The sequence below is a fragment of the Pinus tabuliformis genome, chromosome 4_2 (assembly GCF_031772625.1).
Source record: "Pinus tabuliformis cultivar Carrire ecotype Pingquan chromosome 4_2, CPIR1, whole genome shotgun sequence".
In the NCBI taxonomy this organism is placed as follows: Eukaryota; Viridiplantae; Streptophyta; class Pinopsida; order Pinales; family Pinaceae; genus Pinus; species Pinus tabuliformis.
In genome coordinates, this window is record NC_142304.1 from 830,629,009 (window position 1) to 830,701,097 (window position 72,089).

A 72,089-nucleotide genomic window follows, 5' to 3' on the forward strand; every position below is an offset into this window, starting at 1 on the left:
ATAGATGGAGCAATAACTCTTTAGCCTTTGAGTAAATTTCAAGTTAACACTCCCACCCTCAAAAATTCTACAAACCTAGCTTTTCTAGATCCCAAATTGGGGCACCTCTCATGTGATGGAGTTCTAGCATATCACCAATCAAACCAAACTATATAATCCTATCATACCCTTGTTCCAAACCATAACCAAGAATTTCAAGATCTATTTGAATCTTGTCCAAAGAAAAATCGTCATCATAGTAAACATTCAATCCACTTAGTGCATGTAACTTACCTATGCTAAACTTTAAGGCCCAAGGATCATCTAGATCTCATCTTCCATAAATCCTTATAGGTTCACTATACCAACATATAATTGTTTTTGGAGATACACCACCCACCTTCATTTAGCCCTTCTTTGGTAAGACACCTTCTCATATACAACATTATGATAGAGCCTACACAATCTCACCAATGATGGTGATAGTCTCTTCTTCCAATGATATTGACCTTAATTATGCAAGTCTTTGTGGATCCAATGTGTCATCAAGCAAGTGAATTATTGGGTTGGGTCATATTGGCTAGCATTCCAGCTGGTCCCCTGAATATCAAAAACATCCTCGCCCTAGATTGACATTTGTTCAACCTTCTTTCCCTCTAATCATCCTCCACATCATCCTAGGTACCACCTATAGAAGGATAAGCTAGAGTGCTGCCTTGCATTGTGAGTTGAGCTATGTAGTCTATTGAACTAAACAATTTGTTGAGAATGAGGCCTCATTGAATGTGATCTTGTGCTTGGTTGTAGGTTGATCAAGCTAAAACTATGGCATCATATACAAGGAAAAAACCTAGATTGAGGTAGTGAGGAGAGAATAATCACATATTAGTGTTAAAAAAAAGGGTTAAAGTTTGGTATGTAGGTTTTGTAGAAAACCTAAAGAAAATGTCATTGTTTGAGATAATTGTTGGCAACTATAGTTCCAATCATTGAGTAAATCTTTTCATGCACAAGCCGTTAGAAGTCGACATTGTCTAATAAATGTAAGTTGAAATGTCAAGATGAATGTGAAAACTAATATGCAAAAATGAAACCAAGAACATCCAAATCTAGTTCCAAATCTAACTTTGAGAAATCTTAAACCATGATTTGTGAGAGCATTGATTAGCCACCGAGTAGAAAGATTCGAGACTATAACCATTGAAATCTAAAAGCCTCATATTCAAAGCCCTAATTCCATTCGTCTAAACAAAAATAAAACAAACTTTTATAAACCACTAAATAAGTACCAACTCTCTTCAAGACACCACTTTAAAACAAATTTATAAATTATAGTATCATATAAATTATAATTAAAAAATAGTTTTTTTCTAAAAAAAAAAAACTACTTCTGCATCAACGAACGATGATATAGGATAACAATAAATAATTGAAAAATATGTACTTAACTCAAGTTCAACTATATATACTTTTCTGTGTTTTCTAAATATATAGAATTTATTAACTCAAATAAAGAATAATATGTACATATATATATGAACCTTAAAACTATTTTTATGATAACTATTTTCTTATTGTCCCTACTGTCTCTTAGGACTACACATTCGGTAATTGAGTTGAACAATATTAGTTTGTTCACTCTGTGAATTTATTTTAAATTTAATAATGTTAAATTTATAGAATAATTTTTTTATTTTTTATAAAAAAAAAATTATTGATATATATTTTTGTTGTTATTGGAAGCTAATTTAAAAATGTTATTGTAAATTGTATTGTAATACGTGGATTTGGTGAGTGAGTTATACTGCTGACTTGAAAGGTGAATTAATACATGATGTGATGTAAGTCTGCGTGGTGGCTACTGCAACATTTGGATATTCTCTAGTAGGTAATCTTGTTCAATCATGTTTATAAGTTAGCGGAGCTAGTATTGTCGTGGAGTGTTGTATTTTTAAAAAGACAACAGATTCTGAAAAGTTAACAAGGTATTTTAAAGTTCACTAATCATTTTTATGATAAGGATAAAGCGGTTCGTGCCAAATTAATAAAGGAGTAGTCTAACGAGGCGGAGGAATTGCTCGGTTTCTGTTCTCGCCCGGAAAAATGTCTGGCTTCGACAATTGGCAATTCTACCACCCTCCACCACTCTTCCACATTAATTGCGGTGGTCTAGGTGTCCTGACATTCCTTGGTCACATCTCGTCGTGGCGCTATGGGTTGTTCTGAGTTGGTGGCCAATATTCAAAGGAGTATTCAAATTCCTGCAAAGGCGCGCACGAGAACTCCCTCCCCATTTGCCATCGACCTCGAACACAATTTGCCTTCAGAACTCAGAACTTTACTACAAAACCGCTCCCCATTTTCCATCGAACTCAGACTTGCCTTCAAAACTTAGAACTTTCCTGCAAAACCACTCCCCATTTGCCATCGAGCTCGGACACAGTCTCGCATTCATAACTCTCAAACCAAGCGGGAAGCAAGTTATTCCAGGCGAGTATATTTACCCTATATCAGTATAATAGAAACACTGTATACAACGAACACAAACTAATTTCAATTTTATTTAGAATGTTGTTGTAGAAAATTTGTGATAGGTTAACCCGATAATGCAATATAAATCAAAGCAAAATACTATAACCTACTTCTAATATCAATGTGCGAAAGCTTAAAGATCGAGTTGAACAATATAACCAGAAGAGGAAGAATCAATGACACAATACACATGAAAATACTTTTAGGGAAAGTTTCAGATAAAAACCCCACACTATTGTATTATCATACTGGTGGAAATACATAGGAATTATACAAAGCCTTAGCTCTCACAGCTAGCCAGGTCTCAGTACAATCCTCACAGATGCTCATATGAAATCTTGGCTTCTCTCCAGCCTTCCTCTCTGCCCTCCAAGCTCCTATTTCCTTGCGATGTTCCTTGTGGATGATTAGCCTATTACCAAGTGGAAAACAAACCTTCAAAACTGCGCAATCCTTAAGGATGAATCCTTGATTGCATGCATGTGTTTTCTCCATGAAAAAACACATGAAACTGATAGTACACTGTCCTTGAACATTAATCTCAACTGGGTCTTTCTCAGAATAGGCATGCATGAGTTTCTGATGAGGGACTATTCAGTTAACTAGAGTAGCACTAGTTGAGTGCATTAATGCATCAACTGACTGTTAACTCACTATTAGTTCCTCAAACAGTTTGGAACTAATTTAACTGGACTTAACTCAGTATACTGAGTTAACTAATTACAACTCAAATATAACTCAATCTTATCTCCTTAATTTAAGGGATAACTCTTGCATGACTTCAGAAAAACTTCTAACTTGAATTTCTCCAATTAATTAATTTAAAATTAATTGATTAATTATTTCCAAGTAGTTGTTAAGACTAAATTAAATTTTAATTCACATTTAATTCAAGGACAAATTAAGTTGGAATATTCTTGTTGCCTTATTTCAACACTCTGTGTCAACAAGAAAGGGATTATCTGCCACCCCGATCCTGTCTCTATGGAACTCGAATTTACACTTTGACAATTCCTTTGTCAAAATGTCAGCATCTTGCTCCTTTGTCGAAATATACTGCAGCAACATGATCCTCCTCGCTACATAATCTCTGAGATGATGATACCGGATGTCGATGTGCTTGGACCTATCATGAAATACTAGATTCTCAGAGAGTTTGATACAACTCTGATTATCACAATAGATCACAGTTGGATCCATCCTTTGATCAAACAAACCAACTAGGATTTTCCGCATCCAGATGGCCTCACATGCTGGCTGACTTGCAGCCATGTATTCTGCCTCTATCGAGCTGAGTGCAACCAACCTCTGTTTCTTGTTGTACCAAGAAATTGTCATTGACCCAAGGTTGAAAATCCCTCCTGATGCGCTCTTCCGATTTGATGGACTCCCTGCCCAATCTACATCAATGAAGCCCTGTAGCTTCACTCCCTCTTTCCGTGTGTACCATAATCCATAATGAGATGTGCCTCTGAGGTATCCCAATACATGCTTTGTCGCCTTCCAAAACATCTTGGTAGGCTGAACCATCGCTTGACTTGGCTGGTTCATCGCATAGCACAAATTTGGTCGTGTGTTCATTAAGTACATCAATGAACCCACAAGCTGCCTGCACACAGTAGCCTCTACCACTTCTCTTGAAGTAGCAACCTCCTTCCTCCAGTTACCTGCTAGAGGAGTTTGCATGGGCTTGCCTTTCTCCATGTGGAATCTCCTAAGTATCTCGTTTGCATACTTGCCCTGGGACATAAACAACTCCCCATCCTTCTACCACACTTCCATGCCAAGGAAGTAATGCATGAGACCCATGTCTTTCATCTTGAATTTTCTTGCAAGGTCCTCCTTGCAAGACACAATCAACTGATCATCACTAGTCAATATGAGATCATCAACATAAATTACGATGATCAAGAACTTACCTTTCACCACGATGTGGTACATGTTCGTATCCGCTTCACTCTTTGTGAAGCCCAACCCGGTGAAGTAGTTGTCTATCTTGTGTACCAAGCACGAGGTTCTTGCTTCAGCCTGTACAACGCTCTCTTGAGTTGGCACACATGTGACTCACTATCGAAGGTCTCAAAACCTTCTGGCTGCTCTATGTACACCTCTTCCTCAATCTGGCCATTGAGGAATGCAGTCTTCACATCCATCTGATGGATCTTCCAACTCATCTGTGCTGATACTTTCAACATAGATTTGATAGATGATTACCTTGCGACAGGAGCAAAAGTCTCATCATAGTCAATCCCCTCGACCTGTGAAAAGCCACGGGCAAAAAATCTTGCCTTATGCTTCTCCACACTACCATCAACAGCTTGCTTTACCTTGTAAAGCCAACGGGAACTCACGTCTCACTGTTCTCCAGTCTCGAAACCACGTCCCAAACACTGTTACGAACTATGGAGTCACACTCCTCCACCATAGCATCAACCCAAATTGGTTGCTGCACTACTTCCTCAAATGAAGATGGCTTGGTCTCAGCACATTCCCCATCAAGGGCCATGTATCCAGTGTACCTCTTAAGTGACCTCCTATGTATGCACTGAGAAGATGGTGCTCCCACATTCTCTCTCACATCCTCCAACAATCTGTGAGCTTCTTTTGTGCGCTTTCGTCCATCTCTGAAAGACTTTGCCTGAGTGGATGTCTCCACTTCGGGAACCTCTACATGCGGCTACCCTGTATTAGTCTAAGGCTCCTCCTCCTTAGGAACCAACAGTTCCTCCACAGCTTGTAGTTGGAGCTCCCTCTCAAGGGAAACTCGCATGGCCTTCTGCTCATCAAAATTGAGATCTCTGCGAACCACTGTCCTCCAAATCGTAGGCAAGTACACCCGATAGTTGTGAGGTGTATCAGTGTACCCCACAAATATCCCCAACTCTGTTGTTAGCTCAAGATTCTTCCATGCATCCTTTGTCACATGACAATATACCAATGAGCCAAAGATCTTGAAGTGACCCACATCTGGTGTCTTACCAGAGAAAGCTTCCCCTGGTGTCTTCATCCCAAGTATGTGATGCGGGCTTCTATTCTATAAATAGACCGTTGTGTTGCATGCCTCAGCCCACAAGTGAAGTGGTAGGCCTTGGTCATGTAGCATTGCTCGTGCTACCCCTACAATAGTTATGTTCTTCCTCTCGGCCACCCCATTTTGTTGTGGGCTATGAGGTGCCGTCAACTCTCATTTAATTCCTTCCATTTCACAAAAGTCCTTAAACTCTTGAGAGACATATTCTCCACCATTATCGCTTCTCAAGGCCTTGATCTTTTTCCCTGACTCTTTCTCGACAAAAGCTTTGAACTCATAAAGCTTTGTGAAGGTTTGGTCCTTCTTCTGCATGAAATAAATCCAGCATTTACGAGAATAGTCATCAATGAAAATCTCATAATACCTTTGCTTCTCTGTGGATGCCGTCGAGAATGGTCCACACAAATCAGTATGAACTCGCTCTAAGATAGCCTCTGCTCGACTGTCTCGATCATGAAAGGAAGACTTGGTGTACTTTCCCAAGGTACAACCTTTGCATGTGTCAACTTGCTCAAGTTTGCCTTTTGGAAGTCCTGTAGATATTCACTGCATTATCTTCAAAGCCCCATGATGCAAATGGCCCAACCGCCTATGCCACAACTCGCCAATGTCTTGGCTTTGCACCAATTCTGCTTTCGTACTCAATGTTGCACAATCATCTACCTTTAGTTTATAGAGATTCTTCACCTGAATCCCTATCCTCTTGGTATGACCCGTGGCTATGTGTCTTAGGAACGCCTTTCCTTTACTGAAGACAACATCGTATCCTTTGTCCTCCAACATTGTGACCAATACCAATTTCTTCTTCAGTCCAGGCACATACATCACATTTGTCAAGGTGAGAGGAGCTCCATGCTCCCTCTAAAAAGCAACCGTGCCCACTCTTGAAACATTATACCTTCTGTTGTCACCCATTTTTATTCACATCTTGAGGTCTTTCTCCTTTAAGGCAGTAAATAAATTTTATCACTGGTCATGTGGAATGAGGTTCCACTGTCAAGATACCAGACACAACCCATCATCGATGATGCCATGCATGCATTGAGGGTAAAGTCCATTTTGAACTGAGAGGCTAATGCCTCATGTTTCGATCCTTCCGAGGATCCCTTCTTGGACTTCTTCAATGGGCAATTAGTGGCATAATTTCCCATCTTGTGACAATTAAAGCATCTTACTTTAGACATGTCACCCTTCTTCCCTCCATGAGAAGAATTCGATTTGAAATGGGAAGCCTTCCCCTTCCCTTCCCTTTCCTTGCCTCACTTGCTAAGGCTAGATTTTCTTCATCATCATTCTTGGATGAAGAACCATCTCGAGTGCTCCTCTTGATCTCCTCCTGCATAAGATCCAACCACAGTCGTTTCCAATCCGACAGTTTCTCCCTTCCATTCACAGAGTCCTGGTAGCTATTCCAACTCTTTGGAAGGCCAAGGAGAGTGAGGCTCACCATATCATCATCGGTAGTAGTTATTCCCACACTACCAAGCTCATCTCTACATGTGGTGAGCTTGTTCAGATATGTGGAAATAGTATCACCCTTCTCCATATTGATTCTTCGAAGCTTATCCTTGAGCGCCAATTTCGTCTAGTCACTACTGTTCTAGTAGAGGTCCTTCAATGTCTTCCACATTGAAAATGGAGTATCCTTCCCATGGAGACTCGAGACAATATGGTCTCGAACTCCCTTAAGGATGATCTGTCTTGCCTTCGCCACACACTTCTTCCACTCATCCAACTCTTGTGCATAAGTTGAAGCTGGCTTTGGGATTTCTTGATCAATGAATTCCTTCAAGCCATTGTCTTCTAATACAACCTCCATTCTATCTTTCCATGCTATGTAATTCGAGCTACCTTCCAAGGAATACTCGAGTCTCAAGCCATAGAATGCCATTGGCCAACCTTGAAGTATGATATGAATTCGATTTTCACTTGAAACCCCGAACTTCAAACTTCAAATTCTCTTCTCAGTACACTATTCACAGCTTCGATACCATGTAGAAAATCTATGATAGGTTAACCCGATAATGCAATATAAATCAAAGTAGAATATTATAACCTACTTCTACTATCAATTTGCAGAAGCTTAAAGATCGAGTTGAACAATATAACCAGAAGAAGAAGAATCAATGGCACAATACACATGAAAATACTTTTGGGGAAAGTCTCAGATAAAAACCCGACACTATTGTATTATCATACATGGTGGAAATACATAGGAATTATACAAAGCCTTATCTCTCATAGCTAGCCAGTGCTCAGTGCAATCCTCACAGATGCTCACAGGCAATCTTGGCTTCTCTCCAGCCTTCCTATCTGCTCTCCAAGCTCCTATTTCCTTGCGTCGTCACTTGTGGATGATTAGCCTATTACCAAGTGGAAAACAAACCTTCAAAACTGCACAATCCTCAAGGATGAATCCTTGACTACATGCATGAGTTTTCTCCATGAGAAAACACATGCAAATGATAGTACATTGTCATTGAACATTAATCTCAATTGGGTCTTTCTCATAATAGACATGCATGATTTTCTGATGAGGGAATCTTTAGTTAACTGGAGTAGCACTAGTTGAGTGCATTAATGAATCAACTGACTGTTAACTCACTATTAGTTCCTCAAGTAGTTTGGAACTAATTTAACTGGACTTAACTCAGTAAACTAAGTTAACTAACTACAACTCAAATATAACTCAATCTTATCTCCTTAATTTAAGGGATAACTCTTGCATGACTTCAGAAAGACTTCTAACTTGAATTTCTCCAACTAATTAATTTAAAATAAATTAATTAATTAATTCCAAGTAGCTGTTAAGACTAAATTCGATTTTAATTCACAATTTAATTCAAGGACAAATTAAATTCGAATATTCTTGTTGTCATATTTCAACAGTTGCAAAGCCTTTAAACACATCAGTAATTGTTTTTAGAAAACTGTACAAGATTTTGTGTGAAGAACTTATAAAAGTCAAACCTAAACGATTTGTCTACAGAAAATCCATGTCTTCTCCGGGATTAATATTATTATGGAGTAAGCATTTGTCATCATCTGATTTACCAAAATCTAATTGTTGCTCAGAAGAAGAGTGGTTATATTCTATCAATCCTTGGACTAATTTTTCAATGTGTCCATGTGGTTTCTCGTCGATGTCATTCAACTTCTGATCCCTGGCTACCAGTGGAGAAGGAGTCCTCCACAAAGTTTGAAAGCCATTCTAGTTCTGCCAAATCATCACATTGTTAAACAATAATGGAGATTAACTTAATTTGCAACTCATCTTCTAAATGATGTGGGGATGGAAATAAACAGAAGGTAAATTGTTATTTGATTTTTCACCTTGGGGTTTCTCATGGAAAACTAAATAACAAAAATAGAAGTAGTCCTAGAAGAGGAAATAGCATGACTCACTGAAACAGAAATTTCTACCAGAGAATTGTGATCTTTAATATCTGTGCTCACAGCATTTGAAATGTTGGAACTTCTTCTATTATCCAGCAAGGAATCATTGTTGCAACTTAGCATGGTTCCTGCCATCTTGGCGGTGTCTGTTATTGTGGAGGAATCAGCTCCGTTGGCATCACTGCATTTCTCTCCAATTGGTGTTGCAATTTCTTCGTTTGAGAAATCCAACAGGTCATCGATTAGTAAAAAGTTTGATATTCCTCCTAAGATTCCATCTTCTCCCTCAGTCACTTTCCAGGATTTTCTTCCAAGAGTAGTTGGTAATGAGACATATATCTTAAAAAAATTAACATTCTAAATTCTCAAAACAGAGTACATACCAGATTAAACATTAATTTCAATTTTAGTAAGAATGTTGCAAAGAAAGAATTCTAAATCAAGAAAATCAAGAATTTTGCAAAGGCAACATTTGAAGCATTTGAAGCTTCCAAGATCCATCAGAAGTGATAGAATCCAAGGCCTCAACCGCTTGCCCTTTGTTGATCATCTGCTGAACCCATCCTACCAGATTGCCACCTTCTATATCTTTGAAATTTGGTCCAGTTGGTTCCTTTCCTGTGAGGAGCTCAAGCAAAATGACCCCAAAGCTATAGACATCACCTCTGGTTGTTGATCTCCAACTCTGACCATATTCTGGAGGAATATATCCAAATGTACCTGCTATATCTGTGCTCACATGAGTCTCACAGACACTTATAAGGCACGTCAATCCAAAGTCTGCAACTCTAGGCTCAAAGTCAGCATCCAGCAGTATGTTGCTACTTTTCATGTCTCTGTGGATTATGTGAGGGATGAAGCCATGATGAAGAAATGCAAGGCCCCTAGCTGAACCCATAGCAATCTTAAATCGTTTGGGCCAATCAAGGACCTCCAATGCATCAGCTCTGTTCCTTAGCCAATAATCAAGGCTTCCATTCACCATAAAATCATAAACCAACAATTTCTCATCACCGAAAGAGCAGTATCCCAGTAATGGCACCAAATTTCTGTGCTTGACTTTTCCTAAGGTCTCCATCTCTGCTAGAAATTCTATATGACCTTGAGTGCGAGCTTGTCCAAGCTTTTTGATGGCAACAGTTCTTCCATCAGGGAGTACAACTTTATAAATTGTGCCAAACCCACCATCTCCAATAATATTGGTCTTGCAAAAGTTATTTGTGATCTGCAGTATATCAGCCAGTGTCAGGCGAAGGAGAGGGCTTTCAAACATGGCTACATTTATGCTGAGGGGCTCTTTTGACTTGCTATTACTCATAAGAGAAAGGGTAGGTTCAATGGTTGGATTCAATTTTCTCTTCTCATCCACCTTAGGGAAAACCTCTTGTATCAACATTTTCCATTTTACCAAAGCAAATATAAGGCCCAGCACAAAAAGGGTGCTTCCTATTGTGATCCAAACAATCACCCCAGTGCTCAATAGATGACGTTGTTGTCTTGGACTAAGCTTGCATTTTTGGCCCATTAGATTTCCACATACAACCTTGTTTATAAGAAATGAAGAAGTAGTAAAATTACTACATCCACCACCCTCAGGAAGAGATCCTTCTAGTAGATTATCCAAGAGATTGAAGAAGTTGAGATCCATAAGATCCCACAATTCATCAGGGAATAATCCTAAGAGAAAATTATCAGAAATGTCCAAGTATATGAGTTTTGAAAGACTACCAAGCTCTGGAACTATGGTACCTATAAATTCATTGGTGTGAAGATCCAAGTAGGTTAGACAAGAGAGATTGGCAAGAGATCTTGGAATTCTCCACTAAATGAATTTAAACTCAGATTTAGTGTCTCGATCTGATGCCAGACTGTGCTCTTTGAAAGCAAGCTAGCAATGCCACAAGATAGCCTATTTTTGTTGTACACATAGCTTAAACTTATAGCTTAAAAACATTAACATTCTAAATTCTCAAAACAGATTACATACCAGATTGAACATTAATTTCAATTTTAGTTAGAATGTTGCAAAGAAAGAATTCTAAATCAAGAAAATTCATAGCTTAAAAACATTAACATTCTAAATTCTCAAAACATAGTACATACCAGATTGAACATTAATTTCAATTTTAGTTAGAATGTTGCAAAGAAAGAATTCTAAATCAAGTTCTTGGTTTTCCTTGCTTTAGGAAAAATCATTAACATTCTAAATTCTCAAAACATAGCACATACCAGATTGAACATTAATTTCAATTTTAGTTAGAATGTTGCAAAGAAAGAATTCTGTGTTGAACTTGATTTAATAGAAGCAGCTTAGGTGAACTTGACTGCCCAAAACCCTCAAGGGGCAACCCACTAAACACATGCATTTTTGTTTACCTAAGATGCCTTGAAAAGATTTGAATTCTTCCATTGAAATCACCCCGGATTTGCACCTGGCCCAAAATACTTATTTATACCTCCAAGGAATTAAACCTTGGTGGATGGCCTGACTCGCCACTATCTTTACCACTGAACCAGCATTCCATCCTCATCAACAAATAAGTTCCCATCTTAAATTCAATTTGTTGTGATAAAGATGGTGGTTTCTGCAGCTAATCTGTAATGTGATTCGGGTCCATTTTTCACACTTGGCTGTGATTCCCTCCTTTCCCTTTTTCCTAATATTTTCCAAACTTTTTTAAGCTGCTCTCTCAGACCAATTTATGTACTTTTTTAGGACTCTCCCATTTTTCTCGAAAAAGTTGGCACTCTACTTAGAGGGATGAAATTGTCATTCTTTTAGAGAGTACATGCTATGTCAACATTATTTAAAATAGCCTTCCACTTACTTACCCATGTAATTATGGAAAATGCATGTGTCTAAATCCTACATTTAGCGCCATCTTTGAATTTCTTAAGGAAATGAGATGAGTTCAATATTGAATAGCTATAAAAGATGAAATTTCATTTCCTTTTCTTTGTTCTAGCACATCTCTTTTGCCACAGGTAGTGGAATGTGACCATAATGATTGTCTGCTATAAATTTCACATATATTATGGCAGCACCAAGAATCTTTGAGGACAGAGTACTATTAGAGTTGTGATGTAAACATACATTGTAGAAAGGCCTTTCATTCAAGTCTAGTCTTGCTTAGCAAATGGTCACCCTAAAAAAACATGGCCAACATTTATTGGATTGCATCTGTTCATGTTGTTTTAGGAATCTTTCCTTTTAGGAACGCCATGTTCAAAGTGAATGAGGCAAGAAGTTGCATCTTAAAGGAAAGGCTTGCATCCCAAATAGCATGCATCCTTTTGTGCTATTTATTTTTTCCATTATTAAGTGATTGATATTTCAGACCTCAAAAAAAGCATAAAAGAGGTTTTATATTTATATATATGTTGGATAACTTGCTAAGATTGAAAGTTCAGTTTTGATGTCCTTGCATATTGTTTGACCAGATCAATTCAAAATGGGCAAGCGAAGCAAATGGAAATATATCATGGATCTTGAGGTGCAAGACCTCAAAGGCAAAATGACGTTCTCTAGTAAAGACTTGGTTTGGACGGAAATAAATAGAAAAAACAATAGTATTGATCGAGTTGTCGTAATCCCATTATGACAAGTTGCTGACTTTATCAAAGGAGAGGAAGCAAATCCTATTGCTCCCTATAAATTCATATGAAAAACAAAAAAAGAACCAAAACAAAGAGCTACCGCTGCATTGCAATATGAAATGTGAGTATTTAAAAAATGTATTGTTTAGATATTTTGAAACCACGTTTATCTTTCTTTGTATGTACTAACATTTTAAATTTTTGGTGTAGTTATCATTGTTCATTTTGCCAAGAGGACAAAAGATGAGATCCTCCAGCTAAACGAAGGACCTCATTTGTGCAAAAGAGGGGTTGCCAATGCCACTTTATTGTGAAAGCTATGCATGAAATTCTTGATAGAGCAATACTAACTTTCAATATGTATGAACATGAAGATGGGAAAGGTTGGGCTTGTCATGGTCAACGTGACACTTCAGGTGAGACCAAGACCTTGCATAGGCTAAAGCTTTCAAGGGACATTGTTTCATATGTAGAGAGTTGTTTCTTTTTGGAAGTGCCCGTTGATGTAGTGTATAGAACCCACATTAAGAGATATGTTGACATGGATATGGTAGCTCAAGATAGAGATTTCTTCTTATGCATGAAAGATATTGTAAATATTTATAATAGGTTGGCGAAGGGAAATTATCAACTTCACAAAAAGGATGAAATGAGTGTAAACCTTTGGTATCAAAAGCATCGGGAATATTTTTTCTTTTACCAAAATCCCAATGGTGTGGAGGTCCCTTTTATAATAGGGATTCAAACAAAGTGGATGTTGGAGACAATGGTCAAACTATCGCACAATAGATTAATAGCCATGGATTCAACATTTAATACAAATAAATATGAGGTAAGTCAGATGCCAATGATTGATTGAATATATTTATTTAAGTTGTATACATTCAGAATGATTAATAACTTGTATTTGACTTTATGTAATGTTGAATATGATAGTATCAGTTGTATACACTCGTGGCATTTGATGAACAACAAAGCGGGGTTCCAGTTGCATGGGTCGTGGCATCACGAAACACATTAGATGATATTGCAATATGGTTGGAGCAACTCATGCGCAAGTGTTTCCAAACCCGTCCTGATTGGAAAGTCAATGCTTTCATGGTTGATGATGCACTGGCTGAAATCAGTGCCTTGATGCTTTAATATTGTCATGATATAGCCAAACTTGCATTTTTTTCTAAAAATAGCACACTAAAATGCATTGAATATGGCAGGAGGATCACAGGTTGTGATGTGATCTTATGCGTTTGGCATGTATAGAGGGCTTGGTTAAAAAATGTCAATCATTTGGCCACTAGTTCCATAAAATCCAATGAGATGTTCACTGAGTTAGGTTTCATCATGAAACACACTCTCAATTATGAAGTGGAAGATGCAATCAATCAATTTTTTATCAAATTTGCAGATGAAGAGAAATTCTTAGACTATTTCCACAAAAATTGGGTCACTGGAGATAAGATTCGTAAATAATTTTTTTTTCATATTATATGCATTTTTTTCTTCTATAACGGTGATATAGTGAGACTGACATGGTTCTATTTACAATTAGGTATGTGGGTGAAAGGTTGTCGGGAGTTTCCTCATGCAAATCAGGAGACCAATAATGTTGTTGAGTAGTACCATTATTACCTAAAAACAATATTTCTATTTGATAGAAGGAAAAAATGTGCCCAGAGGATGGATTGGTTATTGCATATGCTACTAACAATAGTTGAACCTTGTTATCAGTTCAAGGAAATCTTAAAAGAAGAAGGATTTATAAACTACAAGAGATAAAAGCAACTAGAATCATCAGTGGAACGAGCAAGAAAAATTCTGGATACTGATTATTGTCCTCATGAGAGCATAACCTGTGCTTATTGGGTGAGAAGTCAAACAGATCGATGTATAAAATACCTTGTCACCTGGTATCGTACGGATTTTATAACGTGTGAATGTCCACGGTCTCCATGGAAACATTTGCAAGCATGCCACAAAGGTTAATTGGTTGTATTTCCACTCGGATAATTCAAATCCATTGCTTCATCAGCATGCAGAGGATAACATATGCAATGACCCACCTGAGATCAATATAGAGCCTCAAAACCATGATGTAGATGTTGATGCTACTCTTATGGCCACAAATATTGTTGATGCAGATGCTGAGGCACTTCATTTGGCAAGGGAGGAGTTGTTTAGCTATACACATCTAATTTTAGATAACCCTCCTACTACTTTGATGAAGACAAACTAGTTGACTGGTATGCTTAAAAAAATGTTGGATGAAGCCAATAATTTGCACGTTACTGATTTTGACTTCACACCTGGGTTGGGTTCTCTTTATCCATCTTTGAAGATGAATAAGAGTTTCCTTAGCTCCACAAAGAAAAGAAGAAGCAACAGAGAAAACAATGGTTTGGAAATTGATTTAAATGTTGATCCATCAGAATATGAACCATTTGAGTTTCGATACTTCAATAAGCAAGGACGTCATCGATCAAATAATGCCTGTCTATGGTTCTAAGTTAGTTTCATGTGTTGAATAGAGTCATGGTTTTAGATTTAAGTATTTAATCATCACCATTCTTTAACATGTGGTATGTTTATTTTTATAGCAATGCAACAATCCCCAACCATGGCAATAACCCAAGACCAAAGGGAGATGCAAGGCCATCCAACCTTCCCTGCCATGCCAGGTACATTTGACACTCTTTTATTGTGTGCGCACACATACCTTGATGCTCTAGCAAATTTCTTTGTGATACTGTTCGACATTTTGTTAGGTAACTATAGAACAAGTGGAGAAGCATCATCTTCTACGATGACTGATCATCCATGGAAGGGTTTCAACTCTAGTAGGAATCAATGAAGTATGCACAAAGAATATATAAGCTAGGTTTTCATGGCCTCGTCAGTGGGTTTCCCTTTTTCATATGATAAGTCTATTTATGTTTTCCTATTGTTATGTTGTTATGAAAATACCCTTTTCATAATCTGTTCATGGTCACTGAAAAATTAGGATTGCCAAATGTGATCATTGTCAGTGCTTATGTTTCTTCCCATGCATTGCTCACTGAAACAAAGTTCAGTCCTCAACGCCTTTCCCCCACTAAGGTGTTAACTGTATTTCCTATGCCAAAGTCATGGGCTTTACATGCCTTTTTATGCTTGTTCATGGTTGAGGAGAAGGACCATCATATGGGTTCATTGCCCATGCTTGTATTTTTTCCCTATCCATCATGCTGGCTATCAAATAGAATCTCTTTACTTATTTATGTTCATGCAACATGTTTGATCTTTATACTTAAACGTGTAGTTTCTATGTTCTCATATCTATGTTCATGGTTCGGTGTTTATTAGATTTATAGATCTTTATATTTTACATCTTTATAAATTTATGGTTAGATGGTCAAAGGCCAATGAGGTTTGAACCTTATCATTGCGTTTTTTGTTGTTGGATTTTTGATTCCTTGCCTCTAGTAAGAGATCTCGTTGGATTTTCATGACTTCATCAAGATGATTTTGCCTTCATGGAATAATATATGATAGCATAGTAGATTGTTATGTTATTTTGAACATGCCCTCTTCATGATTTGTTGATGTTCACTGAACGATGTTCTGTCCTTTTATGCTTGTGATAATATGTGAACTGTCCTATTGCCCAAATCAAGGTCAGTTGTTATCTTTAAGTTGTGCGTTTGGTGAAAGTGTTTATTTTGATATTGTATGCTCGTGTATATATGCATGTTGAATTTCCTGGTTACATATAGTTTATGGTTTGCTAGGATAATACAAGTGTTGATTAATTTTCAAAATTTTAACGTGGACACTCTTTTTTTAAGGTTTTTCTACAGTTCTGCTTCCAACCAGGATTGTCCATGCATTGAACCTCAATGTGGAAGACATAAATTCTCAGCCAAGCACACAATGTGGTCTTTTTCCAAGCACACAATTCTCATCCAAGCACACAATGTGGTCTTTTGCCAAGCACACAATTCTTAGCAAAGTACACAATGTTTATCTATACAAATATGTTTTGTTGTAAAACGCATCATGGAAGTGATGGTCATGGTTGAAGGCTTGTATTTTATCTAGTCCATGGTTTTCCAACTTCCAGTTGTACAGTAAGTGAAAAAGTTGTGATAGATTAATTTACCTTTTGTATAAGCATCATTACATGAAATGATGCTCTAGAAGCACCAGGGAAGTATTATTCAATAATGTGGCAGTTTCCACAGTCTTGAGGAAACAATTCTAGCATTTTGTAATAAATTGAATATAATGAAATCCATTGCAGTGAATTTCTTGCTAGCAATCTATTATATTTCCAAACTTTTGATGTTCAGCTCCACTCCATTTTGATATCTTCCTTTTTATGTCAGTAAAGCAGATCCGTTGCAATCATTGTACTTATCATTCCAATGGTAGCCCCTTTAAATTATTAATTAACCAATTTAAGCTAATAAGGAAGATCCTTCCAAGTGTCCACTCTATTCCATCTATGTTCCTCAGACATGCCAATGAAAACACTGATTCATTCTTTGAAATCTGCTCCCTTCACCATATTTCCGCTTTTGAACCAATCTGCTAAGGAAGTGATTTCTGGTAAATCTTTAACATAGAATGTGGCCCATAACCATATCCATACAATGTTTGGGTCCATAAACAGATTGCAGTTTGTGTGAAGGTGTAGCAACATTTAAAGAGGTAGATCAATTAATAGGCATCTTATGGTCGTTGTATGTATTCATGCTTGTTTTAAATTAATAGCGTTTTCCAGACTTAGAAAGAAACTTATATGGTAGCTTTTATAAAATTAGAAGTGCTTTTATCAGTTCTGTTTTAGGCATAGATCTATCTCAGTTGAAATCACAAGCTTGTTGGGTAATCTCTGTACAATCGAAGTGCCTTGGGGTTTTTCAGGGTGCTGAATTCATATATACAATAAAAAAAACTAGTTTAAATAACACAAATCAAGTTTTCACCTCACCAAATTCCGGCAACGGAAATTCTAAAAAATCGTACTAAAAACAACTTCGTCATTATGTACATCAGCAAACCACTTGTGATTTTGGAAAACCGTGAACCACCTCCAGCACTTCCTTTGGTGGTTTCTGGAAATGAAGAGGGGTACCAACAGGATAAATTGTAGTCGTTGATCTAGAGATGGATGGTTTGGCAATAGATGGACATCCATTAGCCAAAAATGATAGATTGATACATTGAGTCTACTAAGATGACAATTATGGTTATGGATGGAAGGCAGAGACAATTTTCAAGGGTGCAACAATTTCATAATATTATCTAATACATAAGGTAAAGGTGGCAATTCCTTGCAGGAAATCGATTTTCTCTATGAGAAATCAACCAAGGGTTTGTATTCCATCCTATTTCTTCCCAGATAATTGAGAGTTATTTGTTCTCTACATAACTAAATGGGGTTGTTTTGATATTTTTTGATGAGGACGATGATCCCAAACATGAAAGTTCAACCAATTGTATGTAATGAAATATAGGACAGTTCCAGTTGCTCATTACATGGGAGGTCTCTATACACTACATTTTTTATCTATACAAAATTCACATACATAATTAAAAATTGTTAAAGGACATCATGTCAATAGGTCAGATTTTTTCCAAGGACGCAGATTTACTCTAGGGTTTGATGTTAATTACTTAATATCTTGTCTAGGTATGGTGATTTCATTAAAGAAAATGACTTTGGGAAATCACAGTCCAATTATGGTCATGTTGATGATTGTTGATCATATGGTTTAAAAAAAAAAGATAGACTTGTATTCCAGATAAGGAGATATTCAGGAGTATAAATCTGCAAGACCAAGGTCTAATTCAAGGCAAGAGTGATGGTAGAAATTTCTCTACAGATTATGTCAACTCTGAAGGAAGGTGAAGATACAGTTGTGAAGCTTAGACTAGCACTAGATTCTATAACTAATTTTCATGCAAACTTTTCCTTAGCTAGAATGAAGCTTATACTAGGCACTTCAAAGTCAAGTTCAATGAAAGATATTGGAAAAAAAGCATTGAATTTTATCAAGAGCTTATCTTTCCATTTTGGACCTGAACTAGCATATGATGCTTATGATAGGAAAAATGAGTTCTCCATTAATAAAAATGAAAGATTTTACTAGGTGAGCTCAAAGCTTCATGTTTTGCTACTCTAATCTTAATTCAAACCTATTCGAATAGATAATTTCCACCCTCTGAGGTTGCAAATATGTTGAACGAGGCAATTGGAAGCTTGCAACCATGCTCAACTGCAAGTATTATTATCTACATAGAAATTACATATCAAAATATTTGAGAAAGGGAAAAAGGTTGGCCTTTTATTATCACAATGAGGAGCTGGAAATTTGGTTTGGATTTATACATAGCATGTATGTACACCCCCATAATTAGTGTGTGGTGAGTGTCACAAGTCAGTGAAGATAATCTCCAAGATAGAGTATATTCCCAGGAAAGTTGAATTGGTTTTAGTTGATGACACAAACAGGCTCAGGGTGGCAGAACTCCATCACTAGACATTGATGAAGCCAAAGAGTATGCATTTCTCATCATACCCTTTAAATGCTTTTATTTTAGGGGATGGCTTCTTTCTTTTCATTTTTTCAAACACCTGCAAAGTTTTCAAATCAAAAGGAAGAAGGTGAAGCTTGTACAATATGGTTCTCAGATTCACCTTGTTGTATCTTCTAATGTTGTACCTAGTTTTTTTTCTAAATATTGTAGCTAGTCTCAGTGACAGAAGCTTTAGACTAGCCTATGATGGCTTCAAAACATCATTAGATTAGCCTTTAAATTACCTAATGAGATCTTGGGTAACAATACCTCAATCTGTAGCATGGAAATCTTGGGCCATAAGAAATATCGTACATATCATAATGAACTTTGCAAATGCCAATGAAATCCTCGACTCCTTGACACCCAACATAGTTATTGACCATATTTTGATTGTGAATAATAGACATTTTCTACAGTCATCAGTAAACATATCTTTCCAGCACTGGACCCTAACATAAATATTTCGAGTTTAGGAGTTTCTATTTGTTCTGGAAGCATATCTAGATCTAGATATTACTTATGGTAGACAAATTGGTTACATCTTAGGACCCTGTGTAGTGCACTCTATGTAGCATGTCTAAAGTTGTGAAGGGTTGTATTGCAGTTTACATTCAAAATATTTCAAATAATTTACTTTAAATTTAACTCAACAACTTTCATTAAAAAGGCAAGGGAAATTCATGAATCTTATGATAAGCTTAGGAAAGGACATCCTGACACATTTATGTTGAATTTTTTTGTATGTTGGAAAGCCCTCACTTGACTAAGGATGCATGTCATATGTTGGCTTTGATCCCTTTGTGTTGCATGTTTTCAATGATTATGTTAACCTCTCATGGATAAATTTTGTGATTTGGTCATCCAAAGAAACAAGTTACTTACAATTAAGGATGCTTATTTTTTATTTCATCATGTTGGAAATTTTGATTCCCATTAAATTGTTGCGCTGATTAAACATGAAATGGTGTTTGGGAACAACTTAAGGCAATCATCCATTTAGGAAACAATTTGGTCTAGAAGGAACATCTTAAGGCAATCGTCCATTTAAGCAACAATTTGGTGTTGAATTCCTACGTACTAATCTGTCCATCAGAAGTTGACCATCCGCTTATTGAGGAAATGATAAAATTTTAACTGTAATTGCATTTGTTGTATCTTCATTGGATCACAATGTATTCTATAAAATGCATGGCCTTGTAGGACAACAGACTACTCTATAAAATGTATGGTGGTGTAGGACCACGAATTAATTTATACATGTCTGGCATCATTGTACCTAGCATCAAATCCTACAATCTTGTACAATTCTATTTTTTCTGCCATTAATTAAGAGACAAACCCATGTACCCAAGGATACCTTATCACTGCTACACTCAGATTGAAACATAAAATTCCATTGGAAATTTATACACAGGTCCTAAACAAGTTGAATTTGGAACATTTGCTTGCTTATAGAATAACTAGCTATTTTGAATTTAGATTACTGTGGATGGATACATTTATTGGTTACATATTTTGACATTAGAGGGGTCAAACTCCTTTAAATCACCTTTGGCTATAAAACTGACATTTGAAAGGTATCTATTCCCATCGAATTCACCCTGGACTTGCATCTGGTCTAATCCCCAATTGGCAGCATGTTTTTCCTTGGGATTGGACTCATAGCAGTTGATAAGTTCAAATTCTCATTTTAAGGTCTTAGTATAAGCATACTCAAGTCTCTATCAATTTAGGGTGTTGAAATAGACAATTTGTTCTAGCAACAGGTATGTGAGGCCCCAATTTTTGTGGTTTTTCTCTCTTAGTCAACAGTCTTTGTATGATTGTTGGTGGTATCAATTGTTTATCTATAGTGAATGTTTTAGTATATTACCATAAATTTTGAAGACAATTTCCTACATGAATCTTTTTTACTGACATTGATTAGAATAGGTCATAGCAAATCCTTGTATTTTTTATATAATGACGTGATTAGTTCCCATTTGTGTGGCTAAACTCAACTCAAACCTTCTCTTCACCAATGAAGCACAACATCCTCTTACTCATTAGCATCTTACTTGAGTTATAGTGGGAAGTCATTCTATGCATTAGGTATTGTCATGTTGCTGATAAGATTATGAAAAATTCAATTAAATAAATATTTGACTAGTGTTGGTGTGACTGTCAGGTGAGACTAGAGAGGGCATCTGAGATATTTTGTACTAATTTGTTTGCTCAATGATCTGAATCTCCAAAGCATCCTTCATGCCAAATATCATTTATCTCTTGAATCCTTCATGCCATATATCATTTATCTCTTATTTTCCTTCCAAGTCTAAGGCTCTTCTTGGTTGTGCTTCCCATCTTCCTTGTGCTCCTCCAGGTTGCGATTAACTACTCTACACTTTGTACAATTAAAATCCATGGGAGTTCTCACCGTCTGCTTTTATGATTGATAAGTTCACTATTGATGCAGAGAAGCATGAGTGGATTGGAAAAACTACCTGATGGAACATGATAAAAATAGAGAGCTACATTAAATATGCACCTTAAGGGGCTGCTTCCTTAAGGCCAACTTGGTTCTCCATGATGTATTCAGTTGGTTGCATATCCAGATATCTGTTGATGACCCTGTTATGTCTGATCTTGCAGCATAGTTCTGTGATACCTTGAAATGATAATGATGTTCAGAGGCTTCCTCCTTAACTTGAGGCAAACATGACTGCATGGGCAGTGCTATAAGTTGAATATGAGCTGTAATTTTGAAAACGAAATAGTACAGGAAGTCCATTCTTTCTGCGAGTTCCTCATACCTCCCCAGATGCCTATGCATGAATTCTACAAAATTACAAATTCTTTGTTTTTTAATTGAAACGCTGAAAGTTGAAGAGAAATCTTAGTTGCTTGCTGGTCCTGGACTCAGGTCTTCACTGTGAACTTATATTCCCAATCATTCTGTCATCTCAACCACCTCCTAGAGCAATTTGATAAATCACTTTCTTCCTTTGAAATATGGTGCTCACATTCTTTATTCCTTTCCTGACATCTGATAATTCACACATAACACAGACCAGGCTGGCTATGATTACTAGCCATGGATAGGTGTTCAGAGTCCAACACATAGAGAGCTAACAAAGACCAGAATACTTACCCATTCACCCCCGTGAAAATGTGCTCATGATCATGGCTGCAACGAAGTGCCAGGGAAACTATCAGACGTGCCAACCTGACATTCCACAGTGGAACAATCAAACCACACTCAAGGACCATCCTCATTTTGCTGCCCATGGTGATACCTGATGCATGCAGTGTGAAATAAAAGAGCATGCCAACCCAACATTCTATAGCAGAACAATAAAACCACATTCAAGGACCATCCTTATTTCGCTGCCCTTAATAACACTTGATGCATCCATTGTGAAATTAAAGACCACACACCTCTGCAAGGGCATTAAGTCCTGCTTGTTGTTTGCATGCCTCTGTTGACACTTTGGTTTATGATGTGTAGTCATGCATTAGGTGATCGCTCCTAATTTAACACTCCCCAATTGGCCTGGTTGTCTGCACTTGAATTATAGATGTGTAGGACCTAGAAAAATTCTATTTTTTCAAACTTCTTTGTCAGTACTTCAACTCTGGCTTTGTCTTACTAGGCAGACATCTTACAGAATGATGTACTATGATAGAGGATTCTCTTAGCACAGCTGCACTTTTTCTTCTCCTCAACTTTATCAACACAAGGCCTGGATAAACTGAAAGTGCTGCTTCATTATTTGAAACATAGTTCAGATGCCTAGTATGGGTAAGTTCTTGATTTCCTCTGGGATCTGGAATGATACCCCCATCTGCGTACCATGGATAGGTGTTTTGATTTTAATGGGTGTCTGTGGTAGTGGCTTTACTTATATTGTGTGCCTTGTAGTAGTGGCTTTAATTTTGTTGGGTACCTGAAATAGTGGTTTTGATATGGATGGGTGCCTGAAATAGTGGCGTTGATTTGGAGGGTGCCTGAAATAGTGGCATTGATTTGGATGGTGCCTAAAATAGTGGCTTTCATTTGGATGAGTGCCAATAACAATTGTGGCTTTATTTTTAATGGGTCTGTAATAATAGTGATTTTAATTTTAATGTGTGTAAGAAGTTATAATATTTTTCATTTTGTTGGATGCATTCAATAGAAGTGGTTTTATTTTTAGTGGGTGTCTGTAACAATAGTGGTTTCAATTGTAATGAGTGTTTGCAATAGTGGTTTAAGGTTTAATGTGTCTGTAACAATGTTCATAATATTAATATGTGTCTGTAATGGAAGTTTTAATTTAAATGGGAACAATGGTTTTAATATAAATGGGGACTCTCTAATAGTGTTTTTTATACAAATCGACATCTGAAATAGTGAGATTAATTTTAATGGATGGCTGGCATGGTGGTTTTAATTTTAGTGTGTTTGCAATGTTGTTTTAATTTCAATGTGAGCCTGCAATGGTGGTTTAAATTTCCATGTACGCCACCAATGGTGGTTTTAATTTCACTATCAGCTATCTTTGTTATTAATTATAAAGGCAATATTGTGTTATTAGACATGATAACAAGGGGAGGAATTACAACGCAGACCTTCACTGAAGAGGGGCATTGGAAGAACATCAAAATAAGTAGCCGTGGTGATTCTTGGACATACAGTGGTGGTTCTGAAACATACAAAATTTCTTTGTGACTTCAAATGACCAAGGAAGTGTAGTATCCGCTGACACAAGATATTGCATGCCCGGTCTTGTTCAGATTTTGAAGGAGTCGTTTTAACTCTTCTGCCATGTTATCCACAGAGCGCATAAAATCGATCAATCTGGCCAACCGATCAAAATCCAGAGGTAATTCATCAAATATTGTAGTAGAGTGAATATCAAAACCAAGATTACGGGCTTCATTCTCAAGAGGATCGTCTTGCTCAACACTGAGTATTAGCTTTAGTGATCTGCTGGTGCCTGTGGTGCGCGTTAGCGAAGGTGACCGTAACACCTTTGGAAGCAAGAAACTGCATCATGGGAGTTATGTGACCTTGCGCTGGTTATGGAAACAGAAGGGCATGCAAGGGTTCCAGATTGCTTACAACATTATCTCTCTCTATAACACTATCTCTGCCAAACTTTCTCAGTATAGAAAGGAAAAACAAATAGAGCCATCATCAGATCTTATGGTTTTCCCAAGAGCATATTTTGATGGGGTAGCACAAAATGACATGTGGATGTGGGGTCCTTATTGTTATGGATAAAGATCAGCAATTCCAAATCTTTTGGAATGGGGGGAAGGGAACCAATAACAAAGCAGAGGCAATGGCGCTAACAGGACTTCTTACTTTAAGCTTTTTTCTAAATATTCAGTCTCTACAGATTTTCAGTGATTCCAAAATAATAATTGATCATGTCACAGGGAAGAACCATATTTAAAAACATCATCTATTTGGTTGGTTGAACAGAATCATCTCTCTGGGGGAGGAAGGATGACTATATTATTCAGCATATCAACAGAGCACAAAATTTCCAAGCTGATATATTATCAAAGAAATGACTCCTTTTTCAGATGGGCTCCTAGAATATGGATATAAAAATTGAAGCTGAAACTTATTCCATTCAGGAATTCTCTCTCCCTGGCACATAGCCTCGCAGAATTCCCAGGTATGTTTTTCCAGGATACTGTTTTATAGTATATTTTGCAATTTCCCTCATTGGTGGTAGAAGTGACCCCTTTCGAGGTTCTGGAATTTTCTAGATTTGCTATTTCACCATCTGTTTTCATGTTTTATTTTCCCTTCTGGTTGATTGCTTCTTTGAAGCACATATCTTCTTGTCTCTTCCCCTTGTTATGGGGGATTTTTGGCCACACGTCATATCAGGACTTGTTTTCCTTCCTCTACAGTTTTGTACAGGGTTGGTTATATCTCTTTATCAGGCTATATCAAGATGTAATCTGCATTTTTATATCTTTTATCTAGTAAATACAATCAAGCTTTTTTTGCACTGAAAAAAAAGGTTCCAAATTGCTAATCAAATCCAAATCAAGGCGGGACAACAAATTTAAAATTCAAATGTCATGAAGAAAATGTGAATTCGGTAATTTTGACTTCACCACCTTTGCCTTGAGTGTTAAACAGTCTGGACAGTCACACCGGATTCCCATCGAATTGCCAGACACCCTGCATGGAGAGACAAAGATCGAGGTTTGAGGGAAAAAAATGCTGGTGGCCGGAGTAAGAAAATTTTCGGACAGGCGGAGATTCCGAGCAATTTCTCCGCCTGGTTAGAGTACTCCTTTGATTTTTGCTTTTTTGTAATGAACTATATTGATATTTTAATTATCAATTTATGAAAATGTACGATGTACGATGCAACTAACTCCTGCAACAATTCTGGTGCCCACTGCCCAACAATTACTACCTTTTCTACTCTAAAGTTTTGGTTTAAATATTGCATGACAAAATAAGCCCGCATGCCTCATAGTAATAAGCAAGACTTACGCATTCTCAGTGCCTGTCAATTCAGATATATTACCCTTCGCATTTCGGTCGTCTCGCAGCCAACAAAATTCCTCGTAAAATAATTTGATTTCTCATGAATTTTTTAAATGTATTATTTAAATGACTTCTCATGAATTTTCTAAATATATTATCTAAATGAATTTTCCAAATATATTATCTAAATGAATTTGATGGTCGAGCTCTGAAAAAATGTAATCGGACACTTTTAGAATAATTTTACAGGCTACCGGCTAAAATTGTAAAGAACCAATATTGTGCGCATTCGTGTTTGTCAACACATCTTAAGTTCTATAATTAAAGAACCAATATTACATGCATTAGCTAAGTTAAATAGCTAATATCAAAAGCATTTTCTATTTAATACGACAATCCATGTTAATGCCAAACAATTGTAAGGCCTGCAAATATCTGACAGTTATTACTCTTATTAATTATGCAAGTACACCTTACTGTTATTAATTATGCAAGTACACATCTTATTTGGGCAATATGGTCGATCTGCCAAAGACGTGTCTTGATAGTAATAAGTATTAACTATTAATTGAAATGAGTTAAACTAGCAATTGTCTCAAAAGGTACAAAGAGAGGCCGATAGGATTATTAAATTGAAATTGTTAAATTTTTTTAGAAGAGTTAATTGGTTTGTGGAAAACCTTGTTTTCTTGGACTGGATCATTGTGCAATTAATTTTCAGGAACACATTGAATGTCTTATTTCATTTTAGAGTAAGTTAATTACCCAAAATCAAGAGGTTAAGTTAATTACCCAAAATCAAGAAACCTCTATAGATGGCCAAGCATATATGAAGAATACATCTCATTCATATGCAATACCAAATCCATCTTTTCTTTTCTCTGAGTAAAATTTCAAAAGCATGAACACATGCCATTTCATATGCACAATAAGCCCAACTTCTGAAATTTCAATGCTTGGATGCATCCCATTCAAAAAATATATCAAAAAAAGAGAAGACAAAAACATAGAACATTTAACAACTCCTACTTTCAAATGCTCATGTTGCTTTGATGAAGAACTTTACTCACCTGCACATGCATGTTTCTCATGATATCATTTGCAGTAGTGCTTCTGCTTCAAATCTCTTTAACCTCCACATGCTTGTTTCTCATGATATCATTTGCACTACTGCTTCTGCTTCAAATATATCTTTAACAAGATAAAGTGTTATTTCCCTAGTTCAAGCATTTCACATTAGAAAATGTTTGTCCATTATTAATATTCACATTGAAGATGTTTGTTTATGATTATTAATACAAAAAATGCGGGTCCACACAAAGAACCTAAGACTATTACAACATTTCACATTAGAAGATGTTTGTCGATGCTTAATAGTACAGAGCATGCAGATCCATACCAAGAACCTAAGACTATTACATCCTTCATTGAAAAGGGTAGATCTTTTTAAAATCAACAAAATTTGGTAACAATTTCCCCAGGCAAGGCGGAAATGATCCAGATTTGTAATTAGCTTTTGTCTGTTTAACTTTTTGTTCTTTTAGTCTAATGCTTTGTGCTTCTTTGATAAGCATCGTGTTACTGATACAAAATTAGAAAGCAAATGATGTTTAGGTGCATTACAAAAATTAAAAGAGCCTTAGAATTTCACAAGGTTTCCTTTCTGTCAGAGCCTTTACCCTTCACCAAACAAATATTTATGGGAATTGGGGAGGGAGTAGCCTTCTAATGCCTTTAAAAAATTATCTTCAGCTGTCTCTTGATGATAGAAACTGTGGGTATTGCAACAAAGACGACTGATCTGCCACTATTGTTGAGCAATGACAGCTATAACTGGGGCATAAAGAATTCTGATGTCATCCAGCTCAGCCTTGTTATTACATTGTGGACACTACTAGAAACTGTGGGTATTGCAACAAAGACGACTGATCTGCCACTATTGTTGAGCAGTGACAGCTATAACTGGGGCATAAAGAATTCTGATGTCATCCAGCTCAGCTTTGCTATTGCATTGCGGACACTACACATTTACAGAAATAGAAAATTACAATTCCCAAGATTTGGTTGCAACAAAAACATAGAAACTTAATCTTTTTGAAAAAGTTCATAGCCTTACCAGCTCACTTAACATCAAGACCATGGAAATCAACAATTGCGAGGTTGAATAATCTTACCTTGCCAATGTTATTCACATGTCGCTGAAGCCACTTTCTAATACAAGACATGCCAAACATGTGTCCACAAGCAAGAGAGCTGCATTTTCAGTTTTCAATTGTCAGTCTTTGGACATTTGAAAGCTCTTATAAAATGAATAAAACATTTTGATGCAAGGAAAAAAGATAATTTATATGATTTCTGATAACAAGACATAAACATCAAACTAACAAAAGACTACTAGTCTTGACGGAAGCTGGTCGCTTCACTCTTGAAGAAACAACTGAGGAAAGAGAGAATACAGTTTTCTTCTCGTTTCAGTTCAGTGATAGTTGTCAAAGTAGATTGAACTTGAGCCGTTTCTTTCTCAGCTTCCATCTTGAAAAATATTTTTCTCTCTCTCTTTCTTCTCAAAGCTTCCTAACTTTTCTTGCAGAACTTAGACAGTTCCTCGCAAAGAACAAATAATGTTTTCTCTCTGTTTTATTGCTAAGTTCTTCTCCAGTTTCACCTGTTTCAAAGCCCTACCCCTTTCTACAAATGTTTTTGATATGTCAGCGTTTTTCTCTTCTGCCTTTTTCTTTTCTTCAGTTACTTTCTTTAAGGCATCTACCGCTTTTTGTAGACAGTCCTCCCTTTCTTGCAGCGTCTTTTCCAATTTTTCCTTCTCACAGGCCACGTTATGCAAATCAACGTTCCCCCGATTTAGTTACCTCGCATATTTCATATTGTCATCACTCAGCTTAATAAGTTCCCTCGTATAATTAATGTTGCTATAAGTCTGTATATGATCATTGAAACCCAAGAATACGCTTGACGAGAGTCCGTGATACATTTCAAAAATACCGAAGTTAGCAGCAGGTGGAACTGACTGCGAGAATGAGATGTTTGTTCTTGTAATGGGAAAATGTTGGGCAGTATTACTAATCCCAAGGCATTGAGTATTGAATTAATGCAACTGAGAATTAGAAGTTTCAGTTACAATGCTCGGAAACATATTCTAGTTGTTTAAAATTCCATGACTCTGTGGTGGAATAACCTTGCCCTCTTCGAATTGAGACCGTTGCCAACTGAGTTCCGTTTCCAGGCGAAACAAGAAAATTATTTATAAATTCAGGAATACGTGGCACCGATTCCAAACATTCCAAATAAGGCAAGAGATAGGTCTCTAGTTGCCCATGAGAAGCCTGCACATGATATTGGTAGGGAATGGGGCAAATGACATTTCCATCTTGATTTCTAACCCTGGCCACATTTGAAGTATCAATTAAAAGCGTATTTGCACTACCATGTCTCCCAGATCTTCCCACACTCTAGTCAAATTCTTATAACATCCATGAACTGCGTTGCCCTGTCGGTTGATTCTCGTTATGATACAGTCCTCAATGGAATAAGAAAGAATCCTACCAGAACTACTACCTCCTAAAATGTTCTGCAGCACAAAATCATGGACCTCTCTAGGTTTCCTGACCACAGAACCACCTTGAATGCAGAAAAACAAGCCCACAGAAATCTGCAAGCGTGAGGGTGCACAAACACAATATAGGGGTCCACAACCAAATTACCATGGGCAAAAGTACCCTTACTTTTGTGAACAAAATGTGCCAGGAGATACTCTATACTGATTACCAGCAACTTGTCATATTTCCTCACTCTTATTTCTTTCACCATCTTTCTCTGCTCCGACTCTGCCCGTCCAGAGAATCCCCTTGACAGGCCCTTTGGAATGCCTTGCATCTGCTAAAAATTCTTGGGGATGATGAAGCAGCCAGTGTTGACATGGGAAGGCAACATAAAATCGGATCATCCTTTGTGATTGCAAATTGGAATTATTTATCTGCTCTTTTGAAGGTGGACACTGCAGTAAAATTGGATCATCCTTTGTGATTGCAAATTGGAATTATTTATCTGCTCTTTTGAAGGTGGACACTGCAGTGAATAAGATACTTTTGTTTGGAAAAATAATCAAACAGCCATTTGGAAGATGGAACTTTGCAATGCCTGCACATCATTTGTACCAATTGAATATCTTTGTTTATGATCTGTAATTTTTTATGAATCATTGGAAACAAGAGTAACGGTTTGACACAAGCTATGCCAGAGGTATTATGATTAATACAAATATAAACTAAAATGGTTCAACATAAAAGTAGGGTATAGTTGTCGAGTAAGTTTATTCTAAAAACTATGTATACATATTCCTTTCACAGACAAGAATTCAACATCACATTGTGATGCATTTCCAATCTCCTAAAAAATTTTGGGGCCCAACTCTAGACTATACCTAACTACCCAATACTAAATAGTGGTTGGTTTTCTCTGAGAATGGTCAATTAACTTGCACGAGATGATTGGGAGCACGAAGAAGTATTTACAGATGATGATCATGCAAAGCAAAAGAAATTCTCTTTAATTTTGATCTGTCATGGCCGTAAGCTAGATACATTTGAAGAAACATCTTTGTTAAGCCATGGACAATTAGTATGTAGCTTTGCTTTTCAACTGAAAATACTTAGGCATCCATATGCACACAGTATAGATATCATAACCTACAGCTATCATTAGACAATCTAATTTTCAGACTAGGAACCAGTTATCTTTATAAAAAAAGAATGGGGTATTATCAAAAATAATATTCAACAAAATGCATTTTACCAGTTTACTGACCTGCAAATCATGTGACAGCATCCAGATGTTTTTTCAACAATTTGTCCACATTTTCCATTCAATTCATCTAATTCCATGGACATTGTCAATTAAAGCTTTTTTGTGATAGCAGGTGCTGGATTAAAGGCTTTTTGATCAGGTGTACTAGTTTATGTTGATGGGTTTATCAAGAATGCCATCCAAAATGTGACAAAGCTTTCCTCAGGTTCATATTAGGTTTTGCTTGGAAAAATATATAGATAAATACCTCAGGCTACCAAAACAGTGCCAGAACAAGAAAAATATAACTAATCACATAGTCTAGATATCATTATGTTATTAGAGAACGTATCAGGGGAGATGATTGTTGGACCTACCAAGACTCTCTTCATGGACGAGATCTCGACAGGACTTGACAGCTCGACCACGTATCAGATAGTTAAATGCCTACAGCAGTTTACCCATCTCATGGATGCAACAATTCTCATGTCTCTGTTGCAGCCAGCGCCAGAAACATTTGATTTCTTTGATGACATAATACTCTTATCAGAGGGGTAGATTGTCTACCATGGACCTAGGGAGAATGTGCTGGAATTTTTTGAAAGCTGTGGTTTCAAATGTCCTGAAAGAAAAGGCAGGCACCGCAGACTTCCTACAAGAGGTATTCAGGTTATAAAATTTCAAAATATTTATTTCTTTCATCAAATCGGTGCTTTCTAATTCTAATCGTACATTAGACTTACATTACCTTGCCAATATCCCATGGTTACAGGTTACATCTAAGAAGGATCAAGAGCAATACTGGGAAGCTAGATCAAAATCATGCTCAATGAACCTATAGAGAGGAACCTAGACTAAGAATCTCACACTGTTATCTAAGAGAACAAAAAGGAAATTTCTTCCATATTTCCCCTTTTGGCACATAAGGGAAGATTCATGGGAGAATTCATGCGTATTTTGTATATGCCTTTCCTACCTTTTGGATAAGTCTTTCATCATTTTGAACGAGATCCAACCCAATTATAAGGGCTGATCAAATTGCATTGGTGTCTATAACTAATTTCTTTCAGGTAATACTAATTGATAAGGTTTCATTAGCAAGTGCTGCTAATGAATGAATGTAGAACCCTTTCATATATTTAGTTCTTAATGAATGTAAATATCTCACTCATGGCATTCTCAATTGATTAAAAATATTAATGACCATTCATTGTAGCAGCAGAATTGACATTTCAAGGGAGGTTTTTTTCACCCTGAAGGCCTATTTGGACGTCAACAAAATATCAAGAGGCAAAGATTTAATAGTGGTAAACTTTGCAGAACAAAAAAATAATCCATCAAATGTAACCTTTTTAATTTAATTGTTGTTTTTCTTTCTGCAAGAAAAAACATCATTGCAGGCTTTTATTTTGAAGGGAAAAATATCAACCAAGTATTTGACAATGACAATCCAAATGTGTTACTGGAAGTGCTGACCACCTTATATTTTGGACACGAATACCGCGGGGGTTTAGAGATAAAACCAACTTACCTGTTTAATAAAACGAACACTCCACAAAGAATAAATGTTCCCGCCACAAGAAACCATGCACCAAGTACCAAACTGAGAAACAAAGCAGAAACAGATAATCAACAGGACAATGTTTAATGGTTTAATTTATCAAACCATATCTTCATGCATTTTTTATCCTCGTGGAAAAAACAAGTTTTTCTACATATAGAACTTACAAGTAAACCAGAGTCTTGAGTCCAAGAATAGAAAATACTGCCAACCAACAATCACAGGGATCAGATTAGTTCAAAAAATTAAGTAAAAAATAATAATAAGGAAAACAGATTTAAAGTTCAATAAGCGCAAATGCTCAGACATAAAATTGAAGTCCCAATCTTATGGTGCATTTGGGTATTAGAAACAGGTAGTAAATCATACAAAGTCCAAGAAATGCCAGAACCAGCATTGTTGCAGCCACCACAATTAAGGTAAATCGCCTGGCTCAGGAAAATCACAGCTTATTAGCTTAATGCAAGTAATAAAACAAAGACAAAACTGGATTAATTAATCCAGCAGCACAACTTCTCAGATGAGTAACTCTGACATGCAAGTTAAAGATGTTGTTCCAGAGATGCTTACACATTCTCCAGTACATCCCTTATTGTCCGAGAATTGTCTTTGGTTCTGGACTCCAGATCATTTGCTGCCCTATTCAACTTTCTATTCAAATCATCAATGTTTTGTTGGTCACTTACAGGAAGGAACACTTGGTCTACGCCCGTAGTTTTTGCAAGGTCAAGATACCCTGATAGACGGCCGGTAGTTTGATCCAAGAAGGCTCCCGCTCATGGAAGCACGGAAACCGCAGAACCGCAAAACAGGGACCGCAACAGAATGCGCCATTACTACCCTACTCTGGAGTGTCGGGCTTTGTGTGACGGTTACCTACATTCTCGCTCAGGTCCCCACTGTCAACCTGGTTTGCTTTTACTTAGGCGCCGCTTGGTAGATTTATGGCGGGCGAAAGGAAAGGGCGGCTGCTGGCAGAAAACTTAACTCAGCACGACAGCGATTCATTGCAAGTCGCAAACGTGAAGAAGTTCACCGCAACAAGAGGGCTCGGCATGAATGGGGCCAGCGGTGGGTCTCTCGACGGAACAGAACGGAACGGGATGCGACGGGAAAGGGTATGTTGTTTCCTTATCGTCCGCAGCTTAACGCCAATCGCATAACTCTCCGCAGCTTAACGCCAATCGCATAACTTTCCACGTGTCAGCACGGGAGACAAAGGGACGACGAAAGTCTGTTCCAAAGGAAGGCCTATCGGCCTAATTAAAAACAAAACTAAATGTCATAGAATTACCTACGAACCTGTGCCAATTTGTGCTCTCCAATCTACCCGTTGTTATTTTGTGTGAACCCGTGTTAATTCCATTGTCATTTTCTGCTCTGGACTTTGCAATCAAACCCGTGTTAATTTTGTTTCTGCTCTCTGCTGTCATTTTCTTTTCTGCACTTTACACAATCTAACCTGTGTTAAACAGATACATCGCTAGATTTAAGTACATGCCACAGATACATTGCTACATTTAAGACCAATTTGAGACCTCTGGCTCTAACACCACTGGTTGGAGTCACGATTGCCATTACACCAAAACGCGCATGTATTAGTAAACAGATACATCGCTAGATTTATGCACATGCCACGAAACACACAGGGAGCGTTGACTTTTTACACAGCCATTAAGCGGGAGCCAACCACTTCTGTAAGTGAATTTCATATCTTCTCTCCACTATCATTTTCGGCTCTGGAACAGCCACAGGTTGTTCAAGCGACTCTAACTGTTCAAGTAGTGCGCTAGAGGCTGTTCAAGCCTCGCAGGTTTGAAACAATTGTAGCGTTGGATCTGTTTCAAGTAATTCTCGATAACCAAAAATCACACTTTAAATTCCCTATCATTTGAGTTTTGTTCCATAAAAAGAAAAGACCGAGTTGATTTTAGTTTTAGTCCATTAGGGAAATTATGGAAAGTTTCTTGTATTTAATTTACAATTTAGCACATTTTAAACTGTTGTCATGTAACTAATGGTAAATTCCTGCAACCTCATCAAACTAGTCATCTCATGCATTGCTTAGGCCTCTAACATTTTCAATTCGAATTACTCACTACTCTACCCAATGACTATACCATGGCACACTTGATGATGTCCTCTCCTGATCCATATCTCAAAAATAAAATCTCCATAACCAAAAAAAACATTGACATATGAAAACAGTGGATCTCTGGAACAACGAATTGTGCATTTAGATGTGTTGCAAGTCTCTCTTAACAACACTGGCTCTTCCTAATACAAAAAACAATGAGACCTCTCAACAGTGGCTCAACTACTTCAATTAACGACTTTCTCTATTGATTGACTCTCTGCAAATAGTGTAACTTTCACACACATATTCCACATCCCGTGTAACGGCAGCGAGGTAAACGGGAGCTCCTCCTCCAACCCGCTCGGCATACTTTCCTGCCTTGAGAAACCTGGCAATACGCCCGACGGGGAACTGAAGACCAGCCTTCGAGCTCCGAGAAACAGATTTCTTACCATCAGTTGATTTCCCTCTTCCTGCCATTGCTCAAGCGCTGGAAAAAATAACACTACTCCGCTTCGCACAGACAAAAATACTTCCTTCAAAGAAATTTCGCGCCGCGATGGTGAATGGGGACTGCGTTTATGCGCTTATATCCAGACAAATTAAGTTCTAGGCATTTGTCTCAAGGTTGCTGCATGCAGCAAGTGTGGGGTCGTTTGCATGCAGTGAGAGTGGAGTCATTTCGAATAAACAAACGTTCAAGTTGTTATTTTCGGAGTTGTCTATAATGCGATTTTTTGGAGATTCCGGTGACGGAATCTGGCGGAAGAAATTGAGGTTAAATCTTGATTTCTTGCAGTTAAAATGGTTTTTTAACTGCATATTTGGATTCAGCACCCTCTAAAACCCCTGGGACGCTTTCATTGTGCAGAAACTAGCTATCAAACTTGCGATTCCAATAAATTCCTGCCGGATTTCGACCGGAAAAACCCGCCAGAAAAGCTTTCAAAAAGTCGCGTTATAGACAACTGCGTTATTTTCCACCTGACCATCGTGCCTGCAGTGGTGTCATATGTTTCATATTTGATAATATTAATATCTTATTATTACTTCATAAAATAAATTTATATTTATTACTGTAATGGCCCTTTTTCCGGCACCGGCCGGAAAATCGTCCGGCTCCGGCTACCGGAAATCTCTCCCTCCTCCGCCACCATCTCTCAGCTCCACCACCCTCTTTCTCCGCCACCTTCCCTGACCGCCCTGACAAAAAAACAGGATGCAGTTAGAGCGCCTGACATCCCTGACCGATCGGGGATGAGCTGGAATTCACGCGGGGAGTAGAATCGCCGATTCGAAATGGTCACTCCCAATTCTGGAATGAACGAAATTATAGCGGGCTGCAGAAGCTTTCCGATGCCGATTGAGGCTGGGAACAGGGGAATTCAGTAGTTTTTTGAGTTGGGTTTTCGAATTTTTTGTTACAGGATCGATCAATATCTGGGTGTATATTCAGTGTGTATGTAACAGAGAAAAGATCAATGCGTTGTGGAAAGTTATCGGTGGAAGGCGAAGCAGAAGAAATCGTTGTCTCGCCAAAGGCCTGTTCCCGGCAAAGGCATGGGAAAAGGTCGAACCCTTATTCTTCGAGAGGGCTTGACAAGTTCAAGAGTGTCTATGCCGAGCCCTCTGCCAGAAGAGAATATATTGCCAGAAAGACTGGTGCGCGAGAGGCCCTGGTGAGGTTCGCTTATTCAAAGAACGGATGGATCCCGGTTGTGGTGAGAGGCAGAGGGGTAATTGGGAAGAAAAGCATTGGTGCGGGTGCTGCTGGGGTTTCGATCATGGGACCTGCTGTGAACAATAATGGACAGAAGGGCGGGGAATTGAGGAAAAAAGATGCAGGAAATTAGATTAATGGCTTGTCTGAGAGTACTTCGATTTCTGTGTTCGATCCGAGCAGCCATAGCTCGATCATGCCATGGTCTCGGATTTTCAAGACTACGGCTTTTGGGGTTTTGGGTTTGAGTGCGATATGGGTTAAAAAATTGTCCTTTCCTGTCTACCTAGGCTGTAGAATGGCCCTTTTTCCTCATTTTCCGAAGAAGTTAGATAAAAGTGTCATAGTGCACAATGAAGCAGTGTCAAGTTAGTGGTTCAGGTCATTAATTGACAAGAGGAGGGATCATCTACAGCACAAATGACATGAGGAAGGCATCAAAAGCATGGACAACACCATGATTTCTTATGTAAAGGAGACAAATGTGTTGGTTGGTATGGACAGGATGTAACCTCTGCTCACTATTTTTCTGAAGGCATATGAGGTTGGTTGTGCTTGTGTGATGCATTACCCTTCTGGTTACTTGCTTATGGTGGCCAGCAACTCTTTTCTATGTTCTGGTATAGTTTCAAGACTTCACTGATTTGAGTGCTATGAAAACCAAGGCCAGTTCTCGACAATGTAGCACCCCACTCATCAAAACAGTTCTAAGCATATCCAATTCTGTTTCTAGTGGTTCAATTTGTTGGCTTTGAGATGCCAAGACAATGCTCTGTACATGAATGGCTACAATCAGCCTCTGTAGGTGATGTCCACTTGTGAGGGAACTTTGGACGCTGAGTTTTTGTACTCAAGAAAGACTCATAATTATGCTGTGGATTTAATATATTATGGGGGAGCATTGAAGATACCGATATCAATAAATCTGTTGTTTTAACATTTTAGGAAACGTTTTAATGGGTAGTTGTATGTCCTGTCAGGGAGTAATCTAGAAAGTTCCTTGTAAGTAATCTGGAAAGTTTCTTGCAATGTACCCAACATAGAGGCATGGAGTGTATAAAAGGAAGCTAGATGCAAAGTAACAGATGGGAGATTGGGTGAGACAAGATGCTCCTCATGGGCAAAGTTTATCCTTTGTATTTGTTGCAGGGACAGTTGGTTAATGAATTATTTGTCTTTGTTATTCTCCCTAAATCTGTGTTGTCTCATCTGAATACATTTTTGGTTTGCTAGCAACTTTTCGTCTGTGGTTTTATTACATAATATAATCTAGTTTATCTCCAAGTGTTTATTTTGGAACACTTGGTCATCATCTTCATGATCCTTCATGCAACAACTTATATCAGGAAAACCATCACTTACCTATTAAACACAAATAATGTTCATATAAAAGTTTAACAGTGATATAGAACCAAAACAGATCGCCAAATTCTAAAGTGCATTCATTGACCTTCAGGCATGTGACAATACAAACAAAAATTGGCATGCCATCAATTAACTTGAAGGACAAAGCTTCACATGCAAACAAAGATTGTTGAAAAGCTAAGTTGCACAAAATGTGGAAATGTGTACAAGTTTCTGAAAAAAGGAAATAGAAGATCTGAGATGTGAAGAGAAATGACACACTTCAATTTTATGCATCTGATACACCATAGGCATCAACTTCAAATAATATCAAACAAAAAGTGCAAGGTATAGCACTTGCAAAGAATGTTAGGTAAATGTCTAGGGCCTATATATCAACAAATGAAACAAGACTTTGTAGAATCAACACATGCGGAATCAAAATGGTACATGGAAATATAGTGTGTACCTAGTGCATCTCATACAAATGCATCTAACTAGTGCTACTGTAGAAATTTGTGCAACAAGTTCTAGGACATGCAACTACCTATCTCAGTAACTTGATTAAAATTAGGTGACAAGTTTGATTAATGAGCAATGTGAGATATATTCGATTAGATTATTTATGAGTCACTTAAGATTGAACAAAGAGACCAGTTCCTTCATAACATTGCTCAAATTACAAATTAGAAACAGTTGCAAGTAGAATGCCAAGTCACAAGTTAGGTAACTGCTGCAATGGAAAAGTTAGTACGATGAGATGGCATGATATCAAGTATGAGAGATATGAAATATTTCTTGCAAAATGAATAAAGCTTGTACTTCAATGATATGAAAATATTTCAGCAATGTGACCAAGTACAAGAGCAATAGTGGATAATTGTAAATGCAACAAGATTAGAAGCCCACGGTTTTCAGTAGAATGCTAAATGAGATGATGCAAGACGATATGAGAACTGCAAGACGCAGATTAAATTGTTTCACTGAGCTCACAATTATGTTCCAACACCAAACCACTTGCAACCAATATTATCAATTAAACAAGTATTTCAAAGTCACTCAATGAAGCAGCATTGGAAATGATGCCAAGGTGATTAGGTGAGCTTTATTATGATTTTCTTCCACTTATGGAGATGTCAATTGTAAACAAGAGAAATTTCAAACTTATGCAAGCACCATGATATGAGTACTTTGAGATGTGATTAACAGTGATTTTAAATGAGGCAAATGCAGCAAGAGCTTAATGTGAATTCCAATCACGAAATGCAATTTATGACTATGTAATGATAAGAGAACAACAGAAAATGAAATAGGATAGTAGCTAGCTAAGAGACAGAAGCCTACCCTTGATACCTTGACAATATCACGATTAATGCAATTACCAATCTGTTATGCTTTCGACTGCCACAATAATGCATGAGAAAACCAATGTAGGACTAATAAATGCACCAGACCCTAAGATATACCAATATTAGTCCACTGTATCTACTTATTACTGTGATGAAATCAGCTCTCAAGATCATTCACAAGATGTGTAATAACCAAATTTAGAGCTAAGAACAATGCAAGGATGCCTTTGTGAAGAGAGATCAAACCACTGTAAGTTCAGTTCAGGCTTCTGCAACAATGATATCAGTCCTGTAACAATCAAATCAGTCATAAAACATGCATAAGATAATAGGCAAAACACTTGTGATTTATCTTGCAATTATTATGGGTTATTTTAATTTATTAATGTTTTTGGGTTTATTATTAGGTGTCAATTTTGATGATTAAGGTCACTGTAATGTATTGCTTCAGAACTGGTTATTGTGGCAGTCAACAAAGGTGGGAATGCGAGGCCTTCCCTTGATGACTGTTATATGAATGCAAGCCCTCAAAATTAATGTTTAGACCATAAATGAATATTGTGATCCCTCCTCAAGGCAACACAGACCTGGAACCACAATTATGTTAGCCCTAATGTGAAAAAAGGATATAGATCAGCCCTCAAACTCCTTGCATCCAGGGTTAGAGAGGGTCCTAGGCCTTTCGGACAGGACTAGAGACCAAGATTGATGTATCAATGAGTTCCCAAAGTCAAAATAAAAGTAGAAAACCTTTGCCCAAGTGAATGCTAGACCTGCAATCACCCACAGTTAGCCTCTAGGAGTCTAGACAAATTTATGAGCATTCAATGGGTCAGAACCCTGCAATAATCAATGAAATCTAATGCCAAACCCTTGGAACAAGCCTGCAACAAAGTCAAATCAGCATGGAAATGGAATGCAGCTCACTTATAACCCTTCCAAAGGATTTGTGCATTGAGGATGTTGTTTCATCGGTTTTTCCATGGTTTTAACATGACATTGGCTATATTTGTGAAGGAGAAGTGATCTAGAGAAGGTTTGGGACTTATGATTGTTGAACAACAACGTTATTGTGGAAGAGAAATTTTAGGGTGACAACTTTTACATGATAATTGTGCAGCAATAATCCCATCACTTGCACACTACAGTCCTGCATAGGGTATGTCTTAGTGTCTTTTGGGCTTGTTTAAGGATCTAAAATAGTAGACAACACTTTATTCCCAAGTTTATTTTTAGCATATTAGATAGCAAGATCAGTGGGCATGGGTGTTTTGAGAAGAATTTGTTTACAGCCTGTTGGTGATTTATTTTTGGCAAACATCAAGTCACTCAGAGTTAGCACTACATGTAGAACTTATTAGTCCAGTTTGATCCTTTTTCCCTCATGTTTAAGTGAGAAAATAAGGTCCTACAAAGAAATCATATCGTAAAAAGTGTCTAGAGAGGACCATATAGAACCATTATAGATCCAACAACCAATGTAGATAAAATTCCTTCCTCCCCCCACCCAAATTGACCTGATAAGACCTTCATTTAGCAATCCCAGCATGCAAAAGGAGAGTCCTACCTAAGGTCACAAGTATTGTCTTCTTTCCTATTTGTTACTAACCATTCTTTGGCTAATCTGAATTCTTCTACTTGCAATATTGTAAGATTAACATCCAGAAAAATATTTTTGGGTAGTGAAGCAAGTTTCTTCTTGGAATTTCCCTCTGACGAGGAGAACCAACTCATGTGGGTAGAGTCTATTTCTATTCAACCCCTTTCTAGGTTGATGTTTCAAATCAATGATGTCATGGATGAAAGAAAATCTACAGAGGATTTGAAAAAAGAGAGGGAAGGTCATAGACTCTTAAGATTCAATTACTTAGCGCATTGGATCCACTCTTTTGTATACTTGGCTTACACAACAACCTACACAATCAGGGGAACCTTCTTCAACTCTACCATTTGGACCCGGGATTTAAGGTCATCAACTTGTTTATGTATGAATTGTTGACGGGCCACTGCCTCATTTTTCCAATTTTCCTACTATGAAATAACTTAGGCTGCCTATATTTGACATCAGCCTCCTCATTATGGAGGTTTCCCATTCCTTAGCCTGTCACAACCTCTTTAATGCAAACTTGTTTTGTACCACAGTCTCCACAATTGGGGGAGCCTTCTTCACTCTACCACTTGGACCCAGGGTTAATGCTCATCAACTTGTTTATGTAGGAATTGGTGATGGGTTGCTGCCTCATTTTTCCAATTTTTTTCTTCAAAATATATTAGGTTGCTTATCTTTGATAGCAGCCTTCTCTTTATGGAGGTTTTCCATTCCTTAAGGGTGGCTTGGAGGAGTCATTTTATAAATGTTTTATTTGTTGATTGAGTTGTTGGTTTCCAACTTCGATTTCTCAAGCTTGTTCTCCAGTCTGATTTTCTTGTTCCTCTTGAGTTTATTGACTTGCTTCATGAGGGTCTTGATCCCATAGTGGCACTTGCTCTGTTAGGTTAAACACCAAAGGAGTGGTATATGTGATACATATTTTTTGTATCATTTTTGTTTTGAATTTTTGCATGTATTAGTGTCAAATCTAGTTGAGTTTGTTGATACACAGGTCCTTGATATTCACTTTGCACTAGTTTCAATATCTTTTAGTTTTTGACCTTAAAGATGAGGCCTGCGGTTGTATGAGATGCACTAGGTACACACTATATTTCCATGTACCATTTTGATTCCGCATGTGTTGATTCTACAAAGTCTTGTTTCATTTGTTGATATATAGGCCCTAGACATTTACCTAACATTCTTTGCAAGTGCTATACCTTGCACTTTTTGTTTGATATTATTTGAAGTTGATGCCTATGGTGTATCAGATGCATAAAATTGAAGTGTGTCATTTCTCTTCACATCTCAGATCTTCTATTTCCTTTTTTCAGAAACTTGTACACATTTCCACATTTTGTGCAACTTAGCTTTTCAACAATCTTTGTTTGCATGTGAAGCTCTGTCCTTCAAGTTAATTGATGGCATGCCAATTTTTGTTTGTATTGTCACATGCCTGAAGGTCAATGAATGCACTTTAGAATTTGGCGATCTGTTTTGGTTCTATATCACTGTTAAACTTTTATATGAACATTATTTGTGTTTAATAGGTAAGTGATGGTTTTCCTGATATAAGTTGTTGCATGAAGGATCATGAAGATGATGACCAAGTGTTCCAAAATAAACACTCGGAGATAAACTAGATTATATTATGTAATAAAACCACAGACGAAAAGTTGCTAGCAAACCAAAAATGTATTCAGATGAGACAACACAGATTTAGGGAGAATAACAAAGACAAATAATTCATTAACCAACTGTCCCTGCAACAAATACAAAGGATAAACTTTGCCCATGAGGAGCATCTTGTCTCACCCAATCTCCCATCTGTTACTTTGCATCTAGCTTCCTTTTATACACTCCATGCCTCTATGTTGGGTACATTGCAAGAAACTTTCCAGATTACTTACAAGGAACTTTCTAGATTACTCCCTGACAGGACATACAACTACCCATTAAAACGTTTCCTAAAATGTTAAAACAACAGATTTATTGATATCAGTATCTTCAATGCTCCCCCATAATACATTAAATCCACAACATAATTATGAGTCTTTCTTGAGTACAAAAACTCAGCGTCCAAAGTTCCCTCACAAGTGGACATCACCTACAGAGGCTGATTGTAGCCATTCATGTACAGAGCATTGTCTTGGCATCTCAAAGCCAACAAATTGAACCACTAGAAACAGAACTGGATATGCTTAGAACTGTTTTGATGAGTGGGGTGCTCCATTGTCGAGAACTGGCCTTGGTTTTCATAGCACTCAAATCAGTGAAGTCTTGAAACTATACCAGAACATAGAAAAGAGTTGCTGGCCACCATAAGCAAGTAACCAGAAGGGTAATGCATCACACAAGCACAACCAACCTCATATGCCTTCAGAAAAATAGTGAGCAGAGGTTACATCCTGTCCATACCAACCAACACATTTGTCTCCTTTACATAAGAAATCATGGTGTTGTCCATGCTTTTGATGCCTTCCTCATGTCATTTGCGCTGTAGATGATCCCTCCTCTTGTCAATTAATGACCTGAACCACTAACTTGACACTGCTTCATTGTGCACTATGACACTTTTATCTAACTTCTTCGGAAAATCAGGAAAAAGGGCCATTCTACAGCCTAGGTAGACAGGAAAGGACGATTTTTTAACCCATATCGCACTCAAACCCAAAACCCCAAAAGCCGTAGTCTTGAAAATCCGAGACCATGGCATGATCGAGCTATGGCTGCTCGGATCGAACACAAAAATCGAAGTACTCTCAGACAAGCCATTAATCTGATTTCCTGCATCTTTTTTCCTCAATTCCCCGCCCTTCTGTCCATTATTGTTCACAGCAGGGCCCAGGATCGAAACCCCAGCAGCACCCGCACCACTGCTTTTCTTCCCAATTACCCCTCTGCCTCTCACCACAACCGGGATCCATCCATTCTTTGAATAAGCGAACCTCACCAGGGCCTCTGGCGCACCAGTCTTTCTGGCAATATATTCTCTTCTGGCAGAGAGCTCGGCATAGACACTCTTGAACTTGTCAAGCCCTCTCGAAGAATAAGGGTTCGACCTTTTCCCATGCCTTTGCCGGGAACAGGCCTTTGGCGAGACAGCGATTTCTTCTGCTTCGCCTTCCACCGATAACTTTCCACAACGCATTGATCTTTTCTCTGTTACATACACATTGAATATACACCCAGATATTGATCGATCTTGTAACAAAAAATTCGAAAACCCAACTCAAAAAACTACTGAATTCCCCTGTTCCCAGCCTTAATCGGCATCTAAAAGCTTCTGCAGCCCGCTATAATTTCGTTCATGCCAGAATTGGGAGTGACCATTTCGAATCGGCGATTCTACTCCCCGCGTGAATTCCAGCTCATCCCCAATCGGTCAGGGATGTCAGGCGCTCTAACTGCATCCTGTTTTTTTGTCAGGGCGGTCAGGGAAGGTGGCGGAGAAAGAGGGTGGTGGAGCTGAGAGATGGTGGCGGAGGAGGGAGAGATTTCCGGTAGCCGGAGCCGGACGATTTTCCGGCCGGTGCCGGAAAAAGGGCCATTCTACCGCCTAGGTAGACTACTCCGTTATTTTACAAATTTATAATCAAATTTATATTGAAGCCGATAAGCCTTCTTATTCATAACAATAGTCAACACTTTTCTTTTCTGATTGACATGTGGCACAATTTTTATTTTTTATTTTTTATTTTTATAGAGTGGGAAGCTTTCTATTATTACCGGGTATTGTTTCCGTTTACCGGCTGCGCTGCATGCATGCATGCCCGCTGTTGTTAGAGCTTGATTTTCTCTAATTTAATTTCACAGCTGTATGCCTTAATTTGCAGAATTACTTATCTCTATTAATCAAACCCTCGGTGCAGGGTTCCTGGAGGAAGATAAATTACAGCGGAAAAGGCTGTTAATTCTCGTGAATTGTCGCTTTATTCCGCTTCAATGGTTGATTGCCGTAGTTTGATCGAATTCTGCAAGGCTTTCGAGCAGCACCGTAACATGGCCAATTCATTGACCCTCAGCGAGCAGGCGGCTTTCTCCCGACATAGTAATCACCACCGCCAGCGGAAGCAGCATAATTCCAACAATCTGCTGGCTCATCCTCTCTGCGAGCAATCCCCCTCTACAGCGGTTGATATCATCATATTGGTTCTGGTACTCGGTGCCTGCGGATTTCTTTGCGCCTTATTTCAAGTACGTCTGTAATGAGGCTGCTGAGATTCTTCCTGCTACCTTTCTGTTGATCGGCGATATCTATCATGCGCCGATGGCCTATGCGTCTGGGGTGATCTTGATGTTTGTTCTTGTGATTGCGGCATGGGAAATCTATCAGTACAAATCGAGGAAATGCGAAAATCCACACTGCAGGGGTTTAAGGAAGGCGGTGGAGTTCGATAGGGGGCAGGAATCTGATTTTTTTTTTAATTACTCAATCTGATATTTGCCTCTTTTATGTGTTCTTGTTTTTTATTTTCTCCACTGAGAAGGATGTGCAGTTTCTTATTAAATTGTCTCCAACAGATGTAACGTTCAGTGTCTAATGAAGTTTTACGGTTTAACGTTCAGTGTCTAATGAAGTTTTACGGTTTAGGGTTCATCACATTTAGTTTTCCCCTGAATTTTCATGTTATGTGTTACTGTAGTGTACCCGTGGATTCGTTGGAATGGCAAATTTCACAGGAAACTGTAAAGAAATTGCTGATGCATGGCCAACACTATTGGTGCTGCAAAATCTGTTCTCAGAGTAGCTGCAAGTGGTCATGACAAGAAATTCTTTCTCAAGGTAAGGGTATCTTTCTAGGGTTTGTGAGACTTTAATACTCATTAGATGTTGGAGAGAGGCAGGGCAGATTTAGTTTTGTTGTTTCAAGCTTTTGAAAGTAATACCAATGAATTATCAATATAATTTTACAATAATAAAAAATAATTAGAAAGCCTTTAACCAGCTCAAATTGCTCATCTGTTAGGCTTGAACCAACATCTCTTCTAGAAAAATTCAACAATTCTAATTTAATAACCCTGTCGGCCTCTCTTTGTATCTTTTGGGACAATTGCTAGTTAATATGCGATCAAATTATAAATTCACCGAGATAGTCTTGGTGGTTTATTTGCAAGACTGGTTGCAAGATTCTGGGTCATCCTATGAAAAATCCAGCTTCCAAATCATATATAAATAAATAAAAATATAATGAAAAATAAAACTTCCAAACTATATAATACTTTTTAAAAATAAATCATTTTTAAATATTAAAAAAGAGACTCCAACCAAAAATGTTGTAATGGGTATTTTATAATAATTTATTATAAAGGCTTGGACCAAAAAATGTTGAACTTGCAATTCATAATCAGTGTTACATAGTATCCTGTATTTGTGGTTTAGTCTAAATATAGTTAAATTAAAGTAAACAAATTTCTCTATGATAGCAACTAATCCATGATAATTTGAGTGATATAGATATTATTAAGATAACCCATAAGCATATAAATTTGAAAGTCCAGATTAAATCTACAGTGGTTATATGGGATAATAGTAAGTATCAGCCTGAATTTTTTTATTTGATCACCCAAATGCCAAATATATTTAATATATGGTTTTTAAAATTTTCAATTATTTCCAAACAATAAATGAAATTTAAATATTTACTAATAATAATAAAAAGTTAAAATATAAAATTTAAGTAAAAATGATTTTGTTTGAAAATATTGTTTATATAAAAATATATATATATATATATATATATATATATATATATATAAATTTTAAGTAAAAATAAATTTATTTGAAAGTATTGTTTATATAAAAAAAAATATTAAATATATTAAATAAAAATATTTCAAAGATATATATTAAATTTCAAACATTGTTCATGGTGTTGTCTCTGGTGGTCCTCTTCAAGTGTTGGTGGGTTTGAAGGAAAACGAAACTGCAAGAACGCATGAAATGCATAACGTTAAACTTTTTCAATTTAAGAAAATAACTTTTCTTAAATCAAACAAGATTTTTATCATTGATTTGAATTGTGTTACCTAGTATTTATCATTGATTTGAATTGTGTTACCTAGTAAATAAGTTTTATAACAAAAATTTAAAATTGGCCAAATATTTAACATGTTAATTTGGATTCTTAGTTTAAACCAATAAATAAATACTCTGTTGTACTATAGAATATTATATGGTCTCATATCACTGCTAAATGTCCTCCAGTGCCCCCTACCATATGCTAAATGTCCTCTAGTGTCCCCTACCATATGGACAGAATTAATGGCTTGGGACCTCTTTTATACATATAAATAGTTAGTGATCAAAGTCAATTAATGTAATAAAGTCAATTTGAGTAATACCCTGTAAGCAAAAAAGATTGTATAAAGTAATACATATGTTATCATTATATAATAAAAGTTCAAAATTTTCAGCCAACAATATTTAAAATAAATAAAACTAAATATTATTTAAAAATAACAAATTTTAATATATAAAATTCAACTTTGAAAAAATTTCATAAATTTTTAGATAACTTAAATTTAATATCAACATTAATTTTTTTTAATAGGTTACTCACATATACTAACTTATTAAAAAAATACCAGAAATAACAGGTTTCTAAACTTTAAAAGAATTTTTTTTAATAGGTTACTCACATATACTAACTTATTAAAAAAATACCAGAAATAACAGGTTTCTAAACTTTAAAAGAATTCTATGCCCATTTATTTTAGCAGAGAATATGACGTCAGGGAAAAGAAAAGTAAGGTGTATGCCCTACAAACATATTTTTTTAATACGTTACTCACATATACTAACTTATTAAAAAAAATACCAGAAATAACAGGTTTCTAAACTTTAAAAGAATTCTATCCGCATTTATTTTAGCAGAGAATATGAGGTCAGGGAAAAGAAAAGTAAGGTGTATGCCCTACAAACATATTTGATTAAGACTGTGAAATCGAAAGGTTTAAATATGGCTTTTGTTATGTATTTATTTTATTTTATATCCATTATCATTATTTGGGAGTATCCATCCTCGTCGGTTTGTTACCGTGAAGTTTTATAATTTGGGAGTATCCATCCTCATCGGTTTATTACCGTGAAGTTTTATAAAGTCATACATGATCGATGACTTGTGAGCGTGTATTTCATGAACGTTAACTTCTTTGTTGAAGTGTTTCCAATTATACAACCATGATTATTTAATCATTCCTAACTCTCAACCTTTGGTGGTTTGATCATTCCTAGCTCTCAACCTTTGGTGGTTTGATTTACAAATAGAGGAATGAAATTTGTGAATGTTTAGAGGTATACAAAATAGTAATTTGTTTTTTAATAAGGTTACACAGTTTTGAAATATTATATTATTAATAAAAATGAATTTTTAATTTCAACCATTGATTTTATTTTGTTTATTAAATTTTGAAAATCAAGATTGTGAATACTTCACCACTAAGTATGATTGTAAATTTTTATATTTTTTACAGTTGTATTTTCATTACTCTGTCAATTTATTGACAATAGAGACTATGAAACTACAATCAAATTAGTTAAGAATTCCCTATTAAATTAATGTATGATAGTAGTGTTGTAACAAAGTCTATTTAGAGATTAACTGACCTAGATTCATCTAACTCTGGATCTATCATGTGTTGAGAGGGATCAAATCCGTAGAGGTGCAAACTTTTTTTTTGGAGTGTAGAAATTGAGAAAAGGTTATCACCTAGAGGGATTTGATCCTTCTTCACGCATGATAGATCCAAAGTTAGATGGAACTAGGATGGTTTTAGTTGAGGGAAATGATGTCACATTTTCATATTATCATTATTATGTGTATGTTTGAGATAAAATTCATACTTTAAAATTTAAACATTTATTATTATCTATATGTTTGATTATTTAAAATAAATGATTTATCAATACAATCTTCATTGGACTTGAATCAGAATTGAAACTGGAAAATGGGAGAGAATGGATGCTCTATTTCTATGTACAATGTATTCATGTGTTTTTAATATCCTTTTTAACTCTAATAAATCTAAATGAGAGAGAAAACAAATGCTCTATTTCTATGTACTATGTATTCATGTGTTCTCGATATTTTCGTTAACTCTAATAAATCTCACTAGTCCTGATAGGTCTATTGAGAATAAAATAGAGAATGGTAAACCTTAGGCTTATGTGTAGAAGAAGATTAACAATACTCAAAGAAACTAAGTCTATCAACAAGGAAAGACTATGAACCACAAGTTACAAAGATGGCAAGGAAAAGAACTCTCTCTAAACCATTCCTTGAAAGCTCATAATTAAATCCAAGAACTTGCAAACAGAAGATAAACACTAGAAGAACTATCATTTCCTAACTAAAAGATGAGGCCAACAGATAGAGGGAAAATTGGAAGTTAGTAATATCAATTACCTACCTAAGAACCAAGGATGATCTTTGGAAGTAACCAATTAAACAAATAAACCTACTTCTAAAAGATAAGACCAATACTTTCAACCTAGAACAATAATTCTTAGCATTGAAATAAATATTTTAATTTTAATTTCAAATATGGTTGGACTAAATGAAGTTGACAATTGAGTAAATCTCTTTAATTTTACTTCTATAAATATAAATTGGTAATGGGTATATAAATTTTAAAATAATAGTATCAATATATTTTGAAATATTATTGATGACGTCTATATTATTGAAGTATACATACCAAGCTATTTCTGCAATATTATTTATATAGATGAATCTTATAAGAAGTTTTAATTCACCATATCGTAGTATTTCAAGCTTTTTTCATGCGACATACTCGACATATATCTGCCCTTGACAAAATTTGTCTAGTAAAAAACTGAAACAAATAGATGCCTAAAGTGCAAAGGTATGACTCATGAGGAAAGAACAAAGGTACGACTCATGAGGAAAGAAAAAAGGTACGACTCACGATGAAAGAACAATGTTAGAGGAAAAAGATTTGATTTAATAATGATTTATTCTCTAGTATTAATTTAACCTTATCACCCTTATACCCAGAAGTTTATTTATTTTCATGATGCCATGTGTAGTGCTTAATCCATGAATGTGTAAGACTTTGAAGATTACAAACTTTCTCTAATGTCAATTTGTAATATGCACTAGGTACCTTTTCAAATTATACATTACATCATGTGTGCCATTGGCATTGTTATTTATTATCCCTGTCGCCAGGCTGGGATATCACAATCGGTACATAGTTGACCTATTATTAATTTAGTCAAACCTCTTATATATATTTTGAGCTTTACCAAAGTAAAACTTAGGTAAATGCCTCAAATTTCACAACTGAGAAGTACATTCATCGGACAACTGAGAGTTTAGACAAAGTTTAGAGCACAAGAAGCTTGTAGTGAGCAATTTCAACTACTATCTCATAGAATGTCAAAGCTATGTGCAAATTTAAAGAATTGTAAGCTACGAGTAGATTGTCGGGGTGCATCTGCACTTTTTAGTCAATTAACAGAGGATACAATAGGAAATACAATGTTCAATTTGTTGAAATTTGAAATGCTTGAATTTCACAAGTGAGAAGTACATCTGCCAGATAACTAAGGTTTTAGAGCACAAGAAGCTTGTAGTGAGCACTTTCAACTACTAGCTCATAGATTGTCAAAACTATGTGCAAATTTGAAGAATTGTAAGCTAGGAGTAGATTGTCGGGGTGCATTTGCACTTTTTGGTCAATTGACAGAGGATACAATAGGAAATACAATGTTTAATTTGTCAAAATTTGAATTGTCTTAGCTGATGAGATTAGTTTTTATAGTTCTACTTCTAATATTAATTTCTGTAATTGATAGTCAAAAGTCTTTAATCAGCTAGATTATTTACATAGTTACATTCTTGTTTTTCTTGATGATTTAATGAAGTTAGGTTTCATCTTCTACATTGAGTGGAATCTATTAAAAAGCTATGTTATGCAACTTTGAATAATTTGGAATGATGGATTGTGCTATTGTGCAACCCTAAAAGTCGCTACAACAACTCATGGAAGAAGAAGAGGTTAATAATAATAGACTAGATTATGGAGATAAAGTAGAGGTGAAAACAAGTCGTGAATACTTTAAATGTAGACCTCATAGCAAGTGGATTAGATGTAGCTTCAATTGGTGTAAATGTTGTTGTTGTGTACAATATTTTTGTTGATATGCAAAGAACACTGAGTGAGTGTCAAAGGTCAACATAGAACACATTTATTTGTGTGGTTTAAATGAAAATTTTGTCTTATCACGAAATCTAATCTAAGGGACAAATTTTACAAAGTATAATGCTAAAATAAGTAGATATTAGATTGACCTATTTTAGTCATAGTGATTTGTTATCTCTAGGCATAGTCATTGATGGCAATAAAATTTTAGGCTTATAGAAGTTGTTAAACATAATGCTTTGGGGTTACATACTTTGTTACAGTAAATTTGATCGTTGCATAAGGGGTGAATGTTTTGTTATAGTAAGGTTGTCCCTCATGTTATTGGTGAATACTTCATTCGATGAGTGGCTTAAATCCATTGTTATCTTGCACATGAAAATATGGATATTTTTCCTTAGAGAAAAACAAATCAATTGTCCTGTTTTAACTAAGGGTTTCTAGGAATATGAAAAATTGATTTTGATAGTAAATATTTCTAAGGAAATGGAAAAGAAGTTAAATTTCCATATCACTATTAATGCTTAGGTAAGAAAGTGAAGAATTCTCCATTGTATTTCATTTTATTTACAAGAATCTATGTTCAATTACTTAAGACTTGTTGTTTCCATTACTCTTGATAGGGTGATGGTTTTTCTTCTTAACATGCCAATTGTCCTGCCATAAAAAACTTGAGAAGGGCAATAGCTTTGGTGACATCCTAATCTTTGCATTGCATGTTCTATTTTTTCTTGTATTTTTTATATGTATTTGTCCAATAATCTCGTCCCATCTTTACTATGCTCAAAGACTTCTTCACTAACAACAATCACCTTTTTTTAAACCTTGCAATCTTTCATAAATAATAACTTAAAACTTTCTTCTCATTCTGAAATCAGTAGATATTAGATTGACCTATAGACACAATAGTAAATTGTCATCTCTTGGCATAGTCATTGATAGCAATAAACTTTTAGGCTTATAGAAGTTGCTAAACATAATTCTCTAGGGATACATACTTTGTTACAGTAAAGTTCACCCTTGCATAGGGGGTGGATGCTTTGTTATAGTAAGGTTGACCCTTATGTTATTCGGGAATACTTCATTCCATGAGTGGCTTAAAGCCATTGTTGTCTTGCACATGAAAATATGGAGATTTTTCGTTATAAAAAACGAATCAATTCTCTTGTTTTAACTAAGGATTTCTAGGGAGTGGATGCTTTGTTATAGTAAAGTTGACCTTTATGTTATTTGGGAATAATTAATTCCATGAATGGCTTAAATCCATTGTTGTCTTGCACATGAAAATATGGAGATTCTTCGTGATAAGAAACGAATCAATTCTCTCGTTTAAACTAAGGATTTCTAGGGATATGAAAGATTGATTTTGATAGTAAAAATTTCTAAGGAGATGGGAAAAAAGTTAAATTTCCATATCAATATTAACGCTTAGGTAAGAAAGTGAAGAATTATCTATTGTATTTTATTTTATTTACAAGAATATATGTTCAATTACTTAAGACTTGTTGTTTCCATTACATCTTAACCAACTATAGTCTCTTCAAACTACAACAATTTACATATACTATTTGAGATTGTTTGTTCAATGCATTTGAAGTGATTTTTCACTTCTGTTACTCGTCCATTGAACTACGAAATGGAATAATATACCATTTTCTCATCTGTCTACATCGCAATGACATAGAGGAAAAAGAATCATACCAACTTGAGCTAGATCTTGATATGTTATATCAACTTCATGGGATTCATGATGTTGACACATACCTTCATAAAATGTGATTCTCTGCTTCAAATAGTAATTTTCAATCTGAAAGAGGCCTATGGGGAGACACATTTTGCATAAGATGGATATCGAAGTGGTTGAACATACCAATTGGAGTTTGGTCACTAACAATGAAAACAAGGTATTTGTTCTTCAATCATGATCTAGATACAATTCCACTGAATATTTTGCTTCATGATACAGATCTTGTTAATGGACATTTTGAGCCTCTATTACACAAAATATTTCCTAGATGAAACTTTGTCTCCAATTATTACTTGTCGCCTCTTTGCAAAGATCTTGAAAATCATTACGAATATGTTGTTCATGAAATGAAAATTCATGGATTGGATAAAGCAAGAACAACTATGTCCAAATGTCCCAATAGCATGTTCACTACAATTTTTCATTTAATAGCACCTGAATTTGATGAACAATCTTTCAGGCTCTATATTGTCCAATCTTTCTACAACACACTGATGGGTAGGAACGAAGACGCATTACATTGCCTAGAAAAATACTTAACAAATGAAACTATACAAAGTCAAACAATGGTTGCAGGCTGGCAACAATACCTTATTAATATGGCAATGCCATATGAAAAAGGAAGAGTTGAAGGAACATCATTTTGCTTCCAATGGACATCAATCATATTCAATGTAAACATACAAATATGGTCATTTACCACTAAAAGCATTGTCAATTACTACTCTTCAAAAATAAATTGCAATCGAACATATAACATACTATCATTCCAAACAAGTACATCACACATTCATTATGAACCATTATTATCAAATCAAAATAGGAATCAATACAATCTACACCATAAAATAGTAGAAATGCATCAAAACACCAAAAATAGGATAAACTTCCACAAATTGAAATAAATGATACATACATATAGCATAAAGAGTATTGGAAAAAATAGAAATAAAATAAGGAATGGAAATTGTTGCTCACAGAAGAGTGCTCCCATAGATATTCACAAAAAACAAATTGAAGACACACCTAAAACCAAATGTCAAATATGTAAGAAGTTGCAATTTAAAGAACATGTTAAGAATTGGACTTTGAATTAGAACAAATGTACATAAACATATCTGGAAAAGGAAACACATTTCCTCTTATGACTTTTGTAGATTTTTCAAAAGTGCACTTGACAATGTGAAGTTACCTCGCTTTGCAACGCCTGAACAAATGATCTAGGTGGATCTTAAAAAAAGTACCAGTGGCATGGTGAAAGGCTCAAAACTCAAAGTGGCAGAATCTGGATAAACTTAGCATCAGATCAAAGTGCTCATCATCCTGATTCCAACAGTGTGAACGACACTCAAATCCAAGTCTAGATGACGAAGTTAGAACAAGTCAAAGTTTGAGTTTTGACTTGTCCATGTAGCAGGGAGAAGATGACATGGCAAAGTTTCAGCAAATGGGGGAGCGCCATGTGGCAAGTTTCCATTGGACCCGAGTATTGCATATCGGCGAAAAGGAGGAGCGCATTAAGGAGAATCGACACCTGGCATTCTCGGCTACGATTGCAATATCGCATATCGCATTTTGGAGGAGGAACAAAAAGGTTAAGAATCAGCCCCGACGAAGACCCAGTTGTGGTGTGATATTATCGCATATCGCAATCACAGAAAAAGGATGGTGTTACAAAAGGCCCTGGCGGAAAGCGTCGATTTCTATTTTGTGATAGGCACAAGTTGCGATATTGCGATGGGGGGCCAGACCCGAAATGTTATATATTGTGATTTATAAATCTCGGTAGGTCCGCCATATTTTACACACTGGAGTTGGGTTGATACGCCGATGGGTTCCACACCAATTGCGATTTGTAGGGAGGATCCAAACGCGATATTTTGTATGGTGTGTTCTATAAATCTGGCGGGTCCGTATATCGTAGGATGCTTGTGTCTTGGCTTGGATTGTCCGCCGATAAGTTGTTAACACCGAAAAACATGCCACTGAGACTCATTCGCAGTTGATATGGGTTTGTCTTGTTGGAAAGGGGCTTCACTATTACGGTAAGGTTGTTGTCGTGAATCCTTCCGGCCTGATTCTACCTGCTAACTTAGGTTCTTATGTTAGAACTGCCTCGATTTTGAGGGATGTCGCCATGCTTATATATACGGCTATTTGTGTCGGGAGAAAGCGAAGAGTACTAGCCGAATACTCAGAATCTATTGCACACAACAAACCCTGACCCTGGTAGCAGGTTGGAACCTCGCCTTGAGCAGCAGGGAGGTTCTGAGAAAAATTCAGAAGGCCCGATTATCCAAATTGGGAGTTTGGATAGGCGTTTTTGCACTATTTTTCGCCAGGAGTTCAATGGTATTGTCTGTTTCTAAAGATGTGCTCTCCATTCTCTTCCCATATTTCATCTTGGAGGTATCAGGGTTTTTATTGCTTGTTTCTTGTACTTTTTATCTATTTTATGCCACTAATAGAAAGAAGGCATCCCCACTATTGAGAAGGGCCATGAGACGTAGTCTGAATTGGACGAACTCCGTAATCAAATCATTGTGTCATGTTTTTTGTGTTATTCTGATTATTTCCGCATTCTTTATGTGATTTTAAGTTCCATGGTTAATTAACTTTGTTATATGTAATTCTGATACATCTGTAAGTAAAAGATCTTGGATCAAGTTTGGTATCAGTGCAAGTCTTTGTAGATGCAAATTACATGAGTTTATGCTAACACAGAACAAGCTAGGAAAAGGAGAAGGAACGCTTAAGTCATTTGATCCTGAAGTAGGACGTGCACAACGAAGAAGAAACATAGCCAATGAAGAAGCTTGTTGGGAAGAGGAACATAATTTCTGAAAGGTATTCTACAATATGGTAGGAAAAGTGGACAAGTTGTTCGCAGAGTATGAGAAGGCACTTGGGCATGAGAAGAAGGATGTTGATGATCATGGATTAGGAAATCAAGAAGGTGGTGGAGAAGATCCTCCTCCCTCTCCTTCTTCCAGTGATAGTTCTCATCACTCTTAGCGAAATTCCAAGAATACATTGAGAAATCGTTCTTCAAGTTAGATGTAAAGTTCAACCTGCCCATGTACAATGGGGAATGTAGTGCAGAAATGCTCAGTTATTGGATCAGACAGATAGAGTTTTACTTCTGAATCTAGCAGATAGGAGAAGATGAGGTGAAAGTCCAGTTAGCATATCTTCGGCTAAGCGACGCTGCTCTCGTTTGGTGGGAGAGCAAGTTACAGAAGGGTAACATGAAGTCAAGTAACCTTCTATCCTCTTGGTCTAGTTTCATTTATGCATTAAAGGACCAATTCTACCCTTTGGGTTATAAGCAAAAGGCACTTATGGACTGGCAATATTTAAGGCAAGGTAAGGGCCAAAATGTACAAAGCTTCACGGAAGAATTTTGAAAACAAGCACTAAATCTGGGCATCTCATTAGATGCACCCAAAACTATAACTAAGTATATAGGTGCACTACATAGTTACATCAGACAATCGTTATTATTGTTCAATCCTACTACAATTGATACAGCTAGCATTAAATCTATTCATCTTGAAAGTCGAGGAAAGAATGATCGAGATGACCAAACCAAGAAGATGCCATTCAAAACTTAGTATGGAAAATTCCAGAAGAAAGGAAAAGGGAAGGATAAGAAGGTTGACATAGCCAAGAAAGGGGATGGAGAAACACCGTCTTGCACTCATTGCAAGAAATATGGCCATGACAAGGACCACTGTTAGAAGCTGCATCTGGAGTTGAGACTGAAGAGATTTGGTGGAAAGGAGAAGCAGAAGACAGTGGAAATAACGCAGGACCTTGGATCAGATTCCGGCGATGAGACATTGATCACAATTGTGGGTGCAAAAGATACTCTTTATATTAATGATAGTTTTGATTCGGTTGCAAGCACTAGTTATTTGAATGAGCCTGTAAGTTGTGAGCGAAATAGAATTGAGTTATTCCACATTAGAGTTGTCATAAAGCACACAAAGGTGGAAACTCTATTTGATTCAGGTTCCCAAGCAAACTTAATCTCAGAGTCCCTAGTGAAAAGGTTAGGCCTTGAAACTAAACCTCATCCGAGTCCACACCTGCTTGGTTGGGTAAGCGATAAAGCCAAATTGTAGGTCACTAAGCAGTGTAGGGCCAGATTTGTAATTGCTTCTAAATTAGTTGAGGTAGAGTTAGATGTAGTACCTTTGGACATCTGCGGAATCATCTTGGGAAGCTCATATCTATATGACAGAAAGGTTATTTTCTTTCAGCATGAAAGCAAATACCACCTCACAAAGGATGGGGTAGAGTATATAGTTAGAGCTCATCATACAAAATTTAGTTCTAGCCTTGTCAGTGCAGGACAGACGAAAATACTGGTTAATTCCAATAATGGGTGCATGCTCATGGTAGTGAGGGTGAAAGAAGTCGAGACAGCTGATGCTTTCAAAGGTTGTGATCCTGATCATAAGAAGGAATTATTTGAAATTGTTTCTGACTATGATGAATTGTTTTAGGAACTAAGAGGATTTCCCCCTAAACGGGAAATCCAACATGAGATCCATTTGCAATAGGATGCTCCTTTACCAAATGTTGGCATGTACAGGATGGCTTCTATCGAGATGGAGGAGATCAAGAAACAGGTACAGGAACTATTAAATCAAGGAGTCATCATATCGAGTTCTTCTCCTTGTGGCTCACCGATCGTGTTGGTGCCCAAGAAAGATGGCACATGGAGAATGTGCATAGATTACAGGGCGTTGAACAAGATCATGATGAAGAATCGATATCGTCTCCCTTGCATTAATGAATTGTTAGATCAATTGAAAAATGTTGTTTATTTTACAAAGATGGATTTGCGTAGTGGTTATCACCAAGTTAAAATTGCAGAGCAGGACATCTAGAAAACTGCATTCAAAACCAATCAGGGGTTGATCGAATGGATGGTGATGCCACTTGGACTGTGCAATGCTCTAGCCACATTTATGAGGGTAATGAATGATTTATTTAGGCCTTTTCTTGATCATTTTGTTCTTGTGTATCTGGACGATATTCTTGTGTACAGTAGGACATGGGAGGAACATATGTGTCACATAAAGAAAGTGCTTGATGTTCTGAAGAATGAGAAACTATATTTGAAACTGTCAAAGTGTGAGTTTGGGAAGACTGCTTTGATTTATTTAGGCCATATTGTCGGTAATGGAAAATTAAGGATAGATCCCTCTAAAGTGGAGTCATTAATGAACTGTCCTGAGCTCGCGAATGTTACAAAATTCTAAATTTTTCTGGGCGCAGTGCAATATTGGAGAAGATTCACTTGTGAACTTCTATGTTAGCGCAACCCCCTTGCACACATTTATTAGTGTGAAGCAGGCCTTTCAGTGGAGAGGAAAATAACAAAAATCCTTTGACACACTAAAATAGAAGGTCAACACAGCGCCAGTGCTAGCCTTACCAGACCTTCAACAACCTTTCGAAATTGAAATAGAAGCCAGCGGATATGCCATGGGCGTTGTATTGATGTAGAAAAGAAAGCATGTATGTTACCATTCAGAGACTTTCTCCCAAGCTATTGAGAATTATCCTATGTATGACACAGAGTTGTATACCTTGGTCTAGAGTGTAAAGAAGTGGAAACACTATCTGATCGGCAAGGAGACCATCATCCACATGGATCATCAGCCCTTGCAGTATCTTCAGTGACAGACCAAGATTCAGCAAGCTCGTCACTTCAAATGGATGGGATTCCTCTAGCAGTTTCATTTGGTAATAATATATAAGAAGAGTGCCAACAACAAAGTAGCAAATATGATTTCTCACCCTCCTGTTTTTTCATCTGTGATTTTGCAAAATGTTTTTTTGTCGTTAGAAAGATATGCTGAATAGTATGCTAACGATAGTGATTTTAAAGAAATCTATGCAAAACTGACTCATGGATCGCAGGTGGAGAATTATTACTTGCAGGAAAATATATTGAACCACCTTGGAAAATTTTGTATACCCGGTGATGAAAGGGTTCATGTAATCTGAGGCTCATACCTCTCTGGTGTCTTGTCATTTTGGAATTGAGAAAAATTTATGTCATTTGCAGAGGTTTTGTTTTTTGCCTCATATGAAAATCATTGTGACTTGCTTTGTAAAGGGTTGTGTGTTGTGTTCTATTTCAAACCCCTCTAATAGAAAACTTGGGCTCTACACACCACTCCATATTTCGAGTCGACCATTGGAAAGTGTGTCCATGGACTTTGTAGGAGGTTTTCCTATGTCTAGGAAAGGTCACGACTATTTGTATGTCATTATGGATATATTTAGTAAAATATGTATTCTAATGCCATGTAAAAAGCTGGTTACTGAGCAGACTGATTTTCTTTTCTTTCAACATTTTTGGGTCCATTTTGGGTTTCCCACATCTATTGTGTCAGATCAATACTCTCGCTTTCTTGGGGAGTTTTGGACCATCTTTTGGAGAATGGTGGACATCAAGTTGAAAATAAGTATGAAATTTAATCCACAAACCGATGGACAGACAGAGGTTGTCAACCGCACTGTGGTACACTTTTTGCGGGGCTATTGTGGGAAACATCCTTAGTTGTGGGATGAACAACTACCTTATGTGCAACATGCATATAATCAAAGAACACATTCATCTACATAGATCTCATTGTTTGAGACTTGTTTTGGCTATCTACCTAGAGATCCCTTAGACATAGTCTTTAGGAAAGAGGAGGATAGAAAAGGACGAGATGATAGGTACAAAGCACGAAATTTCATTCAGTGAATACAGGTGATTCATCAGGCAGTGCAGGAGCAGTTGCAGAAGAGATAAGCTCGGTATAAAGATCGACATGATAAGCACCGAGTTGACCATCAATTTCAAGTTGGAGACAAGGTATGGCTTCATATCAACAAAGATAGAAAGAAGGGAGAAGGGAAGAAACTGAAACCCATTAGATATGATCCCTTCACCATATTAGCAAAGATTGGAGACGATTATTTTCGTCTTGACTTGCCTGCTTATATGAAAATGTACTCCATGGTAAATGTGGAAAACCTGAAGCTTTATGAACCTCCATTGTTTACGGATGTCGAGGAGGTTGCACAGATTCCTACAGTGGATGATTTTGCACCAGAGTATCTAGATAAGCTTCGCGAAGATATCATACTCGACCGGAGGACCAGAAATTCACAATGGGGAGATGTGGAGTATATTCATTTTGGCTTCAAAGGAATGCATCCAAGCAAAGCTCGATGGATGGAGAAGGAGAAAGTGAGGGGGAAATTTACTCACTTTTCAATTGACTGAAAAGTCTTTTGGTGGTCCAAAAGCTCTTAGTGGGGAGGACTGATCCAGGTGGATCTTTAAAAAAGTACCAATGGCATGGTGAAAGGCTCAAAACTCAAAGTGGAAAAATCTAGATAAACTTGGCATCGGATCAAAGTGCTCATCATCCTGATTCCAACGGCACTGAAATCTAAGTCCAGATGACGAAGTTAGAACAAGTCAAAGTTTGAGTTTTGAATTGTCTAGGTAGTAGGGAGAAGATGGCATGACAAAGTTTCAGTGAATGAGGGAGTGCCACATGGCAGGTTTCCACTGGGCCCCCATATCGCATATCAGAAAAAGGAGGACCAACTTAAGGAGAATCGGCCCCTGGCATTACAAGTTGTGATTGTGATATCACGTATCACAAGTTGGAGGAGGAACAAAAAGGTTAAGAATCGGCCCTGGTGAAGACCCGGTTACAATGCGATATTATCACATATCCCAATCATAGAATAGGGATAGTGTTACAAAAGGCCCCAACGGAAAGCACCGATTGCAATTTCGTGATAGGTGTCGATTGTGATATTACGATAGGGGGCCGGACCCAAAATGTTATATATTGTGATTTATAAATCTCAGTGGATCCTCCATATCACAAAACACTGGAGCTTAGTTTATACACCGATGGGTTCCACGCCAATTTTGATTTACGGGGAGGATCCGAATGCGATATTTTGTATGGTGTGTTCTATAAATCCAGCGGGTCCGTATATCGGAAGATGCTTGTGTCTTGGCTTGGACTACCTGCTGATAAGTTGGTAATGCCGAAAAACATGCTGTCAAGACTCATGCACAGTTGATATGGGTTTTCCATGTTGGAAAGGGGCTTCACTATTGCGGTAAGTTTATTGTCGTGAATCCTTCTGGTTAACTTGGGTTCTTATGTTATAACTACCTCGATTTTGAGGGATGTTTCCCTGCTTATATATATGACTATTTGTGTCGGGAGAAAGTGGAGAGGACAGGCTGAATACTCAGAATCTATTGCAAACAGCAAAACCTGACCCTGGAAGCAGGCGAGGACCTTGCCTTGAGCTCAGGGAGGTTTTGAGAAAAATGCAGAAGGCCCGATTATCCAAATTGGGAGTTTGGATAGGTGTTTTTGCACTATTTTTCGCTAGGAGTTCAGTGGTATTGTCTGTTTCTGAAGTTGTGCTCTTCATTCTCTACCCATATTTCAGCTTAGAGGTATTAGGGTTTTCATTGCTTGTTTCTTGTACTTTTTATATATTTTATGCAACTAATAGAAAGAAGGCCTCCCCACTATTGATCAGGGCCTGGAGACGTAATCCGAATTGGACGAACTCCGTAATCAAATCATTTTGTCATGGTTTTTGTGTTCTTATGATTATTTCTGCATTTTTTATGTACTTTTAAGTTCCATGGTTAATTAAATCTATTATATGTAATTAGGATGAATCTATAAGTAAAAGATCTTGGATCAACAAATAAGATGTAATAAGCCATTCTGAATTGTAGCAAGACTTTCAGAACTTGAAGAGAGGCTTGTGGCATTAAGAATTTATTTTGCACAAATAAGGAAATGGGGCTACAAGCGATCGCAAATGGGCCTAATTGGTTCAGTAATCAATGTGCCTGTACACATGGACATTGTCCAAAAATCATTGCCACAATTCATGAACAATACAATGACAATTGCTATTGCATTAAAAATATTATTAGAATACAAGAATGCATATGAAACAGGGAAAGTCCGTGCATATTGTCATGAAAACACTAAAAGAACTATGTTCTCGATATTTATATAAACCTGAAAACATTTCCATGAATAACAATTGGAATCATATGCTTGAATTGAAAATAAAGATAATACATCTGGGGATGAGGACAGTGATGGTAAAATTGAAACAGACAACAATTCAATAGGTGAAAGACCAATTGAGACCTTGGTACATGGATTCATAAGCTCACAACGTATTCATGATTTGCAAGACAATATCATTGAAATAATACTAGTTGAAGGGCAACGACCACTTGGAATATTCAAAGAAAAATATGCTGAAGAGATGAGTTTCCCAACACTATTCTTTGGAGATCCACATGACAATGATATAGTACAAATATTTCGTTACCAAGAAATAGTGAAGTAGGAACTAATGCATTATAGTGGTGAATTTTCCTATCACATCACAAATTTGTTCTTCAAAACAATGTGAATAATCATTGAAAAAGTCATGTCATGCATTTCAATCCGAATAAGGAAAGGAAAACTATAACGAAGAAATTTATTAGCAAAAGATGTTAAGTACAAGCCCAATTTAGAACAATTACTAAAAAGTCACATTGGATACATAGATTTCAAGCACATAAGAATTTCTCCTGACTACCTACAACAAATGCAAAAACATATATTTGCAATGATATGACAATTAGGTCCTCCAACTTTCTTTGTTACATTTACAAGTGTAGGACATTGTTGGACTCTGTTAGTAGAAACTCTTACTAAATCACATAGCAAAAGAAGAAAAAGGAAACACATTGAAATAACTGAAGAATATGATGTTGATTATCTTGTAAGAAAGGACCTGGTAACCTGTACACATTACTATAGACATAAGACGAATGCCATAAAACAATTGATCTATCAAGATAATATGATTTTTGGAAAAATACTGGATTTGTTATGCAACTAGCTCACAAAATAGAAGAAAAGATAGATCAACGACTTCAAAATCATCCTCTTCGAGGGGTCAACCTCCTTTACATTACAGAAATGAAAAATTCTTGGATGATACAAATGACAAGACATCCTTTCTATGTATAGGAGTTTAAGGGGTCATAATATAATTAGAGTCGACATAACAGCAATAATGTAAGGGCACAACAATAACAATAGTGGGTTTCTATGGGGCACAAGAATAACAATAAGGGGCTACAATGACAATAATAATAAGGGAATACACTAGTATTATAGGGACCTAACACACCCCTCTCCTTAAAAAAAAGTGTTGTCCTCAACGCTTGAGTAGTTATGGATGCTTTTGTATAAATTTCTCATCCTCTCATGTGGAATCTTTAGCGGGTAAGTTATTCCACGTGATGAGATACTCTAAAATTGATCGATTTCGTAGCTGTCAATTTCTTGTTTCAGTGATTGCTTCAGGTTCCAATTTCCTCGTCAAGTTTTGGCAATATTGTTTGAATTGGGAGCTTGTCACATATAACCTTATTTAAGCATGAAACATGGAAAACTCGGTGCACTCGAGAAGATGCAAGAAGTTCCAATTTGTATGCCATAGTACCAATCTTTTGCAACACCTTGTATAGACCATAATACTTTGGTGATAATTTATTATCCTTCTTAGCTTGCTTAAGGGACATTTGTTTGTATGGTTATAGTCGTAGAAATACCCAGTCACCTACATCAAAACTTCTTTCACTGCAATGCTGATCTGCGTATTGTTTCATTCTATTCTACGCCAAAGTCAGGTTATCATTTAAGAGCTGGAGAACTTTTGTTGATGCTCAATGTGATCTTCCACTACTTGAACCTTAGAATTTTCTTTTAAATATGATGTGATGGACGGTGCATGATATCCATAAAGTGCCATAAATGGGGTCATTTTTGTTGCGGTATGGAAGGAAGAGTTATACCACCATTCAACTAGAGGCAACCATTTGACCCATTGTGTTTGTTTATTAGATACAAAGCAACAGAGATATCCTTCCAAACATTTGTTCACTATCTCAGTTTTCCCATCAGATTGAGGATGATAAGATGAACTATGAGCTAACTGAGTACTGAGACAAGAAAATAATTTTGTCCAAAAATTTCCACTGAAAATAGGATCTTTGTCGCTTAAAATAATCTTTGGGTTTCCATGTAGCTTTTGAATTGTTTCCATAAATGTAGTAGAAACTATACTAGCTTTAAATGGATGAGATAATGCACAAAAGTGTGCATACTTGGTAAGTATATCAACTACCACCATGATGACACACTTTCCTTCAGACTTGGGTAAACTTTTGATAAAATCCATTGAAACCTCCTCCCAATGTTGACTTGGAATGGATAAAGGTTGTAATAGACCTAGGGTCTTAATTGTCTCCACTTTATTTTGTTGGCAAACCAAAAATTCCACCACCACCTTTTGAATATGAGATTTAAGGTCATCCCAAAAAAAATCCTTCTTAACCCTATGGTAAGTTTTTTAAAATCTTGAATGCCCTCCTAATGGATAGGTGTGAATTTCAGAAGAATCTTTTGTTTGAGTTGGGAATTCTTACATATACAATAAGCGATCTTTGTAGCATAACAAATCATTTTTCCAGCTAAATGTATCAGATGTACTGGGATCTTACTGCAACTTTTGAATGAGTTCCCACACTTCTTCGACATTCTTCCATTCATCACTTGCTTCGTTTATCCAATCTAGTTGGATAATAGAAATGTCACAAATGAATGCCTCCACATCCTCATCCTTTCTTGAGAGTGAATCTGCAACAACATTTTGCTTCCCTTTTCTGTAGATGATTTCAAAGTCATAACCCAACATCTTTGTGACCCATTTTTGCTTCTCTTCTGAAGATAATCTTTGTTCTAAAAAGTATTTAAGACTATCATGATCTGTTTTTACCTTGAAGTGTCTTCCCATTATGTAAGGTCGCCATTTCTTAAGTGCATGTAGTATTGCCAACATTTCCTTCTCATAAATAGCATTATGTAAATACTTTCCTTTGATTGGACGAATTTCAAAAGCAATGTGTCTTTCTTCTTGCATTAAAACAACACCAATTCCATTTCTTGAGGCATCACATTCCATAATAAAGGTTTTTGTGAAGTCTAGCGTAGCTAAGACTGGTGCTTGGCACATTTCCTCTTTAAGATGTTCAAAGGCTTTCATTGCTTCTGGAGTCCAAGAAAATGCATCTTTCTTTAGTAATGTTGTTAGAGGTGCTGCTATTCTCCCATAATTCTTAACAAACTTGCGATAATACCCTGTCAACCTGAGAAATCCTCACATATGCTTTATGGATGTGTGGATATCAATTCCTTAATGGATTTAATTTTGCTACGGTCTACCTTAACATCTTCATGAGATACAATATGACCCAAATATTCTACCTATTGTACTCCAAAGAAACATTTGGAGGTTTTTGCATATAATTGTTTCTCCTCCAATAGTTTGTGCACTCTATCAACATGTTCAACATGATTCGTCCAAGACTTGCTATAGATTCGTATGTAAAAAAAAAAAAAAAATAACATAAATTTTCTAAGGAAGGGTTTGAAAATGGAATTCACCTTGAAATGTAGAAGGTGCATTGGTAAGGCCAAAAGGCATGACCAAAAATTCATAATGACCCTCATGAGTTCTAAATGTTTTTTTTGGAATGTCTTCAGTCTTCATTCTGATTTGATGATATCTTGAACGAAGGTCCAACTTGGTGAAGTGAATTGCTCCATGCAATTCATCCAATAATTCATCAATGAAAGGAATAGGAAATTTATCTTTAATAGTGAGCTTGTTGAGCTCCCTATAATCTGGACACATGCACCATGATCCATCCTTCTTGTGCACCAATACTACTGGAGCAGAGAAAGAACTTTGACTAGGTTGAATTATACTAACGTCTGGCATTTCTGCAACCATACATTCAATTTCACTCTTTTGGGCATAGGGATATCTGTAAGGCCTGATGTTTGGAGGAACACTTCATGGAATCAAATGAATAGCATGATGATGATCACGAATAGGTGGGAGTCCTTTGGGAGTCTCAAATACCTTGGAATGATTGTCCAAGACTTTTTGGAGATTTGGAGAAATAAATGATTTCGATGTGGGAATCTCTAGCAAACATAACTATGCAATTGCACCACGTTGTTCTTTCTTTAGAGGATTAGTCATGTTGTTAGAGTTGATTATATTTCCCGGTTTCCCAGCGATACCCCTTAATTCAACTTCCTTTCCTTTTGAATTTTTTTTCAAGAAAATTTCTTGAAAATTAAAAACTATCGTACCCAAAGATTGTAGCCATTAGACTCCTAGTACAACATCAACACCACCCATTGGAATGGAAAACATTGGACTATTCAACACATATTCTCCCATGGATAGCTTGATATTATGTCACTTTCCAGAGCAATTTATGGTTCCTCCATTTGCAACCATCACTTGATACTCTAGTGCTGGATATAGGAAGCAATTCAATTCCTTCGCTATCTTACAATGAATAAAATTATGGGTACTATCGAATCAATCAACACTATTACCTTTTTATTCTTGATATGTCCTTCTATCTTGATAGTTTAAGGAGTGGTAATTCCAGCCAATGCATTACAAGATATGGTCGATTCAATTCTTCTTTCTCTAGGGTTTGTTCCTGGTGTGTATTCTCTTCTTTTGATGTTTCTTGTTCCTTTTCTTCTTCCTCTTCACAATATATGTAAAATAATTTACTCTCAACGCACTTATGACCTTTTGTGTATTTTCTATCACAACTGTAACAAAGCCTTTTTTGCTATTTTTTCTTCCAATTGTTGTAGTGTCAACCTTGTAGGTTATGGAAGGATATGGGAAACAATACTTCCATCTTTATAGTTGTGATTGGTAGGCTTCCTTGTTGCCATAATTTTTCTTTCAATTTTTCTTGCCAACTTGAATGCCTTCTCCAATGAATCGGGTTCCCAAAGGTGAACCTCATGTTGGATGCTATCCTTTAAAGTCCTTATGAACACATCAATCCTATGCTCCTCTGGAATATATTTTACCCTTACATTCAATTTTTGGAAGTCCTCAATGTGCTCCACCATTGAACCCTTTTGTTTGAGATTTATTAATTGGCTAAAAAAGGTGTTTTTTTTTGTATCCTCATAATGTGCTATTATTTCTTCCATAAAAATTGCCCAAGTGACAATTTTTTACGAGAGCAAAGCCATTGATACCATACAAACTGATTGGTTTCCAAATATAAAGTCGCAATGCATACCTTTTGTGTGTTTTGCACATTATGGAGATTGAAATATTGCTCCATCTGTAGTATCCATGTTACGGGATCCTTGCCATCAAACTTACTCGATATTTGGAACATGGTGGGTCTTCAATCCAATGTTAGAGTCTATGAAATCATGACTAACATTTCTTTTGTTCTCATGATGAGTTTCCTCTACTACCTTTTCGCTATTAGGAATCATTTCTTGTAGAAACTTTGCCAAACCTCCTTTCAAACCTTCCATGTCTTTCTTCACATATTCAATGTTTACTTCTAAACCATCCATCTTAGCTTCCATGCCATCCATCTTAGCTTCCATGCCTTTCTTTAAACCATCCATCTTAGCTTCTGTTACTTTTTGTGAGAGTGAAATTTGTTGCACTTGATCTCGTAATTTTGATATATCATGTTGAATTTCTACCTCTTCTTCATGATTCGTGCTATATATTTCAGGTTGCTTACTAGGTGTTTCCATTTTCTTTCTTTCGGGCATCAATTAATGATAATTATGCTTCACTATGTCCTTTGAATTCCTTCAAACTAATTTTTCAAACCAAACTTGTGCAAAATTTTAAAAAGATTACACACCTTTTTTGCTTTGTAGGAGCTCAATATTGAATATATTGTATCTTTGTAACTTCATATCTCCAAGGTCTAAAATGTTTTCTTGCGGTAGCGCTATGAGTCCTATTTCCAACCCCGCAAGTCTGACCAATATTGGATTCTCCAAGAAAGAGTTATTCCAAATCTCCCACGGTGACCTAATTATAGACTGGTTCAGCAGAGCGAACTTATACGAAGTGCCACGTGTCATTGTTTCAACCTTCAGACCTAGAAATGATACGCAGAAAATTACAGTTTGTTTTCGTTCTGTACAATTTTACGAAATTTCAATCTGATGCTCAGAGAGAAAGTTATGATGATTTTCCATAAATAACTTGTTTGGGAAATAATTTGGGAGCCTACAAAAACCCTAACTTCCTTGGATCATATCTCCGAAAATATAGGAAGACAAGATCAGAAATTTGTATCCAAGGTTCATCAAGATTTCGTCTCAAATGAGTTGTAATTTCAACTTTTGAAACTTCGTAAAAAAAAGTTATAGCGAAAATGCCATGATGACTTGTTTGAAGCAGCGAAACCCTAGAATCCAAAGCTCTGATACCAAATATTATGCAACCAACTCACAAAATATAAGAAAAGATAGATCAACGACTTCAAAATTAACCTCTTCGAGGGGGAAACCTCCTTTACATTACACAAGTGAACAATTATTGGATGATACAAATGACAATACCTCCTTTCTATGTATAGGACTCTAAGGGGTCACAATATAATTAAAGCCGACATAACAATAATAATGTAAAGGCACAACAATAACAATAGTAGGCTTCTATGGAGCACAATAATAACAATATGGGGACAACATGGCCACAACAATAACAATAAGGTGCTATATTGACAATAATGAATACACTAGTATTATAGGGACCTAACAAGATTACTACTTTGTAACTGAGTTCCAAAATAGAGGGAGCACACGTGAACATGCTCTTCTATGGATAGAAGATGCTCCAACATATGGAATAAATAGTAACTCAAAAATTGAAAACTTCTTGGACAAATATATAACTTGTAACACATATCATCTTCATCCAGAGCTTGCAAAGATACATGAACACCATCATACCAGAAGTTGTAAAAAAAGAAAAGCATCACATTGTAGATACAAATTCCTGATGCCCCCAATGAAAATAACAACAATTATTGAATCCATTATTCGCTAGATGAGTCAATGAATGAAAAAGCAATGTTGTTGCAAAGTACCTTAGAACAAAAACACTATGAGAAATCAACTACTTACGAACAGTTCTTGGATGAGTTGCATTTAACAAAAATTGATTACATCAAAGTAATACAAAGTACATTGACACAACCAATGGTGTTCTTGCAACGAAAACCATCACAAATATGGAACAATAGCTTTGCAATCAATATACCACATCTATGGAATGCAAATACAGATGCTCAATGAGTTCTCAACACATATGTTGCAGCATTATATTGCAGTTCATATATGACCAAAGTTGACAAATGCATTCAAAAATATACAACAAGAACATGAAAAGAGAAAAATCAATGTTATTCAAATGATATGATCACTAGGAAATTAATTTCTTAATATTCAACAAATTTCAGCTTAGCAAGTAGTCCACATAGCACTCTCCCTACCATTGAGTCACAGTTCAAGGTGAGCACACCGACATATGAGCACACATTTATACTTAAACCATCCATTCTTCTAAAACAAATGTGTGACAACTTTGAAAATGTTATGTGAAAGTCAATCATTGACCACTACATCAATAGGCCTCATGCTATTAAGCATGTATGTTTAGCTGAATTCGTATCAAATTATAGGAAAGGTGGCACACCAATATCAAAAAGGAAAAAAGAAAGAGAAATGCATTTCATCAAATACAAAAAACATATTGACTATGAAAACTATTACAGAGAAGAACTTGTGTTATATGTCCAATTTCAAAACAGTGAAAATGCACTAAAGCAAGACTTGCCAACATGGAAAAGTGCATACATGTTACATAAGCACACAATAAAGAACAACAAAGCTAAGTTCACATACAATATCAACAAGAAATGGGGTGATTTGGAAGAAGCAATTCAAGAAATTGACAACATTCCTACAACTTCTACTGATACAATAAAAAAACCTTGAATATCCATTGATATTAATGAAAAGTATGACTTGGGTAAAGATTTATAGTTTCTCCAATGCCATGACAAAAAAAGACATCTTAACATTGGTTTTTAGTTGACAGAACATCCATTTATGCTTAGCAATGAAGAATGCTACAAAATTAGGAGAATGCTTAGTAGAGAACAACAAGCAATTCTCAAAGACATTGCAATGAAAAAACGAAAAAACATAGACAAACCAGTCTACTTATTCTTGAATGGAGGAGCTAGCACTAGAAAAAGATTTACAACAAATGCCATATTCCAAATGCTCATGTGAATTTACATTGAACATTACAATACAGAGCCTTTGAAACCAAAGGGATTGATATTAGCATATATAGGTAAAGTTGCATATAATGCAAGGGGAGTGACAATTCATTTTGCATTGCTAATGCCTTTCAACAAATCTAGTTTTATTCCACTTAGCAGTGAAGTCTTAGACAACTTAACAAAACTTTACCAAGCATTGAGAGTAGTTCTCATTGATGAAGTATCTTTGGTTGGCAATCGTTTTCTATATCAAATCGATGATCAACTAAGGAATATTAAGCATATTCAAACAAAATGCTTTGGAAACCTTGATATCATATTTTGTGGTGACCTATACCAAGCACAACCTATACATGATTCACTAATATTTGAACAGCCTACAATAAGAAAGCAATCAATAACATATGACTTTTGGCAAGAACATGTAAAGTACTACGAATTACAGAATGCAATGCATCAAACAAATGAAAAATTCATTGCCATTTTGAATAGGATGCGTACAAATAATCAAACAGAAGATGATTTGCATTACCTCAATAGAAATTGCATTTGAAATGCTCCTAATGGTCCTACGTTTCCTTATCTATTTTTTAGGAATAGGGTTGTCGTATTGCACAACCAGAACATGTTACCTATTGTTCCTGGTGATGAAATTGTAATTGATGCAATTGACTATGAAGAACAAAACCATGGCAACATACCTTCTCATGCACATATAGCAACATTGCCTTCACAAATCGTCCTAAAATTGAACATGCTAGTTGAAATATATGCTAGAAACTATGACTCACAAGACGATTTTGAAAATGGTGTAGATTGTATCATTAAAGCTCATACAAAATTAGATAATATTGATGTAATATGGATCAAATTCCATGATGCAAGTGTTGGATGACGACAAGCACATAATTTTTCTTTTCTATATAGCTAAAAAGTTTGTAAAGATTGGACTCCCATATTGCAGACAACAAATCTAGATTCTATATTAGCAAAAACATGGCATTTGAAAATCATAAAACAATTCCCAGTCCAACTAGCATGTGCATGTACAATACATAGGCCACAAGGCTTAACAATAGACAACATTGGATTTAATCCTTCAGGGATACGATGACATGGATTAATATATACAAATTTGTCTCATGTAAGAAACATAGAATCATTATATTTGCTTAGTCCACTTAAGAAAAAAAACTTCAAATTCAAACACAAAATTGCTCTTGACAAGGAACATCTACAAAAAAATGCAAAGTGGGAACTAGACTACAACTATTCGTTCATTGAAACAAATGCATATACTTCAATTCTTTCTCTAAACACCCGCAATTCACAAATACATATTGATTATTTACTAAGTGACTATGATCTAATTCAATCTGACATCCTATGTTTACAAAAAACATATTTGAAACAACCAATCCTACTACAGAGACTTGAAGCACTCAATTGCATATCGAATTATAGTAAACATGGTTTACTCATATATGTGAAAAAACAAATAAAGGTTTTGGAACATATGCACTTTGAAGAGCAAAATCTAGAAGTTGCAATAGCAAATATGATTGTTCATGACATGCATATTGTAGTCCTCAATGTCTATGTCACACCATATGCAACATTGAGCGATACATTGCACCTTCTTGCGAAAGCATTATGCAATATACATTCAAATCAAACAATAGTCATTGTCAGAGATTTCAACATCAATATGCTTGAAAGCAACAACAAAACAAACAAACTAATATCATGTATGTACAATTACAACCTTCATTTTCTTTTGGACACAAATAGCAATCCACGAATATCAATAATCGATCGATCCCATATGGTCAAACATAACTTCTAGCTATAAAACTTTTAGGCTAGATACATATTGGATGGACCATGATACTATTTGTCTCATAATTGAAGATAAAAATGCAAAAGAACCATAGTACATATGAAACTAGCCTAATGGCTTTGCTAGTGAATATTGTTACACCTACTTAGTCATGTCCTTTTTATACAGATGACATCAATAGTGAGTATTACTACCAATCATACTTTTACTTTGTTTCTAAAGAAGTTGTCAATTATTGCATTGTAGCTTTTCAACAATGTCACCAACAACACATGGGCTTCAGCAAGAGGAAAACATTTACTTCTTCCAACACATATGAATAAATTTTAGTAGAAAACATCTAGTTCTTTTTACATAACAATTCTATTGTTTTGACTTGGACTCGTATGTCTTGCACAATTATATTGCTTTATACAATGGATCAAAGGTAAAAAAAAAAATACAAATACATCCAAGTTTGTTTATTACATCTGACTCACTCGTTCTTTCCTACATATGTATACATGTATGTCTGTGTTTAATTGTCTATTTGTTTCTATACATTTATTGCAAGATATATATGCATATATGTATTATGCCTATTTGTTCTTTCTATGCCTATCTGTGTCTTTTTTTCATTTTTAAGGAACTTGGATATTTACATTATCTCTACAAATACATATGCCTAATTAGTCTCACATATCTGATAAATAAAATGTAAACACATAGATATATATTTGTTGACTCTCGTCATTGCTATAGATATGGATTCTTCATTGGTCCTACCTTGACCATTTGTTGCAGTCATATAAAACCTCAAATCCAATACGAGCTATCAAAATAATCCACCATCACAACCATACAAGCCATATTTTGAAGCGCTATATCAAATATCTTCACTATGGGGATTACCCCATTAACCTTATCCATCTTCTAGAAACAATTATACTCTATTAGTAACTATTCATATGTGCATTAAATAATAATTAGTTATTATTGTATTGATATATTATTTATATTATTTTTATATAT

At 36.3% G+C, this 72,089-nt stretch overlaps 1 long non-coding RNA gene and 2 pseudogenes across 1 annotated transcript; 1 reads left to right on the plus strand and 2 right to left on the minus strand.

Moving 5' to 3' along the window:
- Positions 1-9,386: 9,386 nt before the first annotated feature.
- LOC149172250 (leucine-rich repeat receptor protein kinase EMS1 pseudogene) lies at positions 9,387-22,363 on the minus strand (annotated as a pseudogene).
- A 5,105-nt stretch (positions 22,364-27,468) lies between these two features.
- On the minus strand, positions 27,469-33,008 carry LOC149172251 (uncharacterized). Its single transcript, XR_016259624.1, has 4 exons — positions 32,509-33,008; positions 32,106-32,366; positions 31,909-31,980; positions 27,469-27,830 (listed from the first exon to the last, which is right to left on the minus strand). It is a non-coding gene; the product is annotated as an uncharacterized LOC149172251 (long non-coding RNA).
- Positions 33,009-43,924: 10,916 nt separating this feature from the next.
- Positions 43,925-44,517, plus strand: LOC149172252 (uncharacterized protein At5g19025-like; annotated as a pseudogene).
- The last annotated feature ends 27,572 nt before the right edge of the window (positions 44,518-72,089 follow it).